The 55704-nt window shown below is 45.4% G+C and overlaps 3 protein-coding genes across 3 annotated transcripts in view; all 3 read left to right on the top strand.

The window, feature by feature from the left end:
• The window catches only part of LOC308140269 (uncharacterized protein), a gene marked incomplete at both ends in the record, with an annotated part of 18840 nt that extends 12239 nt beyond the window's left edge, over nt 1-6601 (top strand). Inside the window, 2 exons of the mRNA XM_080509954.1 lie at nt 2959-3552; nt 6597-6601. Of these exons, the coding sequence (XP_080366080.1) occupies nt 2959-3552; nt 6597-6601 (599 nt within the window). The remainder of the gene's footprint in view (nt 1-2958; nt 3553-6596) is intronic.
• A 15704-nt stretch (nt 6602-22305) lies between these two features.
• LOC308140268 (uncharacterized protein) lies at nt 22306-29340 on the top strand (the record flags this gene model as incomplete). Its single annotated transcript, XM_080509953.1, has 5 exons — nt 22306-22477; nt 24433-24726; nt 25386-25563; nt 26251-26333; nt 29336-29340. 5 exons carry the CDS (start codon nt 22306-22308, stop codon nt 29338-29340), a joined length of 732 nt encoding a protein of 243 aa, XP_080366079.1.
• A 4711-nt stretch (nt 29341-34051) lies between these two features.
• Nucleotides 34052-42855, top strand: LOC308140267 (uncharacterized protein; the record flags this gene model as incomplete). Its single annotated transcript, XM_080509952.1, has 5 exons — nt 34052-34236; nt 36620-36913; nt 37574-38201; nt 42649-42766; nt 42829-42855. Exons 1-5 carry the CDS (start codon nt 34065-34067, stop codon nt 42853-42855), a joined length of 1239 nt encoding a protein of 412 aa, XP_080366078.1. The 5' UTR covers nt 34052-34064.
• Between the last annotated feature and the right edge of the window lie 12849 nt (nt 42856-55704).

The raw sequence follows: 55704 nt of genomic DNA, 5'->3' as shown, positions 1-55704 counted from the left end.
ATTACTTTGACAAAGAAAGCCGTTCGTGTGTTGAAGACCTTTTCATTGAAGAATTGTTGATGCCAGGAGTCTGAATCTCTGAATATTGTGCCAACTTTTACCAAACTCTTGTTCAAAGTGAAATCACAGGAGTGAATTTACTGTGGTTTGTTCAGCTTTTATGGTACTAACCCCCCAAAAATCCCAACAGCTGAACCTGCCCAACCATGTAAATGAGAGCCCTATTCATAACTGTAAATACATCTCGAAATATTGATTTTTGTTTGCAGTAAATGGCAGTCAAGCAGCCATCTGTACGTGATCCAATGTGATGTCCAGCCCAATGCTCTGTCGTAAGCTGGTCAAAGTGGAAGCTATAATCTCTGCTGTTTCACCATCCCAAACTCACTCTCTCCAAAGAAAGGTGACACAATTGTGTTCCGTTTAACACTGAAGTAGCGGATTACCACACTCAGCTGCATGACAGATGTTATATCTGTGCGTTTATCTATTACAAGAGAATATTGGGAAAATCCAATTTCACTCAGCAGGTCTCTGAACATGCATGAGACACACCAACAGAACAAATCGGAGGCGGGGCACATGACCGAGTCCTTTAAACCCAAATAATAAAGCTCATCATAACGTCATTCTACAACACACACATGGTGGGGGCGGGGCTTAAAGCTTCTGCACCACGGAGAGCAAGGACGTCATTTTGAAGTCCATTAAACGGACATGAAGTATAATAAACCAAGAGAACAACAAAAACATGAGGCTTCGTGGCCCCTAAATAATAAAACAAGACAAATTGAAAGCAGTTCAGCACCACGGACAACGAACACATAATTTTGACAGCCACTTTAACTATTTTAACTATTAAAGGTATAGTAGAGGATTTTCTTCTTCCGGGTGGATCATCAAAATAACTGGTCCTCCCAATTGTCAATCATTGTGGTGATATATGACGTACGCCCGTCGTACGTACTCGTCCCTGCGCGCAGCTCACTCCACACGGTTCTCATCATGCCGGTGGCCGACCCGACGCATTATTCTCGGACATTTTTACACAGTTTCACCCTCTCTGGTGCAAATCTTCTTGTAAAGTGAGCTTATGTGAGCGATGCCGACTTGTGACTTGTAAACAGAGCGTGCACGAGGAGAACTGGGCTCGTGCATGTCTCTCGCACGCGTTTTAGTAGGCGTTCCGTCTCGGGAGCAGTTACAGCGTTGCGCATGCGCATTTTTTTCAAACGGTGGAGAGGGCGGTTCTTTCCTAAAATTCCTGAAAATCCTCCTGTATACCTTTAAGTACTACAGGCCTACTCACCACTATTTGAAGGACGTACGACGAGCCTTGTGCTCCACAAACTCGTCCACGATGCTCTGGATGTCCATTTTCTTTGCTCTCTCATTCTCTATGGACAACATGACAAGTCCACTCAGTGTCTCCTGTCCCACTGAGCTCCTCAAGTGGTTTTTAATGAGTTTTAACTTGGAGAATGAGGCTCAGAGGTTGCTATGGTGACGGGAAAAGTCCAAAGTGAAAGGAGGGGCGGTGCAAACCTCACTGAATGTCGACGTTGCTGCTGGCTGGTTGACAAGGAGCATTTTTGCCAGATCTGCAACAGATTACCTGTCCTGTCTCATCCATCCATCACTGAAAATATTCACATCCATCACATCAGTGGCCTTTTGTCTTGTTTCCCTCCAGAGAGTTCACAGCGACACGTCGGTCACCAGAAGACGAGCTCCAGCCTGCAGCAGGAGGAACATGAAGCTCCACACATTAAAGAGGAGGATGTCGTTGAAGTGACTGTTGCTGATGGCGAAAGTGTCGATTCCCTCGACGCCGTGAGAGACTTGACCACCCAGCGACTAACTGCTGCTGCTGGAGAAATATTCACCCTGTTTGAACCAACCATCGTCCAGTACGAGGAGGAGATTGATCGTCAGCACAAGCTGCTGGAAATCATCTGGAAACCTCAAATCAAGTTACACAGAACAGGTATGGAACAGTGTGAATGAACGGATGAATGTGACTGGTGGAGGATCTCCATGGTTCTGACTGTGTTTGGTTTATCCATCGCAGACAGACGCAGGATTTGTGTCTGTCGTGTTTTTAGTATCTTTAATCTTTAATGTAACTCTAAATACACTCACTCTTCTTCTCCACTCTCTACTGTAGCGTAATCACAGCAACATCACAACATTACACTTCTGTAAACATCTCCCTTCGCTAAGCAAACATTCCCTCTCAACTGTAAATTGTCGCAGAACTTTATCAATGTACATTCAACTCTAATTATTTTCTGCTTTTGAACTCTGACAAAACACAAGTTATTATATTTGTCCCCGAAACATCTGAGAAAGTATCTCAAGATATAGTAAGACTGAATGGACTGTGGAATCAGCTCCCAGTTTCAGTGAGGGAGGCTGACATGGTCTCTGCTTTTAAGGCCAGATTCAAGGCTTTTCTTCTTACCAAAGCTTACAGTTGGTCGCACAGACTGGAAACCTTCACAGTAATTCCATCCATGAACGTTGTTCAAAGTGCTCACATTACAGTTTTCAATTGAAATGCTTGAGTCAGTTTAGTTTCTTTTAACTGGAACAGTAGAAGTAATGCAATGAACCTACTATTTTGTACTTTTTTTGTCCTTCCAGAACTCCACCAGCTCCATGACCGTAGAGAGGAGCAGCTCTTGATACGGGAAATAAACTACTGTATAAAACCAGAACCTCTGCAGATCAAAGTGGAACCAGAAGAACCAGGACTTCTGCAGTTTAAAGAAGAACGAGAGGAAGTCGGTAGCAGCCAGGAGGGAGAGCAGCTTCTACTGAAGTCTGAAGGTGGTTCCTTTAGGGTTCCTTCTATTGAGGAGCAAAGTTCCCTGAGTGAATCCGTAGCACCGGACACTGAACAGTTCCTCTCTCAGGACTCTGAAGTTCACGATGTGAACAAACATCTTGACACAGAATCAGCTATAAATGCAGAACTGAAAAAATTCAGCATAGTTCTCGGTGACCGTGTGGACGAGGTTCCTGTGTCAGAGAAACAGGCTGAAGGTGAAAAGCTTCTTTATCAGGAAACACGTGGTGGAATTGGTCCTAAAAAACCTAAATTATGTCAGAGCTTAGGAACTGTCACTGATAAGAAGAAGACAGTTTGTAAACTCTGCGGTGAACGTCACACCCAACGGAGGCAATTGTGTATCCACAGAGGCACTCACACACGTGTGAAGCCATATGCTTGTGGAACATGTGATAAAAGGTTCCCTCAACCAAGTAATTTGTTACGCCACATGAGAACTCACACACGTGTGAAGCCGTATGCTTGTGGAACATGTGATAAAAGGTTCCCTCAACCAAGTCAATTGTTAGTCCACATGAGAACTCACACAGGTGAGAAGCCGTATTCATGTGAAACATGTGGTAAAAGGTTCCCTCAACCAAGTAATTTGTTACGCCACATGAGAACTCACACAGGTGAGAAGCCGTATTTATGTGAAACATGTGGGAAAAGTTTCAGTCAGTACAGTCATTTGTCGGCCCACATGAGAACTCACACGGGTGAGAAGCCGTATTCATGTGGAACATGTGGGAAAAGTTTCAGTGTGCAGAGGCAATTGTTGATCCACAGAGGCACTCACACACGTGTGAAGCCGCATGCTTGTGGAACATGTGATAAAAGGTTCAGTCGACCAAGTTATTTGTTAGTCCACATGAGAACTCACACAGGTGAGAAGCCATATTCATGTGGAACATGTGGGAGAAGCTTCAGTTCTCGGCCTGCTTTTGTCTACCACATGAGAACTCACACGGGTGAGAAGCCTTATTCATGTGGAACATGTGGGAGAAGCTTAAGTTCTCGGTCTGCTTATAACAACCACATGAGAAGTCGCACGTGTGAGAAGCCTTATTCATGTGGAACATGTGGGAAAAGTTTCAGTGTGCAGAGTCGATTGTCACGCCACATGAGAACTCACATGGGTAAGAAGCCTTATCCTTGTGAAACATGTGGGAGACGCTTCAGTCTACCAAGTCGTTTGTTTGACCACATGAGAATTCACACGGGTGAGAAGCCGTATTGTTGTGAAATATGTGGGAAAAGGTACGGTAGACATGATACTTTCTCGCACCACATGAAAGCTCACCAAGAGAGGAAGTCATGAACGTCTCGACGGGAGTTCTCATTCGGGAATTCCAGCTTGAGCCCAAAATCGCGAGTCGCAAATGATCGTTCTCGCGGGCGGGGCGAGAGGACGTGGTGTCGTGAGCAATGCATTCTGGGGAATAAAGAAACAAAGCCAACTGCTGAAAGAAAAAGTTGGAAAATATCTTGTGGGCAGACGTGGAGCACTGAGGAAGAAGTAGGGAGAAAGGCGTCCCCCCCCTCAAGTGAACCGAGTCCCGGACTGTCTGAATGTGAAACACAGTTTGATGCTCTGCTTCAGGGAAATTCTTGGTTTCTGGTTTTCGAAAATGTGAAGATTTAAATAACTTTGATTCGTATTTGTATTTGTATTTGTGGTTTGTATTTTTTTATTTGTTTTGAATAATGTGACATTAAAAATCTTGAATGGGCAGATGTGAACTGTGAGGAAATGGAACTAGAATGTTGATATAAATCCAACTGGTTTTGATAATCACTGATTGGTCGAAGCTCTCAGGCTTCGACACCTCTGAAGTCACACGTGGACAAAAGGCTTTCACCCAGCCTCCACTCGAGAGACTCTTGCAAAGCAAACTCCAAGGAGGTGGGTTGCTGCAGAGCAGCTCATGCAGTGTTAGCACACAGCTAACACGAGAGGCCGGCAACCAGAGGCCTCCACTCCTCAACTCATCTGCTGACCCGACCACGAGGGTCAGACCTTCCCCTGATCCAGAGACCAGCACCCAGAGTCTGATCTCCAGGGAAACCAACCGGTTCCTCCAGGACAGGACCAGGGACCCTCACAGAACTTCTTTGTGTTATTCCTGAACAAGCAGGAAACCATCACAGACCTGAGCGACCAGATCCTCAGTCTGAACAAAGGGACAACCCGGAGCTGTAAAGGACAGCTCCTGAAACATCAACTCCATCTTCTTCTCCTCAGCCTGCAGAACCAGCAAACCACAGTTAGCAGGAGGTGCTAACTACAGGAGAAGACACCAGCTTCCCTCCAGCAGGACAACAACCGAACTCTTCCAAGGAAGTGGTAACAACTGGGCATTACTCGAGATTAGTTAAACCTGATGCTATGCATAGAACTGTTTAACTTTCATGAAGATGTGTTGATTCTGTTACAGTGATCGCGTTCTGATGATAATGATATTAGGAGCAGTTATCAACCTGTAAACCACTGTTAGCTCTGCCACAGACACAGGGTCTGCATGCTAATCTTTGCTTTACTAACTTGTTAACTCACAATCCTACACATATCACATCAAAGACAACATCACACAGTAACTGAACACCATCTGACGACTCCTGACATTTTACAAGACAAATCGCAGTCACATAAACTCATTCTAGAAATGGTCCTTTAGCAGAGACACACAGAAGCAGATGCTACGGCTAGCTTCTATTGTTCTTTTGCTATCAGCACATGGCCGAGCTGTAAAGGACAGACCTCCTGTTCTCTGACAACCTCCATTTGGAATGTAGTTTCTTGTGATCCGCCTTCTTGTTTTGTAGTTCCATCACACGTCTCACACACACACACACTCCCTCCAACTTTCTCTCTCCACACACACACACACACACACACACACACACACACACACACACACACACACACACACACACCTACACACACCCAGCTGTATATAGGTAGTTAGAATCTGTGTTTTATTTGTTTTCATTGTTAATAAATATATTTTTGGAATCATGCTTGCTGTTTTATTAATGTGCACAAAGGTGAATGAAATGTCGACCTCTTCTGTGTCAAGAACTCCAAAATCCTTCAACCTTGACTGTTAATTCTGGTAATTGTAATTAATTTAACTATTAATTCAAATTCCTGATTAACTGTTTAGTATATCTTATGAGACTGATATAACTGAATTGGCTATCATTTCCTGTTACGACAGGTGGTGCTCCGAGGTATCTGATGCAGATCAGATTAAATTTCAACATTATTAATAACTATCTTTGATAATTATTAATCATTATCGATAGCCAACCAAAACATAAATAGTGATCCATATGAGGACATAATGGTCCCAACACCACCGAGGAGCTTCGCAACAACCTTGGTGACTTCAGCTTGGGTAATGGACGAGTCCACCTCTGAGAACCCAGCCTCTACTTCCTCAATGGAAGACGTGGTGGTGGGATTGAGGAAGTATTCCTTTCACCACCCGACGACATCCCCAGTTGAGATCAACAGCTCCCCACATCCACTATAAACAGTGTTGGTGGAGAACTGCTTCCCCCGCCTAAGGCGCCGGACGGTTTGCCAGAATTTCTGCGGGGCCGACCGAAAGTCCTCATCCATGGCCTCTCCGAACTCCTCCCAGACCCGAGTTTTTGCTTCCACCACAGCCCGGGCTGCGGCTCGCTTGGCCTGCCGGTACCTGTCGACTGCCTTGGGAGTCCTATGAGCTAACGGTGCCCGATTGGACTCCTTCAGCTTGACAGCATCCCTTACTTCCGGTTTCCACCACCGGGTTCGGGCGTTGCTGCCACGACAGGTGCCAGAGACCCTGCGGCCACAGCTCCGAGCCGCAGCTTCAACAATGGAAGTGGAGAACATGGTCCACTCGGACTCAATGTCTCCAGCCTCCTTCGGGATCTGTGAGAAGCTCTCCCGGAGGTGGGATTTGAAAACTGCGTGGACGAAGGGCTCGGCCAGATGTTCCCAACAGACCCTCATAGCACGTTTGGGCCTGCCGAGTCTGTCCGGCCTCCTCCCTGTCCAGCGCATCCAACTCCCCACCAAGTGGTGATCAGTTGACAGCTCTGCCCCTCCCTTTACCCGAATGTCCAAGACACGCGGCTGGAGATCAGATGACACGACCACAAAGTCTATCATTGACCTCCGGCCTAGGGTGTCCTGGTGCCACGTGCACTAATGGACACCCCTGTGCTCAAACATGGTGTCCATTATGGACAAACTGTGACTGGCACAGAAGTCCAATAACAGAACATCGCTCGGGATCAGATCGGGGAGGCCGTTCCTCCCATTCACCCCCTTCCAGTTCTCGCTGTCATTGCCCACGTGGGCGTTGAAGTCCCCCAGGAGAACAATGGAGTCCCCAGTTGGAGCACTATCCAGCACCCCTCCCAGGGACTCCAAGAAGTCTCTACTTCCTCAGGAAGCTGCGGAAAGCAGGTCTGGGAAGCTCCGTCCTGAGGAGCTTCTACCACTGTGCGGTGGAGAGTGTCCTCTGCAGCTGCATCACTGTGTGGCATGGTGGATGCACCGCCGCTGAGAGGAAGGCTCTGCAGAGGGTGGTAAAGGCCGCTCAGAGGACTGTCGGGAGCGGCCTCCCCACCACCTCAGACCTCTACACAGCACGATGCAGGGTGAGGGCTCTCCGCATCATGAAGGACTCCACCCACCCAGCACATGGACTGTTTCAGCCCCTCCCCTCAGGAAAGCGGCTGAGGAGCATTAGGAGCCAAACCACCAGGCTCAGGAACAGCTTCTTCCTTGAAGCTGTGAGACTAGTGAACTCGAGCCATGTTCCGTAGACTCCCTCATCTTCCTGCACTACAAACACTTTACACTTCATTCACCACCACTTCCTCACTTTATCCCTTGTATATATTTTTTACGCTCCTGTATATATTTTTACACTCCTTTTATATATATTTTTATTACTTGGCTTACCGGGACCTGAGTCCAAATTTCGCATCATTTTCTGATATGACAATAAAGAATCCCTGAATCCTTGAATCCTTGAAAGTTGGATACTCTGAACTGCTGTTCGGTGCATAGGCCAAGACAACAGTCAGAGACCTGTCTCTGACTGTTGTAGACTTGTCGGCCAGAGTCTGAACACTCCTTAGGCCGTTAACGATGTGCTTGGTCTTCCCAAAGTAGATTTCATTCAGTGTGGAGCGGATCTTGTTCTCCATATCTTCAACAAGGCGGCCGATGTTGGCGATGTGAGGAAAAGACTATCCGACCATCTCGTCTTTTTCCATCTGTCTTGTGAGGCTGCCACCGAGGTTCATGATGCCGGAGCCGGTCTTGGTTGTCTGGAGCCACAGCATGACGGTGGAGGTGAGTTTGTAGTGAGCAGTACGACCGCTGGACTTCTCCTGCACCTTGAAGGCGTAGGGATGCAACCCTCTCATTCACCGGGGTGAACTCCAACACATGGCGGCTGAACTGTGGGGCAATAAGCAAGCCCACTCCAGCCCGCCACCTTACACTGCAGGAAACTCCAGAGAAGTGGAGTATCCAGCCCCTGTCCAGGAGCTGGGTTCCAGAGTCCAAGCTGTGAGTGGAGGTGAGCCCGACGGTATCTCTCAGCCTCCCGCACAAGCTCGGGCTCCTTCGCCCCCAGCGAGGTCACATTCCATGTCCCGAAAACTAGATTCTGTGTCTGGGGATCATTGAGGCCCGTGCCATCGACTGCCACCCAATCCACATTGCACCCGACCCCTATGGCAGCCTCTGTGGCTGGTGGGCTCACAGGAGGATGAGGAGGAGGGGCCTGCTTCGTCCCTTCGGGCTGAGCCCAGCTGGGTCCTGCGGGCAAGAACCCAGCCACCAGGCACTCACATACGAACCTCGACCCCGGGCCTGGCTCCAGGGTGTGGCCCCAGCTGCACCAAACCGGGCGACGTCTCTGCTCTCCTCTTGTGTGTGTTCATAGGGGTGTTTTGAACTGTTTTTGGTCTGACCCGTCGCCTTGGACCTGTTTGCCTTGGGAGACCCTACTGGGGGTATAAAGACCCCCGACAACATAGCTCCGAGGATCATTCGGGTGCTCAAACTCCCCCACCACGATAAGGTAGCAGTTCAAGGGGAGGTATATCTGAATGATGGAAGTAAAACCAGGATTGATGTGGTTACAGGAAGGGAGTCAGTACTCGACCTAACATTGGTGACCAGTGGATTGGCAACAATATGTAATTGGACAGTTGGCAGGAAGGGAACGATAGGAAGTGATCACTACCTGGTGACTGGTAAGATTGACATGGATGTGTCAGAGACTAGAGGCGAGAGGGACGTCAAATGGATGATTGAAAAGACAGACTGGACCTAAATCAGTTAGGGAGTGATCTAGATATTATGACGTCGGATAGTGAGATCAAAAAAGCCAGATTACTCGCAGTGGAAGAGACCATTCCTAAAAGGAAGGGTAAAGGGAAGAGGAAGTTAGTACCTTGGTGGGATGATAGGTGTAAAGATGCAGTGAAGAAAAGTATTAAGGCATTTAAGATAGTTAAAAGAACACACAGCTTCCAATATCAACAGGCTCAAGCAGAGGTGAGGAGAGTAAAAAGATAAACAAAAAGGGCATATTGGAGGAATTACTGTAACTCAATTGGGAGTGCAACACAGGAAGGAGAGATGTGGGGAATGAAAAGAAAGATGGGGGGAGATAGGAGGGAGTAGAACTATCTGGTGTTGAATGATGGAGGAGACGTTGCAGTGACGGATGACGGATAAGGAAAAAGCTAATGTAATGGTAAAAACATTTGTATCAATACATAGCTCTGGAAAATTGTCTGAGGAGGTGAGAAGAGGGAGGGAAGAGACCAAGAAAGGAAACCAAGGAGCTTTCCAGAGGAAGATGAACGATGAGGAGGAGTATTATATCTCCTTTAATATGGAGGAGTTAAATATGGCTCTTGGGAAAACAAAGAGATCATCACCAGGGAAGGACGGGGTGTGTTACTCAATGTTAAAACATTAAGGTGAGGAGGGTCAGAAGAAGTTGTTAGGTTTATTTAACAAAGTGTGGGAGGAAGGGAAGTTACCAGAGAGTTAGAATGAAGTGGTAATAATCCCAATAAGAAAGCCTGGGAAGGATGGCAGTAATCCAGCAGACTACCGACCCATTGCATTAACATCCAGTATCTGTGTTAGGTAAAAAACCTGCAAGAATGAGAGAAGAGAGACAACCCCAGTATCGAGAGCAATAAAGAGTCAAAACAATAAGTGAGCTGGTACAAGGACAGAGAAATGAATTCACCTCAGGAGCTGGAGTTCATCGATCTGCAAAGATCTTCATTTCGCTGCCCAGTTTTATTCAAAGTTACAGGAGGCGGTTACATTTTCATACACAGATACAACAAAGCAGGTTCACACTGGTTCCCAGGCCTGTGTGTGTGTGTGTGTGTGTGTGTGTGTGTGTGTGTGTGTGTGTGTGTGTGTGTGTGTGTGTGTGTGTGTGTGTGTGTGTGTGTGTGTGTGTGTGTGTGTGTGTGTGTGTGTGTGTGTGTGTGTGTCTCCTCTTCTATGTGGTTCACACAGTCGAAGCAGGAATCTCAGATAAGATGTCCCCCGGCCCAGAGGCCAGAGACCTTGAAGAGTCTCACAGCGGTACAGTTTCAGTAATACAAAGACTCGTGGCCTTGCAGATGTGAAACAGTGAACAGTGGTTATAATGACATGCATGAATCAACGATAACTTACAAAATGTTGATTCTCAGTATATCAAGTACCAATAAATAACATAAAGTACGAATTCTGGAAAGTGCCAAGAGACCTGGGAAGATCGCTGTTTGCCGATGATGGGGCGAGGAGAGAAGCACAAAAAAACCCCCAAAAAAAACGGCAACAACAATGGGACAAGGAGAAAAGAGGAAGACATCTGTTCAATATTCAAAATACAGTGGGAGGTATGAGGAGTGGAGGAGGCAGTAGGGAAGAGGAGACCATATATACTAGATTAAGAATTGGGCACACATATCTGAACAGCAATAAATACAAAATGGGGAAACATCCAACAGGCAGTTGCAGCTTATGTCCAGTACCGGAAACGATGGAGTCTGTGCTGGTGACCTGCAGGAAGCATGGGGTAGAAAGAAGGAATATGATGGAGGAACTGAGGAGAGAAGGAATGGAAAGAGGAGGAGTGAAGGAGATACTGGTGTGGGGAGAAAGTGGAAGGGGCAGGAAATGTTTAAGCAGATTCCTAAAAGCAACGGGGCTGTTGTGGAAAATATAGAGCGGTGGGACTTGATATAGAGATGTGAAACCAGTAGATGGCGGTAATACAACATACGTGGATGTAAACGTCCGGTAAAACCAAACAGAAGAAGAAGAATAACACGCCAGAGTTACGTCTCGTCCGCCTTATCCAAAGAAGAAGAAGAGAAGCTCCTTCTCTGTGTTTTCGTGTTTCACAAGAGGAAATATTTCATCTCCTGGAGAAACAATGAGTTCAACTCAGACCTTGAGAGAGTTTATCAACGAACGACTCGCTGCTGCTGCTGGAGAAATATTCTCCGTGTTTCAACAAACTATCGTCCAGTTCGAGGAGGAGATTGTTCGTCAGGGAAAACTGTTTCGAATAGCCCGAAAACCTCAAATCAAGTTCCACAGAGCAGGTATGGAAACGTCTGGATGAGCACATGGATGTGACTGGTGGAGGATCGTTATATTTCTTTTGGAGCTCGCAGACAGAAACGAGGCTGCAGCTGCAGCTCACTTTGGTAAAGTTGGCACGATATTCATAGATCCGGACTTCCGGCATCAACAACTCTTTAATGAAACATCAACACACAAACGGAACCTCTGTACGATCGTTGTGAGGTAGAAAATATGCTACAAACTCATTCTTTTTACCAAAAGCATCTGTCTTTGGAGCGACAGAAATAACATTGATCTCTATGTGCAGCAGCTCTATAATAGCAGCGCTCAGGGACCGTCTGCAAATTACAACACCAATATCGAATATCGTCACCGGTGTTCACTACAGTGTCACAAAACTCACTGCAGCCTTCATTTATCTCCTGCTGATCAGACTACAACATTTGGTTTGAGATATACATGGCTTTTTCATAATCAAATAGCTTTTTTTTAATTAGAAATAATATATAATAGCTTTAATTTAATATGCTGTAGACTAAAGAAACTGTCCAAACGCAAAATTAGTCCTGCTGATCATACGACAGCTATTACTTTGACAAAGAAAGCCGTTCGTGTGTTGAAGACCTTTTCATTAAAGAATTGTTGATGCCAGGAGTCTGGATCTCTGAATATTGTGCCAACTTTTACCAAACTCTTGTTCAAAGTGAAATCACAGGAGTGATTTTCAAGCAGAAACCTTCAGCATTAAAAAGCATGTGTGTGAGAAACAGAGTAAACGGTGTTTGTGCTGTTTGCAAATGGAAGAAGTGATTTATTGACTCTCGTCTGAGCTGACATGCTGAATTTACTGTGGTTTGTTCAGCTTTTATGGTACTAACCCCCAAAAAATCCCAACAGCTGAACCTGCCCCACCATGTAAATGAGAGCCCTATTCATAACTGTAAATACATCTCGAAATATTGATTTTTGTTTGCAGTAAATGGCAGTCAAGCAGCCATCTGTACGTGATCCAATGTGATGTCCAGCCCAATGCTCTGTCGTAAGCTGGTCAAAGTGGAAGCTATAATCTCTGCTGTTTCACCATCCCAAACTCACTCTCTCCAAAGAAAGGTGACACAATTGTGTTCAGTTTAACACTGAAATAGCGGATTACCACACTCAGCTGCATGACAGATGTTATATCTGTGCGTTTATCTATAACAAGAGAATATTGAGAAAATCCAATTCCACTCAGCAGGTCTCTGAACATGCATGAGACACACCAACAGAACAAATCGGAGACGGGGCACATGACCGAGTCCTTTAAACCCAAATAATAAAGCTCATCATAACGTCATTCTACAACACACACATGGTGGGGGCGGGGCTTAAAGCTTCTGCACCACGGAGAGCAAGGACGTCATTTTGAAGTCCATTAAACGGACATGAAGTATAATAAACCAAGAGAACAACAAAAACATGAGGCTTCATGGCCCCTAAATAATAAAACAAGACAAATTGAAAGCAGTTCAGCACCACGGACAACGACCACATCATTTTGACAGCCACTTTAACTATTTTAACTATTAAAGGTATAGTAGAGGATTTTCTTCTTCCGGGTGGATCATCAAAATAACTGGTCCTCCCAATTGTCAATCATTGTGGTGATATATGACGTACGCCCGTCGTACGTGCTCGTCCCTGCGCGCAGCTCACTCCACACGGTTCTCATCATGCCGGTGGCCGACCCGACGCATTATTCTCGGACATTTTTACACAGTTTCACCCCCTCTGGTGCAAATCTTCTTGTAAAGTGAGCTTATGTGAGCGATGCCGACTTGTGACTTGTAAACAGAGCGTGCACGAGGAGAACTGGGCTCGTGCATGTCTCTCGCACGCGTTTTAGTAGGCGTTCCGTCTCGGGAGCAGGTACAGCGTTGCGCATGCGCATTTTTTTCAAACGGTGGAGAGGGCGGTTCTTTCCTAAAATTCCTGAAAATCCTCCTGTATACCTTTAAGTACTACAGGCCTACTCACCACTATTTGAAGGACGTACGACGAGCCTTGTGCTCCACAAACTCGTCCACGATGCTCTGTATGTCCATTTTCTTTGCTCTCTCATTCTCTATGGACAACATGACAAGTCCACTCAGTGTCTCCTGTCCCACTGAGCTCCTCAAGTGGTTTTTAATGAGTTTTAACTTGGAGAATGAGGCTCAGAGGTTGCTATGGTGACGGGAAAAGTCCAAAGTGAAAGGAGGGGCGGTGCAAACCTCACTGAATGTCGACGTTACTGCTGGTTGGTTGACAAGGAGCATTTTTGCCAGATCTGCAACAGATTACCTGTCCTGTCTCATCCATCCATCACTGAAAATATTCACATCCATCACATCAGTGGCCTTTTGTCTTGTTTCCCTCCAGAGAGTTCACAGCGACACGTCGGTCACCAGAAGACGAGCTCCAGCCTGCAGCAGGAGGAACATGAAGCTCCACACATTAAAGAGGAGGATGTCGTTGAAGTGACTGTTGCTGATGGCGAAAGTGTCGATTCCCTCGACGCCGTGAGAGACTTGACCACCCAGCGACTAACTGCTGCTGCTGGAGAAATATTCACCCTGTTTGAACCAACCATCGTCCAGTACGAGGAGGAGATTGATCGTCAGCACAAGCTGCTGGAAATCATCTGGAAACCTCAAATCAAGTTACACAGAACAGGTATGGAACAGTGTGAATGAACGGATGAATGTGACTGGTGGAGGATCTCCATGGTTCTGACTGTGTTTGGTTTATCCATCGCAGACAGAAGCAGGATTTGTGTCTGTCGTGTTTTTAGTATCTTTAATCTTTAATGTAACTCTAAATACACTCACTCTTCTTCTCCACTCTCTACTGTAGCGTAATCACAGCAACATCACAACATTACACTTCTGTAAACATCTCCCTTCGCTAAGCAAACATTCCCTCTCAACTGTAAATTGTCGCAGAACTTTATCAATGTACATTCAACTCTAATTATTTTCTGCTTTTGAACTCTGACAAAACAGAAGTTATTATATTTGTCCCCGAAACATCTGAGAAAGTATCTCAAGATATAGTAAGACTGAATGGACTGTGGAATCAGCTCCCAGTTTCAGTGAGGGAGGCTGACATGGTCTCTGCTTTTCAGGACAGATTCAAGGCTTTTCTTCTTACCAAAGCTTACAGTTGGTCGCACAGACTGGAAACCTTCACAGTAATTCCATCCATGAACGTTGTTCAAAGTGCTCACATTACAGTTTTCAATTGAACTGCTTGAGTCAGTTTAGTTTCTTTTAAGTGGAACAGTAGAAGTAATGCAACGAACCTACTATTTTGTACTTTTTTTTGTCCTTCCAGAACTCCACCAGCTCCATGACCGTAGAGAGGAGCAGCTCTTGATACGGGAAATAAACTACTGTATAAAACCAGAACCTCTGCAGATCAAAGTGGAACCAGAAGAACCAGGACTTCTGCAGTTTAAAGAAGAACGAGAGGAAGTCGGTAGCAGCCAGGAGGGAGAGCAGCTTCTACTGAAGTCTGAAGGTGGTTCCTTTAGGGTTCCTTCTATTGAGGAGCAAAGTTCCCTGAGTGAATCCGTAGCACCGGACACTGAACAGTTCCTCTCTCAGGACTCTGAAGTTCACGATGTGAACAAACATCTTGAAACAGAATCCACTATAAATGCAGAACTGAAAAAATTCAGCATAGTTCTCGGTGACCGTGTGGACGAGGTTCCTGTGTCAGAGAAACAGGCTGAAGGTGAAAAGCTTCTTTATCAGGAAACACGTGGTGGAATTGGTCCTAAAAAACCAAAATTATGTCGGAGCTTAGGAACTGTCACTGATAAGAAGAAGACAGTTTGTAAACTCTGCGGTGAACGTCACACCCAACGGAGGCAATTGTGTTTCCACAGAGGCACTCACACACGTGTGAAGCCGTATGCTTGTGGAACATGTGATAAAAGGTTCCATCATCCAAGTCATTTGTTACGCCACATAAGAACTCACACAGGTGAGAAGCCGTATTCATGTGGAACATGTGGGAAAAGGTTCAGTGTGCAGAGTCAATTGTTACGCCACATGAGAACTCACACAGGTGAGAAGCCGTATTCATGTGAAACATGTGGGAAAAGTTACAGTCAGAACAGTCATTTGTCGGCCCACATGAGAACTCACACAGGTGAGAAGCCTTATTCATGTGGAACATGTGATAAAAGGTTCCCTCAACCAAGTCATTTGTTACGCCACATGAGAACTCACACGGGTGAGAAGCCATATTCATGTGAAACATGTGGGAGAAGCTTCAGTGCTCAGTCTGCTTTTATCTACCACACGAGAACTCACATGGGTGAGAAGCCGTATTCATGTGGAACATGTGGGAGAATCTTCAGTGCTTGGTCTGCTTTTGTCTACCACATGAGAACTCACACGGGTGAGAAGCCGTATTCATGTGGAACATGTGGGAAAAGTTTCAGTGTGCATAGTCAATTGTTACGCCACATGAGAACTCACACGGGTGAGAAGCCGTATTCATGTGAAACATGTGGGAGACGCTTCAGTCGACCAAGTAGTTTGTTTGACCACATGAGAACTCACACGGGTGAGAAGCCGTATTCATGTGAAACATGTGGGAGACGCTTCAGTCGACCAAGTAGTTTGTTACGCCACACGAGAACTCACATGGGTGAGAAGCCTTATCCTTGTGAAACATGTGGGAAATGTTTCAGTACAAAGAGTCAGTTGTTGGTCCACATGAGAACTCACACGGGTGAGAAGCCGTATAGTTGTGAAATATGTGGGAATAGGTTCGGTAGACGTGATACTTTCTCGCGCCACGTGAAAGCTCACAAACAGAGGAAGTCATGAACGTCTCGACGGGAGTTCTCATTCGGGAATTCCAGCTTGAGCCCAAAATCGCGAGTCGCAAATGATCGTTCTCGCGGGCGGGGCGAGAGGACGTGGTGTCGTGAGCAATGTATTCTGGGGAATAAAGAAACAAAGCCAACTGCTGAAAGAAAAAGTTGGAAAATATCTTGTGGGCAGACGTGGAGCACTGAGGAAGAAGTAGGGAGAAAGGCGTTCCCCCCTCAAGTGAACCGAGTCCCGGACTGTCTGAATGTGAAACACAGTTTGACGCTCTGCTTCAGGGAAATTCTTGGTTTCTGGATTTCAAAAATGTGAAGATTTAAATAACTTTGATTTGTATTTGTATTTGTGGTTTGTATTTTATTATTTGTTTTGAATAATGTGACATTAAAAATCTTGAATGGGCAGATGTGAACTGTGAGGAAATGGAACTAGAATGTTGATATAAATCCAACTGGTTTTGATAATCACTGTTTGCTTCTTAGTTTTTGTTATTGAACTTTTTATTTGAAAAACAAGAACACAGATTATGCATGTTGATCACACTTTAGTGTACGTGTCATTTACACTTGGCCCGAATGAAAGATTGCTGAAAGGTGAAATATATAAATTAAATTAAATAATTGAATAAAAAGTTTTAAAAAAAAAGAAAATCTTGCACACAAATATCTGCACTTGCAATAACAATCTTAATAATTATAAAAGTATTCATGATAGAAACAAAGACAAACAATAATGACTATAACAACAGGTTTGCCCAACATTAGATGCACGTCTCCCATATTTTTTTCCCCTGTGATCAGCGCCTGAATTAAAAATAAAATAAAACCAATTTAACAAAATGTAGCATGTGGCACTGATAATAGTAAATACCAAAGACATAGCTTGCTGCATACACATGATATAACATACTTGCTATCAGTAAAATATAATACACATATTTCAGTGCCCTTATAGTTTCTGGTGTTAATCCACGGGCTGTACAGTAAAATATAGAGGACTCGCAATGGGATTGGTCTGAAAACCAGCAGATGGCAGCCATACGCCAGAGGAGTCCACAGCCAGGAGTCAGTATGTGGGTGATAATATTAATAATACTGATTCTGCAATGGAATGCAAGGAGCTTAATAGCAAATGGGCAGGCTTTCAAGCAGTTCATAACAACAAGGGAAGGGAAGAAAACATATGCATACAGGAGACTTGGCTGAAGCCTAATCTAGATTTTGTGATTCATGAATATGTCTTTGAGAGAAGGGACAGAAGAGAGGGGGCCGGGCAGAGTTCGAATTACGGGGGAGCTATGGGGAGCTGGGCTCCCCTGAAAGCCTAATTTTAAAAATTTAGGGGGAGCGCTAAAAACACTCACGCATACCTATTCTACAAACTTGAGAGGTCTGATCGGAAAATAGGGCTCCCCCAAAAGCCACGTTGTAATTCGAACCCTGGGGCCGGGGGAGGGTGTGGCACGTTTTTTCAACAGGGGATTCCTTACAGGGTGTTGGGTGTGGGGAAAGAACAGGAGTATATTATAACAGAAACATGGGGGAATAATAAGAAGGTCATTGTTATTAATTATTATAACCATGTAAAAAAACTACAGTTAAATGAGCTTGAAGGAGGGACGCGGCGAAAGGAATGTCATTTGGTGTGGGGATTTTAATGCTCACAACACATTGTGGGGGAGTGAGAGGGTGGATAACAATGAGCAGGTAATAGAGGACTTGTTAGAGGAGGGTAATCGGGTATGTCTGAATCCATCCATCCATCCGTTCGACTAACGGCCGGACCCTCCTCTCCAGTACCCTGGAATAGACTTTCCCGGAGAGGCTGAGGAGTGTGATCCCTCTGTAGTTGGAACACACCCTCCGATCCCTCTTCTTGAAGAGAGGGACCACCACCCCAGTCTGCCAGTCCATAGGTACTGTCCCCGCCCGCCACACGATGTTGCAGAGACGAGTCAGCCATGACAGTCCCTGCACATCCAGAGACTTAAGGAACTCTGGGCGAATCTCATCCACTCCCGGTGCCTTACCACCGAGGAGCTTCGCAACAACCTTGGTGACTTCAGCTTGGGTAATGGACAAGTCCACCTCTGAGAACCCAGCCTCTGCTTCCTCAACGGAAGACATGGTGGTGGGATTGAGGAGGTCCTCGAAGTATTCCTTCCACCGCCCAACGACATCCCCAGTTGAGATCAACAGCTCCCCACATCCACTATAATCAGTGTTGGTGGAGAACTGCTTCCCCCGCCTAAGGCGCCGGACGGTTTGCCAGAATTTCCTCGGGGCCGACCGAAAGTCCTCCTCTATGGCCTCTCCGAACTCCTCCCAGGCCCAAGTTTTTGTTTCCACCACAGCGCGGGCTGCGGCTCGCTTGGACTGCCGGTACCTGTCGACTGCCTTGGGAGTCCTATGAGCTAGCGGTGCCCGATAGGACTCCTTCAGCTTGACAGCATCCCTTACTTCCGGTTTCCACCACCGGGTTCGGGCGTTGCCGCCACGACAGGTGCCAGAGACCCTGCGGCCACAGCTCCGAGCCGCAGCTTCGACAATGGAAGTGGAGAACATGGTCCACTCGGACTCAATGTCTCCAGCCTCCTTCGGGATCTGTGAGAAGCTCTCCTGGGGGTGGGAGTTGAAAACTGCGCGGATGGAGGGCTTGGCCAGGTGTTCCCAGCAGTCCCTCATAACACGTTTGGGCCTGCCGAGTCTGTCCAGCCTCCTCCCTGTCCAGCGCATCCAACTCACCACCAAGTGGTGATCAGTTGACAGCTCTGCCCCTCCCTTTACCCGAATGTCCAAGACACGCGGCTGGAGATCAGATGACACGACCACAAAGTCTATCATCGACCTCCGGCCTAGGGTGTCCTGGTGCCACGTGCACTTCTGGACACCCCTGAGCTCAAACACGGTGTCCATTATGGACAAACTGTGACTGGCACAGAAGTCCAATAACAGAACATCGCTTGGGATCAGATCGGGGAGGCCGTTCCTCCCATTCACCCCCTTCCAAGTCTCTCTGTCATTGCCCACGTGGGCGTTGAAGTCCCCCAGGAGAACAATGGAGTCCCCAATTGGAGCACTATCCAGCACCCCTCCCAGGGACTCCAAGAAAGTTGGGTACTCTGAACTGCTGTTCGGTGCATTGGCCAAGACAACAGTCAGGGACCTGTCCCCTACTTGAAGGCGTAGGGATGCAACCCTCTCATTCACCGGGGTGAACTCCAACACATGGCGGCTGAGCTGTGGGGCAATAAGCAAGCCCACGCCAGCCCACCGCCTTTCACTGCGGGCAACTCCAGAGAAGTGGAGTATCCAGCCCCTGTCCAGGAGCTGGGTTCCAGAGTCCAAGCTGTGAGTGGAGGTGAGCGCGACTATATCTAGACGGTATCTCTCAGTCTCCCGCACAAGCTCGGGCTCCTTCCCCCCCAGCGAGGTCACATTCCATGTCCCGAAAACTAGATTCTGTGTCCGGGGATCAGGTCATTGAGGCCCGTGCCGTTGACTGCCACTCAATCCACATTGCACCCGACCCCTATGGCAGCCTCTGTGGGTGGTGGGCTCACAGGAGGATGAGGAGGAGGGGCCCGTGTCGTCCCTTCGGACTGAGCCCGGCCGGGTCCCGCGGACAAGAATCCGGCTACCAGGCGCTCACATACGAGCCTCGACACCGGCCTGGTTCCAGGGTGAGGCCCCGGCTGCACCAAACCGGGCGACGTCTCTGCTCTCCTCTTGTGTGTGTTCATAGGGGTGTTTTGAACTGATTTTGGTCTGACCCGTCGCCTTGGACCTGTTTGCCTTGGGAGACCCTACTGGGGTCATTGCTCCGAGGATCATTCGGGTGCTCAAACTCCCCCACCACGATGAGGTAGCAGTTCAAGGGGGAGGTATATTTGAATGATGGAAGTAAAATCAGGATTGATGTGGTTACAGGAAGGGAGTCAGTACTCGACCTAACATTGGTGACCAGTGGATTGGCAACAATATGTAATTGGATAGTGTGCAGGAAGGGAACGATAAGAAGTGATCACTACCTGGTGACTGGTAAGATTGACATGGATGTGTCAGAGACTAGAGGAGAGAGGGACGTCAAATGGATGATTGAAAAGACAGACTGGACCTAAATCAGTTAGGGAGTGATCTAGATATTATGATGTCGGATAGTGAGATCAAAAAAGCCAGATTACTCGCAGTGGAAGAGAATATTCCTAAAAGGAAGGGTAAAGGGGAGAGAAAGTTAGTACCTTGGTGGGATGATAGGTATAAACATGCAGTGAAGAAAAGTAATAAGGCATTTAGGATAGTTAAAAGAATACACAGCTTCCAATATCAACAGGCTCAAGCAGAGGTGAGGAGAGTAAAAAGATAAACAAAAAGGGCATATTGGAGGAATTACTGCAACTCAATTGGGAGTACAACACAGGAAGGAGAGATGTGGGGAATGAAAAGAAAGATGGGGGAGATAGGAGGGAGTGGAATTATCTGGTGTTGAATGATGGAGGAGACGTTGCAGTGACGGATGACGGATAAGGAAAAAGCTAATGTAATGGTAAAAACATTTGTATCAATACATAGCTCTGGAAAATTGTCTGAGGAGGTGAGAAGAGGGAGGGAGGAGACCAAGGAAGGAAACCAAGGAGCTTTCCAGAGGAAGATGAACGATGAGGAGGAGTATAATATCTCCTTTAATATGGAGGAGTTAAATATGGCTCTTGGGAAAACGAAGAGATCATCACCAGGGAAGGACGGGGTGTGTTACTCAATGTTAAAACATTAAGGTGAGGAGGGTCAGAAGAAGTTGTTGGGTTTATTTAACAAAGTGTGGGAGGAAGGGAAGTTACCAGAGAGTTAGAAGGAAGTGGTAATAATCCCAATAAGAAAGCCTGGGAAGGATGGCAGTAATCCAGCAGACTACCGACCCATTGCATCAACATCCAGTATCTGTGTTAGAAACAACCCCAGTATCGAGAGCAATAAAGAGTCAAAACAATAAGTGAGCTTGTACAAGGACAGAGAAATGAATTCACCTCAGGAGCTGGAGTTCATCGATCTGCAAAGATCTTCATTTCGCTGCCCAGTTTTATTCAAAGTTACAAGAGGCGGTTACATTTTCATACACAGATACAACAAAGCAGGTTCACACTGGTTCCAAAGTCTGTGTGTGTGTGTGTGTGTGTGTGTGTGTGTGTGTGTGTGTGTGTGTGTGTGTGTGTGTGTGTGTGTGTGTGTGTGTGTGTGTGTGTGTGTGTGTGTGTCCTCTTCTATGTGGTTCACACAGTCGAAGCAGGAATCTCAGATAAGATGTCCCCCGGCCCAGAGGCCAGAGACCTTGAAGAGTCTCACAGCGGTACAGTTTCAGTAATACAAAGACTCGTGGCCTTGCAGATGTGAAACAGTGAACAGTGGTTATAATGACATGCATGAATCAACGATAACTTACAAAATGTTGATTCTCAGTATATCAAGTACCAATAATTAACATAAAGTACAAATTCTGGAAAGTGCCAAGAGACCTGGGAAGATCGCTGTTTGCCGATGATGGGGCGAGGAGAGAAGCACAAAAAAAAACAAAAAAAAAACGGCAACAACAATGGGACAAGGAGAAAAGAGGAAGACATCTGTTCAATGTTCAAAATACAGTGGGAGGTATGAGGAGTGGAGGAGGCAGTAGGGAAGAGGAGACCATATATACTAGATTAAGAATTGGGCACACATATCTGAACAGCAATAAATACAAAATGGGGAAACATCCAACAGGCAGTTGCAGCTTATGTCCAGTACCGGAAACGATGGAGTCTGTGCTGGTGACCTGCAGGAAGCATGGGGTAGAAAGAAGGAATATGATGGAGGAACTGAGGAGAGAAGGAATGGAAACACGCCAGAGTTACGTCTCGTCCGCCTTTTCCAAAGAAGAAGAAGAGAAGCTCCTTCTCTGTGTTTTCGTGTTTCACAAGAGGAAATATTTCATCTCCTGGAGAAACAATGAGTTCAACTCAGACCTTGAGAGAGTTTATCAACGAACGACTCGCTGCTGCTGCTGGAGAAATATTCTCCGTGTTTCAACAAACTATCGTCCAGTTCGAGGAGGAGATTGTTCGTCAGGGAAAACTGTTTCGAATAGCCCGAAAACCTCAAATCAAGTTCCACAGAGCAGGTATGGAAACGTCTGGATGAGCACATGGATGTGACTGGTGGAGGATCGTTACATTTCTTTTGGAGCTCGCAGACAGACACGAGGCTGCAGCTGCAGCTCACTTTGGTAAAGTTGGCACGATATTCATAGATCCGGACTTCCGGCATCAACAACTCTTTAATGAAACATCAACACACAAACGGAGCCTCTGTACGATCGTTGTGAGGTAGAAAATATGCTACAAACTCATTCTTTTTACCAAAAGCATCTGTCTTTGGAGCTACAGAAATAACATAGATCTCTATGTGCAGCAGCTCTATAATAGCAGCGCTCAGGGACCGTCTGCAAATTACAACACCAATATCGAATATCGTCACCGGTGTTCACTACAGTGTCACAAAACTCACTGCAGCCTTCATTTATCTCCTGCTGATCAGACTACAACATTTGGTTTGAGATATACATGGCTTTTTCATAATCAAATAGCTTTTTTTTAATTAGAAATAATATATAATAGCTTTAATTTAGTATGCTGTAGACTAAAGAAACTGTCCAAACACGAAATGAGTCCTGCTGATCATACGACAGCTATTACTTTGACAAAGAAAGCCGTTCGTGTGTTGAAGACCTTTTCATTAAAGAATTGTTGATGCCAGGAGTCTGGATCTCTGAATATTGTGCCAACTTTTACCAAACTCTTGTTCAAAGTGAAATCACAGGAGTGATTTTCAAGCAGAAACCTTCAGCATTAAAAAGCATGTGTGTGAGAAACAGAGTAAACGGTGTTTGTGCTGTTTGCAAATGGAAGAAGTGATTTATTGACTCTCGTCTGAGCTGACATGCTGAATTTACTGTGGTTTGTTCAGCTTTTATGGTACTAACCCCCAAAAAATCCCAACAGCTGAACCTGCCCAACCATGTAAATGAGAGCCCTATTCATAACTGTAAATACATCTCGAAATATTGATTTTTGTTTGCAGTAAATGGCAGTCAAGCAGCCATCTGTACGTGATCCAATGTGATGTCCAGCCCAATGCTCTGTCGTAAGCTGGTCAAAGTGGAAGCTATAATCTCTGCTGTTTCACCATCCCAAACTCACTCTCTCCAAAGAAAGGTGACACAATTGTGTTCAGTTTAACACTGAAATAGCGGATTACCACACTCAGCTGCATGACAGATGTTATATCTGTGCGTTTATCTATAACAAGAGAATATTGAGAAAATCCAATTCCACTCAGCAGGTCTCTGAACATGCATGAGACACACCAACAGAACAAATCGGAGACGGGGCACATGACCGAGTCCTTTAAACCCAAATAATAAAGCTCATCATAACGTCATTCTACAACACACACATGGTGGGGGCGGGGCTTAAAGCTTCTGCACCACGGAGAGCAAGGACGTCATTTTGAAGTCCATTAAACGGACGTGAAGTATAATAAACCAAGAGAACAACAAAAACATGAGGCTTCGTGGCCCCTAAAAAACAAAACAAGACAAATTGAAAGCAGTTCAGCACCACGGACAACGAACACATAATTTTGACAGCCACTTTGACTATTTTAACTATTAAGTACTACAGGCCTACTCACCACTATTTGAAGGACGTACGACGAGCTTTGTGCTCCACAAACTCGTCCACGATGCTCTGGATGTCCATTTTCTTTGCTCTCTCATTCTCTATGGACAACATGACAAGTCCACTCAGTGTCTCCTGTCCCACTGAGCTCCTCAAGTGGTTTTTAATGAGTTTTAACTTGGAGAATGAGGCTCAGAGGTTGCTATGGTGACGGGAAAAGTCCAAAGTGAAAGGAGGGGCGGTGCAAACCTCACTGAATGTCGACGTTACTGCTGGCTGGTTGACACGGAGCATTTTTGCCAGATCTGCAACAGATTACCTGTCCTGTCTCATCCATCCATCACTGAAAATATTCACATCCATCACATCAGTGGCCTTTTGTCTTGTTTCCCTCCAGAGAGTTCACAGCGACACGTCGGTCACCAGAAGACGAGCTCCAGCCTGCAGCAGGAGGAACATGAAGCTCCACACATTAAAGAGGAGGATGTCGTTGAAGTGACTGTTGCTGATGGCGAAAGTGTCGATTCCCTCGACGCCGTGAGAGACTTGACCACCCAGCGACTAACTGCTGCTGCTGGAGAAATATTCACCCTGTTTGAACCAACCATCGTCCAGTACGAGGAGGAGATTGATCGTCAGCACAAGCTGCTGGAAATCATCTGGAAACCTCAAATCAAGTTACACAGAACAGGTATGGAACAGTGTGAATGAACGGATGAATGTGACTGGTGGAGGATCTCCATGGTTCTGACTGTGTTTGGTTTATCCATCGCAGACAGAAGCAGGATTTGTGTCTGTCGTGTTTTTAGTATCTTTAATCTTTAATGTAACTCTAAATACACTCACTCTTCTTCTCCACTCTCTACTGTAGCGTAATCACAGCAACATCACAACATTACACTTCTGTAAACATCTCCCTTCGCTAAGCAAACATTCCCTCTCAACTGTAAATTGTCGCAGAACTTTATCAATGTACATTCAACTCTAATTATTTTCTGCTTTTGAACTCTGACAAAACAGAAGTTATTATATTTGTCCCCGAAACATCTGAGAAAGTATCTCAAGATATAGTAAGACTGAATGGACTGTGGAATCAGCTCCCAGTTTCAGTGAGGGAGGCTGACATGGTCTCTGCTTTTAAGGCCAGATTCAAGGCTTTTCTTCTTACCAAAGCTTACAGTTGGTCGCACAGACTGGAAACCTTCACAGTAATTCCATCCATGAACGTTGTTCAAAGTGCTCACATTACAGTTTTCAATTGAACTGCTTGAGCCAGTTTAGTTTCTTTTAACTGGAACAGTAGAAGTAATGCAACGAACCTACTATTTTGTACTTTTTTTGTCCTTCCAGAACTCCACCAGCTCCATGACCGTAGGGAGGAGCAGCTCTTGATACGGGAAATAAACTACTGTATAAAACCAGAACCTCTGCAGATCAAAGTGGAACCAGAAGAACCAGGACTTCTGCAGTTTAAAGAAGAACGAGAGGAAGTCGGTAGCAGCCAGGAGGGAGAGCAGCTTCTACTGAAGTCTGAAGGTGGTTCCTTTAGGGTTCCTTCTATTGAGGAGCAAAGTTCCCTGAGTGAATCCGTAGCACCGGACACTGAACAGTTCCTCTCTCAGGACTCTGAAGTTCACGATGTGAACAAACATCTTGACACAGAATCAGCTATAAATGCAGAACTGAAAAAATTCAGCATAGTTCTCGGTGACCGTGTGGACGAGGTTCCTGTGTCAGAGAAACAGGCTGAAGGTGAAAAGCTTCTTTATCAGGAAACACGTGGTGGAATTGGTCCTAAAAAACCTAAATTATGTCAGAGCTTAGGAACTGTCACTGATAAGAAGAAGACAGTTTGTAAACTCTGCGGTGAACGTCACACCCAACGGAGGCAATTGTGTATCCACAGAGGCACTCACACACGTGTGAAGCCATATGCTTGTGGAACATGTGATAAAAGGTTCCCTCAACCAAGTAATTTGTTACGCCACATGAGAACTCACACACGTGTGAAGCCGTATGCTTGTGGAACATGTGATAAAAGGTTCCCTCAACCAAGTCAATTGTTAGTCCACATGAGAACTCACACAGGTGAGAAGCCGTATTCATGTGAAACATGTGGTAAAAGGTTCCCTCAACCAAGTAATTTGTTACGCCACATGAGAACTCACACAGGTGAGAAGCCGTATTTATGTGAAACATGTGGGAAAAGTTTCAGTCAGTACAGTCATTTGTCGGCCCACATGAGAACTCACACGGGTGAGAAGCCGTATTCATGTGGAACATGTGGGAAAAGTTTCAGTGTGCAGAGGCAATTGTTGATCCACAGAGGCACTCACACACGTGTGAAGCCGCATGCTTGTGGAACATGTGATAAAAGGTTCAGTCGACCAAGTTATTTGTTAGTCCACATGAGAACTCACACAGGTGAGAAGCCATATTCATGTGGAACATGTGGGAGAAGCTTCAGTTCTCGGCCTGCTTTTGTCTACCACATGAGAACTCACACGGGTGAGAAGCCTTATTCATGTGGAACATGTGGGAGAAGCTTAAGTTCTCGGTCTGCTTATAACAACCACATGAGAAGTCGCACGTGTGAGAAGCCTTATTCATGTGGAACATGTGGGAAAAGTTTCAGTGTGCAGAGTCGATTGTCACGCCACATGAGAACTCACATGGGTAAGAAGCCTTATCCTTGTGAAACATGTGGGAGACGCTTCAGTCTACCAAGTCGTTTGTTTGACCACATGAGAATTCACACGGGTGAGAAGCCGTATTGTTGTGAAATATGTGGGAAAAGGTACGGTAGACATGATACTTTCTCGCACCACATGAAAGCTCACCAAGAGAGGAAGTCATGAACGTCTTGACGGGAGTTCTCATTCGGGAATTCCAGCTTGAGCCCAAAATCGCGAGTCGCAAATGATCGTTCTCGCGGGCGGGGCGAGAGGACGTGGTGTCGTGAGCAATGCATTCTGGGGAATAAAGAAACAAAGCCAACTGCTGAAAGAAAAAGTTGGAAAATATCTTGTGGGCAGACGTGGAGCACTGAGGAAGAAGTAGGGAGAAAGGCGTCCCCCCCCTCAAGTGAACCGAGTCCCGGACTGTCTGAATGTGAAACACAGTTTGATGCTCTGCTTCAGGGAAATTCTTGGTTTCTGGTTTTCGAAAATGTGAAGATTTAAATAACTTTGATTCGTATTTGTATTTGTATTTGTGGTTTGTATTTTTTTATTTGTTTTGAATAATGTGACATTAAAAATCTTGAATGGGCAGATGTGAACTGTGAGGAAATGGAACTAGAATGTTGATATAAATCCAACTGGTTTTGATAATCACTGATTGGTTGAAGCTCTCAGGCTTCGACACCTCTGAAGTCACACGTGGACAAAAGGCTTTCACCCAGCCTCCACTCGAGAGACTCTTGCAAAGCAAACTCCAAGGAGGTGGGTTGCTGCAGAGCAGCTCATGCAGTGTTAGCACACAGCTAACACGAGAGGCCGGCAACCAGAGGCCTCCACTCCTCAACTCATCTGCTGACCCGACCACGAGGGTCAGACCTTCCCCTGATCCAGAGACCAGCACCCAGAGTCTGATCTCCAGGGAAACCAACCGGTTCCTCCAGGACAGGACCAGGGACCCTCACAGAACTTCTTTGTGTTATTCCTGAACAAGCAGGAAACCATCACAGACCTGAGCGACCAGATCCTCAGTCTGAACAAAGGGACAACCCGGAGCTGTAAAGGACAGCTCCTGAAACATCAACTCCATCTTCTTCTCCTCAGCCTGCAGAACCAGCAAACCACAGTTAGCAGGAGGTGCTAACTACAGGAGAAGACACCAGCTTCCCTCCAGCAGGACAACAACCGAACTCTTCCAAGGAAGTGGTAACAACTGGGCATTACTCGAGATTAGTTAAACCTGATGCTATGCATAGAACTGTTTAACTTTCATGAAGATGTGTTGATTCTGTTACAGTGATCGCGTTCTGATGATAATGATATTAGGAGCAGTTATCAACCTGTAAACCACTGTTAGCTCTGCCACAGACACAGGGTCTGCATGCTAATCTTTGCTTTACTAACTTGTTAACTCACAATCCTACACATATCACATCAAAGACAACATCACACAGTAACTGAACACCATCTGACGACTCCTGACATTTTACAAGACAAATCGCAGTCACATAAACTCATTCTAGAAATGGTCCTTTAGCAGAGACACACAGAAGCAGATGCTACGGCTAGCTTCTATTGTTCTTTTGCTATCAGCACATGGCCGAGCTGTAAAGGACAGACCTCCTGTTCTCTGACAACCTCCATTTGGAATGTAGTTTCTTGTGATCCGCCTTCTTGTTTTGTAGTTCCATCACACGTCTCACACACACACACACTCCCTCCAACTTTCTCTCTCCACACACACACACACACACACACACACACACACACACACACACACACACACACACACACACCTACACACACCCAGCTGTATATAGGTAGTTAGAATCTGTGTTTTATTTGTTTTCATTGTTAATAAATATATTTTTGGAATCATGCTTGCTGTTTTATTAATGTGCACAAAGGTGAATGAAATGTCGACCTCTTCTGTGTCAAGAACTCCAAAATCCTTCAACCTTGACTGTTAATTCTGGTAATTGTAATTAATTTAACTATTAATTCAAATTCCTGATTAACTGTTTAGTATATCTTATGAGACTGATATAACTGAATTGGCTATCATTTCCTGTTACGACAGGTGGTGCTCCGAGGTATCTGATGCAGATCAGATTAAATTTCAACATTATTAATAACTATCTTTGATAATTATTAATCATTATCGATAGCCAACCAAAACATAAATAGTGATCCATATGAGGACATAATGGTCCCAACACCACCGAGGAGCTTCGCAACAACCTTGGTGACTTCAGCTTGGGTAATGGACGAGTCCACCTCTGAGAACCCAGCCTCTACTTCCTCAATGGAAGACGTGGTGGTGGGATTGAGGAAGTATTCCTTTCACCACCCGACGACATCCCCAGTTGAGATCAACAGCTCCCCACATCCACTATAAACAGTGTTGGTGGAGAACTGCTTCCCCCGCCTAAGGCGCCGGACGGTTTGCCAGAATTTCTGCGGGGCCGACCGAAAGTCCTCATCCATGGCCTCTCCGAACTCCTCCCAGACCCGAGTTTTTGCTTCCACCACAGCCCGGGCTGCGGCTCGCTTGGCCTGCCGGTACCTGTCGACTGCCTTGGGAGTCCTATGAGCTAACGGTGCCCGATTGGACTCCTTCAGCTTGACAGCATCCCTTACTTCCGGTTTCCACCACCGGGTTCGGGCGTTGCTGCCACGACAGGTGCCAGAGACCCTGCGGCCACAGCTCCGAGCCGCAGCTTCAACAATGGAAGTGGAGAACATGGTCCACTCGGACTCAATGTCTCCAGCCTCCTTCGGGATCTGTGAGAAGCTCTCCCGGAGGTGGGATTTGAAAACTGCGTGGACGAAGGGCTCGGCCAGATGTTCCCAACAGACCCTCATAGCACGTTTGGGCCTGCCGAGTCTGTCCGGCCTCCTCCCTGTCCAGCGCATCCAACTCCCCACCAAGTGGTGATCAGTTGACAGCTCTGCCCCTCCCTTTACCCGAATGTCCAAGACACGCGGCTGGAGATCAGATGACACGACCACAAAGTCTATCATTGACCTCCGGCCTAGGGTGTCCTGGTGCCACGTGCACTAATGGACACCCCTGTGCTCAAACATGGTGTCCATTATGGACAAACTGTGACTGGCACAGAAGTCCAATAACAGAACATCGCTCGGGATCAGATCGGGGAGGCCGTTCCTCCCATTCACCCCCTTCCAGTTCTCGCTGTCATTGCCCACGTGGGCGTTGAAGTCCCCCAGGAGAACAATGGAGTCCCCAGTTGGAGCACTATCCAGCACCCCTCCCAGGGACTCCAAGAAGTCTCTACTTCCTCAGGAAGCTGCGGAAAGCAGGTCTGGGAAGCTCCGTCCTGAGGAGCTTCTACCACTGTGCGGTGGAGAGTGTCCTCTGCAGCTGCATCACTGTGTGGCATGGTGGATGCACCGCCGCTGAGAGGAAGGCTCTGCAGAGGGTGGTAAAGGCCGCTCAGAGGACTGTCGGGAGCGGCCTCCCCACCACCTCAGACCTCTACACAGCACGATGCAGGGTGAGGGCTCTCCGCATCATGAAGGACTCCACCCACCCAGCACATGGACTGTTTCAGCCCCTCCCCTCAGGAAAGCGGCTGAGGAGCATTAGGAGCCAAACCACCAGGCTCAGGAACAGCTTCTTCCTTGAAGCTGTGAGACTAGTGAACTCGAGCCATGTTCCGTAGACTCCCTCATCTTCCTGCACTACAAACACTTTACACTTCATTCACCACCACTTCCTCACTTTATCCCTTGTATATATTTTTTACGCTCCTGTATATATTTTTACACTCCTTTTATATATATTTTTATTACTTGGCTTACCGGGACCTGAGTCCAAATTTCGCATCATTTTCTGATATGACAATAAAGAATCCCTGAATCCTTGAATCCTTGAAAGTTGGATACTCTGAACTGCTGTTCGGTGCATAGGCCAAGACAACAGTCAGAGACCTGTCTCTGACTGTTGTAGACTTGTCGGCCAGAGTCTGAACACTCCTTAGGCCGTTAACGATGTGCTTGGTCTTCCCAAAGTAGATTTCATTCAGTGTGGAGCGGATCTTGTTCTCCATATCTTCAACAAGGCGGCCGATGTTGGCGATGTGAGGAAAAGACTATCCGACCATCTCGTCTTTTTCCATCTGTCTTGTGAGGCTGCCACCGAGGTTCATGATGCCGGAGCCGGTCTTGGTTGTCTGGAGCCACAGCATGACGGTGGAGGTGAGTTTGTAGTGAGCAGTACGACCGCTGGACTTCTCCTGCACCTTGAAGGCGTAGGGATGCAACCCTCTCATTCACCGGGGTGAACTCCAACACATGGCGGCTGAACTGTGGGGCAATAAGCAAGCCCACTCCAGCCCGCCACCTTACACTGCAGGAAACTCCAGAGAAGTGGAGTATCCAGCCCCTGTCCAGGAGCTGGGTTCCAGAGTCCAAGCTGTGAGTGGAGGTGAGCCCGACGGTATCTCTCAGCCTCCCGCACAAGCTCGGGCTCCTTCGCCCCCAGCGAGGTCACATTCCATGTCCCGAAAACTAGATTCTGTGTCTGGGGATCATTGAGGCCCGTGCCATCGACTGCCACCCAATCCACATTGCACCCGACCCCTATGGCAGCCTCTGTGGCTGGTGGGCTCACAGGAGGATGAGGAGGAGGGGCCTGCTTCGTCCCTTCGGGCTGAGCCCAGCTGGGTCCTGCGGGCAAGAACCCAGCCACCAGGCACTCACATACGAACCTCGACCCCGGGCCTGGCTCCAGGGTGTGGCCCCAGCTGCACCAAACCGGGCGACGTCTCTGCTCTCCTCTTGTGTGTGTTCATAGCGGTGTTTTGAACTGTTTTTGGTCTGACCCGTCGCCTTGGACCTGTTTGCCTTGGGAGACCCTACTGGGGGTATAAAGACCCCCGACAACATAGCTCCGAGGATCATTCGGGTGCTCAAACTCCCCCACCACGATAAGGTAGCAGTTCAAGGGGAGGTATATCTGAATGATGGAAGTAAAACCAGGATTGATGTGGTTACAGGAAGGGAGTCAGTACTCGACCTAACATTGGTGACCAGTGGATTGGCAACAATATGTAATTGGACAGTTGGCAGGAAGGGAACGATAGGAAGTGATCACTACCTGGTGACTGGTAAGATTGACATGGATGTGTCAGAGACTAGAGGCGAGAGGGACGTCAAATGGATGATTGAAAAGACAGACTGGACCTAAATCAGTTAGGGAGTGATCTAGATATTATGACGTCGGATAGTGAGATCAAAAAAGCCAGATTACTCGCAGTGGAAGAGACCATTCCTAAAAGGAAGGGTAAAGGGAAGAGGAAGTTAGTACCTTGGTGGGATGATAGGTGTAAAGATGCAGTGAAGAAAAGTATTAAGGCATTTAAGATAGTTAAAAGAACACACAGCTTCCAATATCAACAGGCTCAAGCAGAGGTGAGGAGAGTAAAAAGATAAACAAAAAGGGCATATTGGAGGAATTACTGTAACTCAATTGGGAGTGCAACACAGGAAGGAGAGATGTGGGGAATGAAAAGAAAGATGGGGGGAGATAGGAGGGAGTAGAACTATCTGGTGTTGAATGATGGAGGAGACGTTGCAGTGACGGATGACGGATAAGGAAAAAGCTAATGTAATGGTAAAAACATTTGTATCAATACATAGCTCTGGAAAATTGTCTGAGGAGGTGAGAAGAGGGAGGGAAGAGACCAAGAAAGGAAACCAAGGAGCTTTCCAGAGGAAGATGAACGATGAGGAGGAGTATTATATCTCCTTTAATATGGAGGAGTTAAATATGGCTCTTGGGAAAACAAAGAGATCATCACCAGGGAAGGACGGGGTGTGTTACTCAATGTTAAAACATTAAGGTGAGGAGGGTCAGAAGAAGTTGTTAGGTTTATTTAACAAAGTGTGGGAGGAAGGGAAGTTACCAGAGAGTTAGAATGAAGTGGTAATAATCCCAATAAGAAAGCCTGGGAAGGATGGCAGTAATCCAGCAGACTACCGACCCATTGCATTAACATCCAGTATCTGTGTTAGGTAAAAAACCTGCAAGAATGAGAGAAGAGAGACAACCCCAGTATCGAGAGCAATAAAGAGTCAAAACAATAAGTGAGCTGGTACAAGGACAGAGAAATGAATTCACCTCAGGAGCTGGAGTTCATCGATCTGCAAAGATCTTCATTTCGCTGCCCAGTTTTATTCAAAGTTACAGGAGGCGGTTACATTTTCATACACAGATACAACAAAGCAGGTTCACACTGGTTCCCAGGCCTGTGTGTGTGTGTGTGTGTGTGTGTGTGTGTGTGTGTGTGTGTGTGTGTGTGTGTGTGTGTGTGTGTGTGTGTGTGTGTGTGTGTGTGTGTGTGTGTGTGTGTGTGTGTGTGTGTGTGTGTGTGTGTGTGTGTGTGTGTGTGTGTCTCCTCTTCTATGTGGTTCACACAGTCGAAGCAGGAATCTCAGATAAGATGTCCCCCGGCCCAGAGGCCAGAGACCTTGAAGAGTCTCACAGCGGTACAGTTTCAGTAATACAAAGACTCGTGGCCTTGCAGATGTGAAACAGTGAACAGTGGTTATAATGACATGCATGAATCAACGATAACTTACAAAATGTTGATTCTCAGTATATCAAGTACCAATAAATAACATAAAGTACGAATTCTGGAAAGTGCCAAGAGACCTGGGAAGATCGCTGTTTGCCGATGATGGGGCGAGGAGAGAAGCACAAAAAAACCCCCAAAAAAAACGGCAACAACAATGGGACAAGGAGAAAAGAGGAAGACATCTGTTCAATATTCAAAATACAGTGGGAGGTATGAGGAGTGGAGGAGGCAGTAGGGAAGAGGAGACCATATATACTAGATTAAGAATTGGGCACACATATCTGAACAGCAATAAATACAAAATGGGGAAACATCCAACAGGCAGTTGCAGCTTATGTCCAGTACCGGAAACGATGGAGTCTGTGCTGGTGACCTGCAGGAAGCATGGGGTAGAAAGAAGGAATATGATGGAGGAACTGAGGAGAGAAGGAATGGAAAGAGGAGGAGTGAAGGAGATACTGGTGTGGGGAGAAAGTGGAAGGGGCAGGAAATGTTTAAGCAGATTCCTAAAAGCAACGGGGCTGTTGTGGAAAATATAGAGCGGTGGGACTTGATATAGAGATGTGAAACCAGTAGATGGCGGTAATACAACATACGTGGATGTAAACGTCCGGTAAAACCAAACAGAAGAAGAAGAATAACACGCCAGAGTTACGTCTCGTCCGCCTTATCCAAAGAAGAAGAAGAGAAGCTCCTTCTCTGTGTTTTCGTGTTTCACAAGAGGAAATATTTCATCTCCTGGAGAAACAATGAGTTCAACTCAGACCTTGAGAGAGTTTATCAACGAACGACTCGCTGCTGCTGCTGGAGAAATATTCTCCGTGTTTCAACAAACTATCGTCCAGTTCGAGGAGGAGATTGTTCGTCAGGGAAAACTGTTTCGAATAGCCCGAAAACCTCAAATCAAGTTCCACAGAGCAGGTATGGAAACGTCTGGATGAGCACATGGATGTGACTGGTGGAGGATCGTTATATTTCTTTTGGAGCTCGCAGACAGAAACGAGGCTGCAGCTGCAGCTCACTTTGGTAAAGTTGGCACGATATTCATAGATCCGGACTTCCGGCATCAACAACTCTTTAATGAAACATCAACACACAAACGGAACCTCTGTACGATCGTTGTGAGGTAGAAAATATGCTACAAACTCATTCTTTTTACCAAAAGCATCTGTCTTTGGAGCGACAGAAATAACATTGATCTCTATGTGCAGCAGCTCTATAATAGCAGCGCTCAGGGACCGTCTGCAAATTACAACACCAATATCGAATATCGTCACCGGTGTTCACTACAGTGTCACAAAACTCACTGCAGCCTTCATTTATCTCCTGCTGATCAGACTACAACATTTGGTTTGAGATATACATGGCTTTTTCATAATCAAATAGCTTTTTTTTAATTAGAAATAATATATAATAGCTTTAATTTAATATGCTGTAGACTAAAGAAACTGTCCAAACGCAAAATTAGTCCTGCTGATCATACGACAGCTATTACTTTGACAAAGAAAGCCGTTCGTGTGTTGAAGACCTTTTCATTAAAGAATTGTTGATGCCAGGAGTCTGGATCTCTGAATATTGTGCCAACTTTTACCAAACTCTTGTTCAAAGTGAAATCACAGGAGTGATTTTCAAGCAGAAACCTTCAGCATTAAAAAGCATGTGTGTGAGAAACAGAGTAAACGGTGTTTGTGCTGTTTGCAAATGGAAGAAGTGATTTATTGACTCTCGTCTGAGCTGACATGCTGAATTTACTGTGGTTTGTTCAGCTTTTATGGTACTAACCCCCAAAAAATCCCAACAGCTGAACCTGCCCCACCATGTAAATGAGAGCCCTATTCATAACTGTAAATACATCTCGAAATATTGATTTTTGTTTGCAGTAAATGGCAGTCAAGCAGCCATCTGTACGTGATCCAATGTGATGTCCAGCCCAATGCTCTGTCGTAAGCTGGTCAAAGTGGAAGCTATAATCTCTGCTGTTTCACCATCCCAAACTCACTCTCTCCAAAGAAAGGTGACACAATTGTGTTCAGTTTAACACTGAAATAGCGGATTACCACACTCAGCTGCATGACAGATGTTATATCTGTGCGTTTATCTATAACAAGAGAATATTGAGAAAATCCAATTCCACTCAGCAGGTCTCTGAACATGCATGAGACACACCAACAGAACAAATCGGAGACGGGGCACATGACCGAGTCCTTTAAACCCAAATAATAAAGCTCATCATAACGTCATTCTACAACACACACATGGTGGGGGCGGGGCTTAAAGCTTCTGCACCACGGAGAGCAAGGACGTCATTTTGAAGTCCATTAAACGGACATGAAGTATAATAAACCAAGAGAACAACAAAAACATGAGGCTTCATGGCCCCTAAATAATAAAACAAGACAAATTGAAAGCAGTTCAGCACCACGGACAACGACCACATCATTTTGACAGCCACTTTAACTATTTTAACTATTAAAGGTATAGTAGAGGATTTTCTTCTTCCGGGTGGATCATCAAAATAACTGGTCCTCCCAATTGTCAATCATTGTGGTGATATATGACGTACGCCCGTCGTACGTGCTCGTCCCTGCGCGCAGCTCACTCCACACGGTTCTCATCATGCCGGTGGCCGACCCGACGCATTATTCTCGGACATTTTTACACAGTTTCACCCCCTCTGGTGCAAATCTTCTTGTAAAGTGAGCTTATGTGAGCGATGCCGACTTGTGACTTGTAAACAGAGCGTGCACGAGGAGAACTGGGCTCGTGCATGTCTCTCGCACGCGTTTTAGTAGGCGTTCCGTCTCGGGAGCAGGTACAGCGTTGCGCATGCGCATTTTTTTCAAACGGTGGAGAGGGCGGTTCTTTCCTAAAATTCCTGAAAATCCTCCTGTATACCTTTAAGTACTACAGGCCTACTCACCACTATTTGAAGGACGTACGACGAGCCTTGTGCTCCACAAACTCGTCCACGATGCTCTGTATGTCCATTTTCTTTGCTCTCTCATTCTCTATGGACAACATGACAAGTCCACTCAGTGTCTCCTGTCCCACTGAGCTCCTCAAGTGGTTTTTAATGAGTTTTAACTTGGAGAATGAGGCTCAGAGGTTGCTATGGTGACGGGAAAAGTCCAAAGTGAAAGGAGGGGCGGTGCAAACCTCACTGAATGTCGACGTTACTGCTGGTTGGTTGACAAGGAGCATTTTTGCCAGATCTGCAACAGATTACCTGTCCTGTCTCATCCATCCATCACTGAAAATATTCACATCCATCACATCAGTGGCCTTTTGTCTTGTTTCCCTCCAGAGAGTTCACAGCGACACGTCGGTCACCAGAAGACGAGCTCCAGCCTGCAGCAGGAGGAACATGAAGCTCCACACATTAAAGAGGAGGATGTCGTTGAAGTGACTGTTGCTGATGGCGAAAGTGTCGATTCCCTCGACGCCGTGAGAGACTTGACCACCCAGCGACTAACTGCTGCTGCTGGAGAAATATTCACCCTGTTTGAACCAACCATCGTCCAGTACGAGGAGGAGATTGATCGTCAGCACAAGCTGCTGGAAATCATCTGGAAACCTCAAATCAAGTTACACAGAACAGGTATGGAACAGTGTGAATGAACGGATGAATGTGACTGGTGGAGGATCTCCATGGTTCTGACTGTGTTTGGTTTATCCATCGCAGACAGAAGCAGGATTTGTGTCTGTCGTGTTTTTAGTATCTTTAATCTTTAATGTAACTCTAAATACACTCACTCTTCTTCTCCACTCTCTACTGTAGCGTAATCACAGCAACATCACAACATTACACTTCTGTAAACATCTCCCTTCGCTAAGCAAACATTCCCTCTCAACTGTAAATTGTCGCAGAACTTTATCAATGTACATTCAACTCTAATTATTTTCTGCTTTTGAACTCTGACAAAACAGAAGTTATTATAATTGCCCCCGAAACATCTGAGAAAGTATCTCAAGATATAGTAAGACTGAATGGACTGTGGAATCAGCTCCCAGTTTCAGTGAGGGAGGCTGACATGGTCTCTGCTTTTCAGGACAGATTCAAGGCTTTTCTTCTTACCAAAGCTTACAGTTGGTCGCACAGACTGGAAACCTTCACAGTAATTCCATCCATGAACGTTGTTCAAAGTGCTCACATTACAGTTTTCAATTGAACTGCTTGAGTCAGTTTAGTTTCTTTTAAGTGGAACAGTAGAAGTAATGCAACGAACCTACTATTTTGTACTTTTTTTTGTCCTTCCAGAACTCCACCAGCTCCATGACCGTAGAGAGGAGCAGCTCTTGATACGGGAAATAAACTACTGTATAAAACCAGAACCTCTGCAGATCAAAGTGGAACCAGAAGAACCAGGACTTCTGCAGTTTAAAGAAGAACGAGAGGAAGTCGGTAGCAGCCAGGAGGGAGAGCAGCTTCTACTGAAGTCTGAAGGTGGTTCCTTTAGGGTTCCTTCTATTGAGGAGCAAAGTTCCCTGAGTGAATCCGTAGCACCGGACACTGAACAGTTCCTCTCTCAGGACTCTGAAGTTCACGATGTGAACAAACATCTTGAAACAGAATCCACTATAAATGCAGAACTGAAAAAATTCAGCATAGTTCTCGGTGACCGTGTGGACGAGGTTCCTGTGTCAGAGAAACAGGCTGAAGGTGAAAAGCTTCTTTATCAGGAAACACGTGGTGGAATTGGTCCTAAAAAACCAAAATTATGTCGGAGCTTAGGAACTGTCACTGATAAGAAGAAGACAGTTTGTAAACTCTGCGGTGAACGTCACACCCAACGGAGGCAATTGTGTTTCCACAGAGGCACTCACACACGTGTGAAGCCGTATGCTTGTGGAACATGTGATAAAAGGTTCCATCATCCAAGTCATTTGTTACGCCACATAAGAACTCACACAGGTGAGAAGCCGTATTCATGTGGAACATGTGGGAAAAGGTTCAGTGTGCAGAGTCAATTGTTACGCCACATGAGAACTCACACAGGTGAGAAGCCGTATTCATGTGAAACATGTGGGAAAAGTTACAGTCAGAACAGTCATTTGTCGGCCCACATGAGAACTCACACAGGTGAGAAGCCTTATTCATGTGGAACATGTGATAAAAGGTTCCCTCAACCAAGTCATTTGTTACGCCACATGAGAACTCACACGGGTGAGAAGCCATATTCATGTGAAACATGTGGGAGAAGCTTCAGTGCTCAGTCTGCTTTTATCTACCACACGAGAACTCACATGGGTGAGAAGCCGTATTCATGTGGAACATGTGGGAGAATCTTCAGTGCTTGGTCTGCTTTTGTCTACCACATGAGAACTCACACGGGTGAGAAGCCGTATTCATGTGGAACATGTGGGAAAAGTTTCAGTGTGCATAGTCAATTGTTACGCCACATGAGAACTCACACGGGTGAGAAGCCGTATTCATGTGAAACATGTGGGAGACGCTTCAGTCGACCAAGTAGTTTGTTTGACCACATGAGAACTCACACGGGTGAGAAGCCGTATTCATGTGAAACATGTGGGAGACGCTTCAGTCGACCAAGTAGTTTGTTACGCCACACGAGAACTCACATGGGTGAGAAGCCTTATCCTTGTGAAACATGTGGGAAATGTTTCAGTACAAAGAGTCAGTTGTTGGTCCACATGAGAACTCACACGGGTGAGAAGCCGTATAGTTGTGAAATATGTGGGAATAGGTTCGGTAGACGTGATACTTTCTCGCGCCACGTGAAAGCTCACAAACAGAGGAAGTCATGAACGTCTCGACGGGAGTTCTCATTCGGGAATTCCAGCTTGAGCCCAAAATCGCGAGTCGCAAATGATCGTTCTCGCGGGCGGGGCGAGAGGACGTGGTGTCGTGAGCAATGTATTCTGGGGAATAAAGAAACAAAGCCAACTGCTGAAAGAAAAAGTTGGAAAATATCTTGTGGGCAGACGTGGAGCACTGAGGAAGAAGTAGGGAGAAAGGCGTTCCCCCCTCAAGTGAACCGAGTCCCGGACTGTCTGAATGTGAAACACAGTTTGACGCTCTGCTTCAGGGAAATTCTTGGTTTCTGGATTTCAAAAATGTGAAGATTTAAATAACTTTGATTTGTATTTGTATTTGTGGTTTGTATTTTATTATTTGTTTTGAATAATGTGACATTAAAAATCTTGAATGGGCAGATGTGAACTGTGAGGAAATGGAACTAGAATGTTGATATAAATCCAACTGGTTTTGATAATCACTGTTTGCTTCTTAGTTTTTGTTATTGAACTTTTTATTTGAAAAACAAGAACGCAGATTATGCATGTTGATCACACTTTAGTGTACGTGTCATTTACACTTGGCCCGAATGAAAGATTGCTGAAAGGTGAAATATATAAATTAAATTAAATAATTGAATAAAAAGTTTTAAAAAAAAAGAAAATCTTGCACACAAATATCTGCACTTGCAATAACAATCTTAATAATTATAAAAGTATTCATGATAGAAACAAAGACAAACAATAATGACTATAACAACAGGTTTGCCCAACATTAGATGCACGTCTCCCATATTTTTTTCCCCTGTGATCAGCGCCTGAATTAAAAATAAAATAAAACCAATTTAACAAAATGTAGCATGTGGCACTGATAATAGTAAATACCAAAGACATAGCTTGCTGCATACACATGATATAACATACTTGCTATCAGTAAAATATAATACACATATTTCAGTGCCCTTATAGTTTCTGGTGTTAATCCACGGGCTGTACAGTAAAATATAGAGGACTCGCAATGGGATTGGTCTGAAAACCAGCAGATGGCAGCCATACGCCAGAGGAGTCCACAGCCAGGAGTCAGTATGTGGGTGATAATATTAATAATACTGATTCTGCAATGGAATGCAAGGAGCTTAATAGCAAATGGGCAGGCTTTCAAGCAGTTCATAACAACAAGGGAAGGGAAGAAAACATATGCATACAGGAGACTTGGCTGAAGCCTAATCTAGATTTTGTGATTCATGAATATGTCTTTGAGAGAAGGGACAGAAGAGAGGGGGCCGGGCAGAGTTCGAATTACGGGGGAGCTATGGGGAGCTGGGCTCCCCTGAAAGCCTAATTTTAAAAATTTAGGGGGAGCGCTAAAAACACTCACGCATACCTATTCTACAAACTTGAGAGGTCTGATCGGAAAATAGGGCTCCCCCAAAAGCCACGTTGTAATTCGAACCCTGGGGCCGGGGGAGGGTGTGGCACGTTTTTTCAACAGGGGATTCCTTACAGGGTGTTGGGTGTGGGGAAAGAACAGGAGTATATTATAACAGAAACATGGGGGAATAATAAGAAGGTCATTGTTATTAATTATTATAACCATGTAAAAAAACTACAGTTAAATGAGCTTGAAGGAGGGACGCGGCGAAAGGAATGTCATTTGGTGTGGGGATTTTAATGCTCACAACACATTGTGGGGGAGTGAGAGGGTGGATAACAATGAGCAGGTAATAGAGGACTTGTTAGAGGAGGGTAATCGGGTATGTCTGAATCCATCCATCCATCCGTTCGACTAACGGCCGGACCCTCCTCTCCAGTACCCTGGAATAGACTTTCCCGGAGAGGCTGAGGAGTGTGATCCCTCTGTAGTTGGAACACACCCTCCGATCCCTCTTCTTGAAGAGAGGGACCACCACCCCAGTCTGCCAGTCCATAGGTACTGTCCCCGCCCGCCACACGATGTTGCAGAGACGAGTCAGCCATGACAGTCCCTGCACATCCAGAGACTTAAGGAACTCTGGGCGAATCTCATCCACTCCCGGTGCCTTACCACCGAGGAGCTTCGCAACAACCTTGGTGACTTCAGCTTGGGTAATGGACAAGTCCACCTCTGAGAACCCAGCCTCTGCTTCCTCAACGGAAGACATGGTGGTGGGATTGAGGAGGTCCTCGAAGTATTCCTTCCACCGCCCAACGACATCCCCAGTTGAGATCAACAGCTCCCCACATCCACTATAATCAGTGTTGGTGGAGAACTGCTTCCCCCGCCTAAGGCGCCGGACGGTTTGCCAGAATTTCCTCGGGGCCGACCGAAAGTCCTCCTCTATGGCCTCTCCGAACTCCTCCCAGGCCCAAGTTTTTGTTTCCACCACAGCGCGGGCTGCGGCTCGCTTGGACTGCCGGTACCTGTCGACTGCCTTGGGAGTCCTATGAGCTAGCGGTGCCCGATAGGACTCCTTCAGCTTGACAGCATCCCTTACTTCCGGTTTCCACCACCGGGTTCGGGCGTTGCCGCCACGACAGGTGCCAGAGACCCTGCGGCCACAGCTCCGAGCCGCAGCTTCGACAATGGAAGTGGAGAACATGGTCCACTCGGACTCAATGTCTCCAGCCTCCTTCGGGATCTGTGAGAAGCTCTCCTGGGGGTGGGAGTTGAAAACTGCGCGGATGGAGGGCTTGGCCAGGTGTTCCCAGCAGTCCCTCATAACACGTTTGGGCCTGCCGAGTCTGTCCAGCCTCCTCCCTGTCCAGCGCATCCAACTCACCACCAAGTGGTGATCAGTTGACAGCTCTGCCCCTCCCTTTACCCGAATGTCCAAGACACGCGGCTGGAGATCAGATGACACGACCACAAAGTCTATCATCGACCTCCGGCCTAGGGTGTCCTGGTGCCACGTGCACTTCTGGACACCCCTGAGCTCAAACACGGTGTCCATTATGGACAAACTGTGACTGGCACAGAAGTCCAATAACAGAACATCGCTTGGGATCAGATCGGGGAGGCCGTTCCTCCCATTCACCCCCTTCCAAGTCTCTCTGTCATTGCCCACGTGGGCGTTGAAGTCCCCCAGGAGAACAATGGAGTCCCCAATTGGAGCACTATCCAGCACCCCTCCCAGGGACTCCAAGAAAGTTGGGTACTCTGAACTGCTGTTCGGTGCATTGGCCAAGACAACAGTCAGGGACCTGTCCCCTACTTGAAGGCGTAGGGATGCAACCCTCTCATTCACCGGGGTGAACTCCAACACATGGCGGCTGAGCTGTGGGGCAATAAGCAAGCCCACGCCAGCCCACCGCCTTTCACTGCGGGCAACTCCAGAGAAGTGGAGTATCCAGCCCCTGTCCAGGAGCTGGGTTCCAGAGTCCAAGCTGTGAGTGGAGGTGAGCGCGACTATATCTAGACGGTATCTCTCAGTCTCCCGCACAAGCTCGGGCTCCTTCCCCCCCAGCGAGGTCACATTCCATGTCCCGAAAACTAGATTCTGTGTCCGGGGATCAGGTCATTGAGGCCCGTGCCGTTGACTGCCACTCAATCCACATTGCACCCGACCCCTATGGCAGCCTCTGTGGGTGGTGGGCTCACAGGAGGATGAGGAGGAGGGGCCCGTGTCGTCCCTTCGGACTGAGCCCGGCCGGGTCCCGCGGACAAGAATCCGGCTACCAGGCGCTCACATACGAGCCTCGACACCGGCCTGGTTCCAGGGTGAGGCCCCGGCTGCACCAAACCGGGCGACGTCTCTGCTCTCCTCTTGTGTGTGTTCATAGGGGTGTTTTGAACTGATTTTGGTCTGACCCGTCGCCTTGGACCTGTTTGCCTTGGGAGACCCTACTGGGGTCATTGCTCCGAGGATAATTCGGGTGCTCAAACTCCCCCACCACGATGAGGTAGCAGTTCAAGGGGGAGGTATATTTGAATGATGGAAGTAAAATCAGGATTGATGTGGTTACAGGAAGGGAGTCAGTACTCGACCTAACATTGGTGACCAGTGGATTGGCAACAATATGTAATTGGATAGTGTGCAGGAAGGGAACGATAAGAAGTGATCACTACCTGGTGACTGGTAAGATTGACATGGATGTGTCAGAGACTAGAGGAGAGAGGGACGTCAAATGGATGATTGAAAAGACAGACTGGACCTAAATCAGTTAGGGAGTGATCTAGATATTATGATGTCGGATAGTGAGATCAAAAAAGCCAGATTACTCGCAGTGGAAGAGAATATTCCTAAAAGGAAGGGTAAAGGGGAGAGAAAGTTAGTACCTTGGTGGGATGATAGGTATAAACATGCAGTGAAGAAAAGTAATAAGGCATTTAGGATAGTTAAAAGAATACACAGCTTCCAATATCAACAGGCTCAAGCAGAGGTGAGGAGAGTAAAAAGATAAACAAAAAGGGCATATTGGAGGAATTACTGCAACTCAATTGGGAGTACAACACAGGAAGGAGAGATGTGGGGAATGAAAAGAAAGATGGGGGAGATAGGAGGGAGTGGAATTATCTGGTGTTGAATGATGGAGGAGACGTTGCAGTGACGGATGACGGATAAGGAAAAAGCTAATGTAATGGTAAAAACATTTGTATCAATACATAGCTCTGGAAAATTGTCTGAGGAGGTGAGAAGAGGGAGGGAGGAGACCAAGGAAGGAAACCAAGGAGCTTTCCAGAGGAAGATGAACGATGAGGAGGAGTATAATATCTCCTTTAATATGGAGGAGTTAAATATGGCTCTTGGGAAAACGAAGAGATCATCACCAGGGAAGGACGGGGTGTGTTACTCAATGTTAAAACATTAAGGTGAGGAGGGTCAGAAGAAGTTGTTGGGTTTATTTAACAAAGTGTGGGAGGAAGGGAAGTTACCAGAGAGTTAGAAGGAAGTGGTAATAATCCCAATAAGAAAGCCTGGGAAGGATGGCAGTAATCCAGCAGACTACCGACCCATTGCATCAACATCCAGTATCTGTGTTAGAAACAACCCCAGTATCGAGAGCAATAAAGAGTCAAAACAATAAGTGAGCTTGTACAAGGACAGAGAAATGAATTCACCTCAGGAGCTGGAGTTCATCGATCTGCAAAGATCTTCATTTCGCTGCCCAGTTTTATTCAAAGTTACAAGAGGCGGTTACATTTTCATACACAGATACAACAAAGCAGGTTCACACTGGTTCCAAAGTCTGTGTGTGTGTGTGTGTGTGTGTGTGTGTGTGTGTGTGTGTGTGTGTGTGTGTGTGTGTGTGTGTGTGTGTGTGTGTGTGTGTGTGTGTGTGTGTGTGTGTGTGTGTGTGTGTGTGTGTGTGTGTGTGTGTGTGTGTGTGTGTGTGTGTGTGTGTGTCCTCTTCTATGTGGTTCACACAGTCGAAGCAGGAATCTCAGATAAGATGTCCCCCGGCCCAGAGGCCAGAGACCTTGAAGAGTCTCACAGCGGTACAGTTTCAGTAATACAAAGACTCGTGGCCTTGCAGATGTGAAACAGTGAACAGTGGTTATAATGACATGCATGAATCAACGATAACTTACAAAATGTTGATTCTCAGTATATCAAGTACCAATAATTAACATAAAGTACAAATTCTGGAAAGTGCCAAGAGACCTGGGAAGATCGCTGTTTGCCGATGATGGGGCGAGGAGAGAAGCACAAAAAAAAACAAAAAAAAAACGGCAACAACAATGGGACAAGGAGAAAAGAGGAAGACATCTGTTCAATGTTCAAAATACAGTGGGAGGTATGAGGAGTGGAGGAGGCAGTAGGGAAGAGGAGACCATATATACTAGATTAAGAATTGGGCACACATATCTGAACAGCAATAAATACAAAATGGGGAAACATCCAACAGGCAGTTGCAGCTTATGTCCAGTACCGGAAACGATGGAGTCTGTGCTGGTGACCTGCAGGAAGCATGGGGTAGAAAGAAGGAATATGATGGAGGAACTGAGGAGAGAAGGAATGGAAAGAGGAGGAGTGAAGGAGATACTGGTGTGGGGAGAAAGTGGAAGGGGCAGGAAATGTTTAAGCAGATTCCTAAAAGCAACGGGGCTGTTGTGGAAAATATAGAGCGGTGGGACTTGATATAGAGATGTGAAACCAGTAGATGGCGGTAATACAACATACGTGTTGCCCGATGTAAACTTCGGGTAAAATCAAACAGAAGAAGAAGAATAACACGCCAGAGTTACGTCTCGTCCGCCTTTTCCAAAGAAGAAGAAGAGAAGCTCCTTCTCTGTGTTTTCGTGTTTCACAAGAGGAAATATTTCATCTCCTGGAGAAACAATGAGTTCAACTCAGACCTTGAGAGAGTTTATCAACGAACGACTCGCTGCTGCTGCTGGAGAAATATTCTCCGTGTTTCAACAAACTATCGTCCAGTTCGAGGAGGAGATTGTTCGTCAGGGAAAACTGTTTCGAATAGCCCGAAAACCTCAAATCAAGTTCCACAGAGCAGGTATGGAAACGTCTGGATGAGCACATGGATGTGACTGGTGGAGGATCGTTACATTTCTTTTGGAGCTCGCAGACAGACACGAGGCTGCAGCTGCAGCTCACTTTGGTAAAGTTGGCACGATATTCATAGATCCGGACTTCCGGCATCAACAACTCTTTAATGAAACATCAACACACAAACGGAGCCTCTGTACGATCGTTGTGAGGTAGAAAATATGCTACAAACTCATTCTTTTTACCAAAAGCATCTGTCTTTGGAGCTACAGAAATAACATAGATCTCTATGTGCAGCAGCTCTATAATAGCAGCGCTCAGGGACCGTCTGCAAATTACAACACCAATATCGAATATCGTCACCGGTGTTCACTACAGTGTCACAAAACTCACTGCAGCCTTCATTTATCTCCTGCTGATCAGACTACAACATTTGGTTTGAGATATACATGGCTTTTTCATAATCAAATAGCTTTTTTTTAATTAGAAATAATATATAATAGCTTTAATTTAGTATGCTGTAGACTAAAGAAACTGTCCAAACACGAAATGAGTCCTGCTGATCATACGACAGCTATTACTTTGACAAAGAAAGCCGTTCGTGTGTTGAAGACCTTTTCATTAAAGAATTGTTGATGCCAGGAGTCTGGATCTCTGAATATTGTGCCAACTTTTACCAAACTCTTGTTCAAAGTGAAATCACAGGAGTGATTTTCAAGCAGAAACCTTCAGCATTAAAAAGCATGTGTGTGAGAAACAGAGTAAACGGTGTTTGTGCTGTTTGCAAATGGAAGAAGTGATTTATTGACTCTCGTCTGAGCTGACATGCTGAATTTACTGTGGTTTGTTCAGCTTTTATGGTACTAACCCCCAAAAAATCCCAACAGCTGAACCTGCCCAACCATGTAAATGAGAGCCCTATTCATAACTGTAAATACATCTCGAAATATTGATTTTTGTTTGCAGTAAATGGCAGTCAAGCAGCCATCTGTACGTGATCCAATGTGATGTCCAGCCCAATGCTCTGTCGTAAGCTGGTCAAAGTGGAAGCTATAATCTCTGCTGTTTCACCATCCCAAACTCACTCTCTCCAAAGAAAGGTGACACAATTGTGTTCAGTTTAACACTGAAATAGCGGATTACCACACTCAGCTGCATGACAGATGTTATATCTGTGCGTTTATCTATAACAAGAGAATATTGAGAAAATCCAATTCCACTCAGCAGGTCTCTGAACATGCATGAGACACACCAACAGAACAAATCGGAGACGGGGCACATGACCGAGTCCTTTAAACCCAAATAATAAAGCTCATCATAACGTCATTCTACAACACACACATGGTGGGGGCGGGGCTTAAAGCTTCTGCACCACGGAGAGCAAGGACGTCATTTTGAAGTCCATTAAACGGACGTGAAGTATAATAAACCAAGAGAACAACAAAAACATGAGGCTTCGTGGCCCCTAAATAACAAAACAAGACAAATTGAAAGCAGTTCAGCACCACGGACAACGAACACATAATTTTGACAGCCACTTTGACTATTTTAACTATTAAGTACTACAGGCCTACTCACCACTATTTGAAGGACGTACGACGAGCTTTGTGCTCCACAAACTCGTCCACGATGCTCTGGATGTCCATTTTCTTTGCTCTCTCATTCTCTATGGACAACATGACAAGTCCACTCAGTGTCTCCTGTCCCACTGAGCTCCTCAAGTGGTTTTTAATGAGTTTTAACTTGGAGAATGAGGCTCAGAGGTTGCTATGGTGACGGGAAAAGTCCAAAGTGAAAGGAGGGGCGGTGCAAACCTCACTGAATGTCGACGTTACTGCTGGCTGGTTGACACGGAGCATTTTTGCCAGATCTGCAACAGATTACCTGTCCTGTCTCATCCATCCATCACTGAAAATATTCACATCCATCACATCAGTGGCCTTTTGTCTTGTTTCCCTCCAGAGAGTTCACAGCGACACGTCGGTCACCAGAAGACGAGCTCCAGCCTGCAGCAGGAGGAACATGAAGCTCCACACATTAAAGAGGAGGATGTCGTTGAAGTGACTGTTGCTGATGGCGAAAGTGTCGATTCCCTCGACGCCGTGAGAGACTTGACCACCCAGCGACTAACTGCTGCTGCTGGAGAAATATTCACCCTGTTTGAACCAACCATCGTCCAGTACGAGGAGGAGATTGATCGTCGGCACAAGCTGCTGGAAATCATCTGGAAACCTCAAATCAAGTTACACAGAACAGGTATGGAACAGTGTGAATGAACGGATGAATGTGACTGGTGGAGGATCTCCATGGTTCTGACTGTGTTTGGTTTATCCATCGCAGACAGAAGCAGGATTTGTGTCTGTCGTGTTTTTAGTATCTTTAATCTTTAATGTAACTCTAAATACACTCACTCTTCTTCTCCACTCTCTACTGTAGCGTAATCACAGCAACATCACAACATTACACTTCTGTAAACATCTCCCTTCGCTAAGCAAACATTCCCTCTCAACTGTAAATTGTCGCAGAACTTTATCAATGTACATTCAACTCTAATTATTTTCTGCTTTTGAACTCTGACAAAACAGAAGTTATTATATTTGTCCCCGAAACATCTGAGAAAGTATCTCAAGATATAGTAAGACTGAATGGACTGTGGAATCAGCTCCCAGTTTCAGTGAGGGAGGCTGACATGGTCTCTGCTTTTAAGGCCAGATTCAAGGCTTTTCTTCTTACCAAAGCTTACAGTTGGTCGCACAGACTGGAAACCTTCACAGTAATTCCATCCATGAACGTTGTTCAAATTGCTCACATTACAGTTTTCAATTGAAATGCTTGAGTCAGTTTAGTTTCTTTTAACTGGAACAGTAGAAGTAATGCAACGAACCTACTATTTTGTACTTTTTTTGTCCTTCCAGAACTCCACCAGCTCCATGACCGTAGAGAGGAGCAGCTCTTGATACGGGAAATAAACTACTGTATAAAACCAGAACCTCTGCAGATCAAAGTGGAACCAGAAGAACCAGGACTTCTGCAGTTTAAAGAAGAACGAGAGGAAGTCGGTAGCAGCCAGGAGGGAGAGCAGCTTCTACTGAAGTCTGAAGGTGGTTCCTTTAGGGTTCCTTCTATTGAGGAGCAAAGTTCCCTGAGTGAATCCGTAGCACCGGACACTGAACAGTTCCTCTCTCAGGACTCTGAAGTTCACGATGTGAACAAACATCTTGAAACAGAATCAACTATAAATGCAGAACTGAAAAAATTCAGCATAGTTCTCGGTGACCGTGTGGACGAGGTTCCTGTGTCAGAGAAACAGGCTGAAGGTGAAAAGCTTCTTTATCAGGAAACACGTGGTGGAATTGGTCCTAAAAAACCAAAATTATGTCGGAGCTTAGGAACTGTCACTGATAAGAAGAAGACAGTTTGTAAACTCTGCGGTGAACGTCACACCCAACGGAGGCAATTGTGTTTCCACAGAGGCACTCACACACATGCTTGTGGAACATGTGATAAAAGGTTCAGTCGACCAAGTCATTTGTTAGTCCACATGAGAACTCACACGGGTGAGAAGCTATATTCATGTGGAACATGTGGGAAAAGTTTCAGGTCTCAGCCTGCTTTTATCTACCACATGGGAACTCACACGGGTGAGAAGCCACATTCATGTGAAACATGTGGGAAATGTTTCAGTTGGCACAGTATTTTGTCGGCCCACATGAGAACTCACACTGGTGAGAAGCTTTATTCATGTGAAACATGTGATAAAAGGTTCAGTCGACCAAGTAATTTGTTAGTCCACATGAGAACTCACACAGGTGAGAAGCCATATTCATGTGGAACATGTGGGAAAAGTTTCAGGGTGCAGTGTCATTTGTTACGCCACATGAGAACTCACACGGGTGAGAAGCCATATTCATGTGGACCATGTGGGAAAAGTTTCAGTTCGAACGGTAATTTGTCAGCCCACATGAAAACTCACACAGGTAAGAAGCCTTATCCTTGTGAAACATGTGGGAAATGTTTCAGTACAAAGAGTCAGTTGTTGGGCCACATGAGAACTCACACGGGTGAGAAGCCGTATTGTTGTGAAATATGTGGGAAAAGTTTTGGTAGATGTGATAATTTCTCGCGCCACATGAAAGCTCACAAAGAGAGGAAGTCATGAACGTCTCGACGGGAGTTCTCATTCGGGAATTCCAGCTTGAGCCCAAAATCTCGAGTCGCAAATGATCGTTCTCGCGGGCGGGGCGAGAGGACGTGGTGTCGTGAGCAATGCATTCTGGGGAATAAAGAAACAAAGCCAACTGCTGAAAGAAAAAGTTGGAAAATATCTCGTGGGCAGACGTGGAGCACTGAGGAAGAAGTAGGGAGAAAGGCGTTCCCCCCTCAAGTGAACCGAGTCCCGGACTGTCTGAATGTGAAACACAGTTTGACGCTCTGCTTCAGGGAAATTCTTGGTTTCTGGACTTCAAAAATGTGAAGATTTAAATAACTTTGATTTGTATTTGTATTTGTGGTTTGTATTTTTTTGTTTGTTTTGAATAATGTGACATTAAAAATCTTGAATGGGCAGATGTGAACTGTGAGGAAATGGAACTAGAATGTTGATATAAATCCAACTGGTTTTGATAATCACTGTTTGCTTCTTAGTTTTTGTTATTGAACTTTTTATTTGAAAAACAAGAACACAGATTATGCATGTTGCTCACACTTTAGTGCACGTGTCATTTACACTTGGCCTGAATGAAAGATTACTGAAAGGTGAAATATATAAATAAAATTAAATTATTGAATAAAAAGTAAAAAAAAAAAAAAAGAAAATCTCGCACACAAATATCTGCACTTCAATAACAATCTTAAAAATTATAAAAGTATTCATGATAGAAATAAAGACAAACAATAATGACTATAACAACAGGTTTGCCCAACATTAGATGCACGTCTCCCATATTTTTTTCCCCTATGATCAGCGCCTGAAATAAAAATAAAATAAAACCAATTTAACAAAATGTAACATGTGGCACTGATAATAGTTGTTAGAGTATTATTCCATTTAGTTACCATATTCATGCTTAATCTCAGTCTTATTTCTTCTGTCTTTATTTAGCGGCGTCACTTAGGCGCTGTTATTTAACTTTGACTAATCATGTGTTCTGAGCCTTGGTAGAAGCACTCTGACCGAGATTGATAAAACAGGAACACTGCGTCTTCCCCGAAGCCTCCACCTCGGTGGTGATCCACACGAAGAGGATGCCCTGAGATTGTGCTTACTCTTGATAACTGTCAAGCGCAACAACTTGTCTATTTCTATGATGCATATCCTGTAAACCCTCCCATTTGTTAATCGAAATAAAATGCACAGGAGAACGGCAGAAGCTCAGAGCGGGTTGGAAGTGTGACTTGAGCATTTCCTGTCCGTTCTCCTCATGAGATAAGAAACTTACCCTTGTTGTCTTGTTCTTTCTTGCAGATTTAATAAATGTCTATAGCCTAAACCTGACAATAGTAAATACCACAGACATAGCTTGCTGCATACACACGATATAACATATTTGCTATCAGTAAAATATAATACACATATATTTCAGTGCCCTTATAGTTTCTGGTGTTAATCCACGGGTTGTACAGTAAAATATAGAGGACTCGCAATGGGATTGGTCTAAAAACCAGCAGATGGCAGCCATACGCCAGAGGAGTCCACAGCCAGGAGTCAGTATGTGGGTGATAATATTAATAATACTGATTCTGCAATGGAATGCAGCTTCATAATTATCGATGATAGTTATTAATAATGTTATTAAAATGTAATCTGATGTGTATCAGAACCTCGGAGCACCACCTGTCTAAACAGGAAATGATTGACAATTCAGTTATATCAGTCTCATGAGACATACTAAACAGTTAATCAGGAATTTGAATTAATAGTTAAATTAATGACAATTGCCAGAATTCACAGTAAAGCTTGAAGGATTTTGGAGTTCTTAACACAGAAGAGGTCGACATTTCATTCACCGTTGTGTTCATTAATAAAACAGCAAGTATGATTCCAAAAATTATATTTATTAACAATGAAAACAAATAAAACACAGATTCTAACTACCTATATACAGCTTGGTGTATGTAGGTCCATGTGTGTGTGTGGAGAGAGAAAGAGAGAGTTGGAGGGAGTGTGTGTATGTGAGACGTGTGATGGAACTACAAAACAAGATGGCAGATCACAAGAAACTACATTCCAAATGGAGGTTATCAGAGAACAGGAGGACTGTCCTGGGTCTCCACCATGTGCTGATAGCAATGGAACAATAGAAGCTAGCCGTAGCATCTGCTTCCTGTGTGTCTCTGCTAAAGGACCATTTCTAGAATGAGTTTATGTGATTTGTCTTGTAAAACGTCAGGAGTCGTCAGATGGTGTTCGGTTACGGTGTGATGTTGTCTTTGATGTGATATGTGTAGGATTGTGAGTTAACAAGTTAGTAAAGCAAAGATTAGCATGCAGACCCTGTGTCTGTGGCAGAGCTAACGTTGGTTTACAAGTTGATAACAGTGCCTAATATCATTATCAACAGAACGCGATCACTGCAACAGAATCAACACATCTTCATGAAAGTTAAACAGTTCTATGCATAGCATCAGGTTTAACTAATCTCGAGTAATGCCCAGTTGTTACCACTTCCTTGAAGGAGTTCAGTTGTTGTCCTTCTGGAGGGAAGCTGGTGTCTTCTCCTGTAGTTAGCACCTCCTGCTAACTGTGGTTTGCTGGTTCTGCAGGCTGAGGAGAGGAAGATGAAGTTGATGTTTCAGGAGCTGTCCTTCTTGGCAGCTCCTGGTTGTCCCTTTGTTCAGACTGAGGAGCTGGTCGCTCAGGTCTGTGATGGTTTTCCTGCTTGTTCAGGAAAAACACAAAGAAGTTCTGTGAGGGTCCCTGGTCCCGTCCTGGAGGAACCGGTTGGTTTCCCTGGAGAGCAGACTGTGGGCGCTGGTCTCCGGTCCTGGGAAGGTCTCCTCGGAGTCTTCGTTGCAAGAGAGGAGTGGAGGCCCCTGCTTGCAGGCCTCTGGTGTTAGCTGTGTGCTAACGCTGGATGAGCTGCTCTCCAGCAACCCACCTCCTTGGAGTTTGCTTTGCAAGAGAGAGATGGAGGCTGGCTGAAACCTTTTGTTGAACGTGTGAATTCAGAGGTGTCAAAGCCTGAGAGCTTCAACCAATCAGTGACTGGCTGATTGCATGGGGGAAGCGTCTTTTGAGCAGAAAGGGGGGGAGGAAGGTCCTGGAGAATGTCCCGCACCCCCACTGGGTGTGATGGTCAATCACATTTCTGGGTCAAAATTCATGTCATGACTGCGTCTTCTGACAAATGAATATTGTCTCTAACCAAAAATGAACAAACTTTCTGTGGTCCGGTGAGATCCCAACAATATGTATATGTATGTATATATATATATATATATCTTCAGGGAAATACCGAATAAGGTGCTTTTCTTCAAGCTTTTATAAACAATACACGGGCTTTATGTGATTTTTGCTACAGCCAACCAGCTGCAAAGACAAAAACAGAAATGCCACTTTTTTTCTGCTGCTACTGTAACTGCATCTGTAGAAATATATCCCATTATTCACTTTATTGTGGGAAAAGCAGCCGCACTGCTCCAACTAGACGAGAATTCTTTTTTTTACTTTAGACATCATTTCTTAAAGCTGACAGAAATAAATACATGAATTGATAGATAATCAATGAAGTTAAGATCCGACTGTAGAGTGTGTTGTTCTGGGTTTAGTGATTTCCCTTATGATTAGTTTCCCCCCTTCGAACATCACGTTATTTATTGACACTAGTAAAATAATTTCTGAAATATGTGAAAAGAAAATCAGAATGTTGGAGGAAAAAAAACCACTTTATAATCATGTGAATACATACTGTATATTTTCCATACTGGATACCTGTTATTTATTTATTTAATGATTTATTTAATTAGGCCCTGGTTCAAATGAACCTTATAAATAACACAAATCTGTTCGATAAAGGTATTTTGTATATTTGCTGGTATATTTGTGGACGTTGTTGTTTTTTTGAAGAGACATTTCCTGAGAACATTACAAAGCAAGACGTCTCATCATCACTCCATCTCATGTAGTATTGTAAACAATTCACAGAATGTTGTGTCAATCTGAGAGAAGATAAGTGAAAACATCACCTAGAAAAAGTGAATTCAGAACATAATTGTTGATCCGCTAGCTGTTCAACAGCTAACGGTGAACAAGCAATAATGTAACAAATGTACGCTATTTTTGAAATTTGAATGATTGTTTTCAATTTGACTGCTTGGGTCCCTGGTTTGTTTGTTTGTTTGTTTGTTTTAAGAAGTAATGTATCTAATCTATGGTCTTGTACTTTTTTGCCCTTCCAGAGCTCCCACAGCACCATGACTGTCCCAAAGAGCAGCCTTTCAAACAGAAAACAAACTCCTGTCTAAAGCAGGAAGAACCACAATCTGCACAGATCAAAGAGGATCCAGGAGTTCCAGAGATCAAAGAGGAACATGGAGAACCAGAACTTCTACAGTTAAAAGAGGAAAAAGAAGAAAAACCAGGACCTCCACAGATTGAGGAGCAGCAGGAGGTCGATAGCAGCCAGGAGGGAGAGCAGCTTCTACTGAAGTCTGAAGGTGGTTCCTTTAGGGTTCCTTCTATTGAGGAGCAAAGTTCCCTGAGTTAATCCGTAGCACCGGACACTGAACAGTTCCTCTCTCAGGACTCTGAAGTTCACGATGTGAACAAACATCTTGAAACAGAATCAACTATAAATGCAGAACTGAAAAAAATCAGCATAGTTCTCGGTGACCGTGTGGACGAGGTTCCTGTGTCAGAGAAACAGGCTGGCGGTGAAAAGCTCCTTTATCAGGAAACACGTGGTGGAATTGGTCCTAAAAAACCAAAATTATGTCACAACTTGGTGACTGTCACTGATGAGAAGAAGAAGAAGCTAGTTTGTGAAATCTGTGGTAAAAGCTTCACCATACAGCAGAATTTTGTGATCCACATGCAAATTCACACAGGTGAGAAGCCATATTAGTGTGAAATATGCGGGAAACGTTGCAGTCAACAGAGCAATTTAATCGTCCACATGAGAACTCACACAGGTGAGAAGCCGTATTCTTGTGAAACATGCGGGAAAGGTTTCACGGATCAGTCTAGTTTGGCACAACACGAGAATTCACACAGGTGAGAAGCCGTATTCTTGTGGAACATGTGGGAAAAGTTTCAGTCGACGGAGTAATTTGGCAGTGCACGAGAGAACTCACACAGGCGAGAAGCCATACTCTTGTGTAACATGTGGGAAAAGTTTCAGACAAAATAGGAATTTGTTGGGCCACAAGAGAACACACACGGGCGAGAAGCCGTATTCTTGTGAAATATGTGGGAAAAGTTTATGTCACCGTGATAATTTCTTGTGCCATGTGAAAGCTCACAAAGAGATCTCAAATCTCTGAGGATCTCAAATTGGCAGTAGCAGACATTTTGCAAAGTTATTCCATGAATAAAGTGAATAAAGTTGCAGAGGGCTACTTTTGGAAAGCAGAACTGGCGCTGTGGGATGAACCGAACGCCGGGTTAAGGCGCCCGATGCTGACGCCAGCATGCCAATTGCACGCTCCCTCAAAACTTGTGGCCCATGGTGGAGGTGGGGTCATGGTATGGGCAGGTGTATGTCCTGGACATTGAACACAGGTGCATTTTAGTGATGGCATTTGGACACAATTCCTGGAAGCTGAAAACATCCCAGTTCTTGCCTGACCAGCATCCTCACCGGACATGTCACCCACTGAGCATGTTTGGGATGCTGTGGATCGGGATCATATGACAGCATGTTCCAGCTCCTGCCAATATCCAAGCCACTTGGCACAGCCATTGAAGATAAGTGGCCCAACATTCCACGATCAACAACCTGATCAACTCCATGTGAAGGGGATGTGTTGCACTGCGCGAGGCAAACGGTGGTCACACTCCCATTTCAATTCTCACCTTTCTTGAGAATTGCTCCCATGTACCAGAGGAGGTTGGGGAGACGGAGTCCGACTATAATGCAGCTTTCATAAAGGCAGTTTGTTTCAGTGATTCATAAGAGAACATCAACTCCACTATAACAGAGTATAAGCACCTCATTAGGTAACGAAATGGAATTTTACCATGACATGGTCATGTGTCTTTGGTGTGAATTAT

Source organism: Blennius ocellaris (assembly GCF_963422515.1).
Source record: "Blennius ocellaris genome assembly, chromosome: 15".
NCBI lineage: Eukaryota > Metazoa > Chordata > Actinopteri > Blenniiformes > Blenniidae > Blennius > Blennius ocellaris.
The sequence above is the reverse complement of the archived record's forward strand: the minus strand, read 5'-3'. Positions and strand labels throughout refer to the sequence as shown.